This window comes from Spinacia oleracea, chromosome 4 (genome assembly GCF_020520425.1).
Source record: "Spinacia oleracea cultivar Varoflay chromosome 4, BTI_SOV_V1, whole genome shotgun sequence".
NCBI lineage: Eukaryota > Viridiplantae > Streptophyta > Magnoliopsida > Caryophyllales > Amaranthaceae > Spinacia > Spinacia oleracea.
Genome location: NC_079490.1, coordinates 61,702,621 through 61,773,893, shown reverse-complemented (window position 1 = coordinate 61,773,893; position 71,273 = coordinate 61,702,621). Strand labels below are relative to the sequence as shown.

Sequence of the window (71,273 nt, the reverse complement as noted above, 5' to 3'; positions counted from 1 at the left end):
GGAAAAATCATTTTTCCCATTGAACTTTTCAATTTCATATTTCCCAACTTTTACCGTTCCACTAGTACAAGCCATTATAAAAATATTTTCAAAATAAAAAATTTAACCACTTAATATTTTGACGTTGGCTCTGATACCAATTGTTAGAGCTCGCAGCGGAAATTTGTCTTTTACTAGATAATATGAAATCGATACCTCACAAATAAATAATATTTTGTGAATAAACAAACAACCCTTTATGAAGGAAATAATAAAGTTACGTACGAAAAATAATCTTTTCCTAAACAAAGCTTTAATGATGTGAATTGTTGAATTGTATTGAATTAGAAAACTAATTAAACAATGGTTTACATTGTTTCACCGACAATCTTGTTTCCTATAATTAACTAAACAATAAAAATAGAAACTACATTCTATTATCTCCTTATGTTTCTCTCGTTGTTTCACATTTCTCACCATTCTTAAATTAGATAAAATTTAGGAATTAATGATATCCATATACTCCCACACTTCTTGTACACACAAGATTCTTCTGCGTTCTTGATGAAACCAAAGTCACTGACTGCTTCATCAAAACGTATATTCCAGCTCCTTGATGCTTGCTTCAATCCGTAGATTGATTTCTTAAGCTTGCATACCTTTTTAGCATTCTTTGGATCCTCAAAACCCTCAGGCTGTGTCATAAACGGTTTTGACATCCATCTGCCATATTTCGTAATCGTAATATGAAGCGATTGCTAACACTATCCGAATAGACTTTAGCATTGCAACTGGTGAAAAGGTTTCATCGTAATCCACATCGTGGACTTGCCTGTAACCTTTTGCAACCAATCTAGCTTTGAAAACTTCTAGTTTCCCATCCTTGTCCTTTTTCAGTTTGAAAACCCATTTGCTTCCTATGTCTTGGTAGCCATCTGGCAAATTGACCAAATCCCAAACCTTGTTTTCAGACATGGAGTCTAATTCAGATTGCATGGCTTCTTGCCATTGCTTAGAGCTAGGGCTTGTCATAGCTTGTTTGTAAGTCGCAGGTTCATCACTTTCAAGTAATAGAACTTCATAGCTCTCGCTCGTCAAAATACCTAAGTACCTTTCCGGTTGAGATCTATATCTCTGCGATCTACGCAGGGTTACATTTCTAGATGGTCCTTGATTCTCACCAGATACTTCTAAATATCTTTGAGTTTTATCCTGAATGTCATCTTGAGCATTCTCTAGAGTTTGTTGTTCGACTTGAATTTCTTCGAGGTCTACTTTTCTCCCACTTGTCAATTTGGAAATGTGATCTCTTTCCAAAAAGATACCATCTCGAGTAACAAACACCTTGTTCTCAGATGTATTGTAGAAGTAATACCCCTTTGTTTCCTTTGGGTAGCCCACAAGGATACATTTGTCAGATTTTGGTTGATGTTTGTCTGAAATTAATCGTTTGACGTATACTTCACAACCCCAAATTTTAGCAAAAGACACATTTGGAGGATTTTCAAACCATAACTCATATGGAGTCTTTTTCAACAGCTTTAGACGGAGCTCTATTTATAGTGAGTGCAGGTGTGTTTAGTGCATGTCGCCAAAATTCTATTGGTAGTTCGGCCGGACCCATCATTGATCTAACCATGTCTAGCAAGGTTTTATTCCTCCGTTCTGACACACCATTCCATTGAGGTGTTCCGGGAGGAGTCAATTCTGATATAATTCCACATTCTTTCAGATGGTCATCAAATTCATAGCTCAGATATTCACCGCCTCTATCGGACCGTAGTGCCTTAATCTTCTTGCCTAACTGATTATCTACTTCACTCTGAAATTCCTTGAATTTGTCAAAGGATTCAGACTTATGCTTCATTAGGTAGACATAACAATATCTACTTAAGTCATTAGTGAAAGTGATAAAGTAGTTGAAACCACCTCTAGCATTTGTACTCATTGGTCCACATACATCTGTATGGATTAAACCCAATAGTTCAGTTGCTCTTTCTCCAACTTTAGAGAAAGGTTGCTTTGTCATTTTGCCAAGTAAACATGATTCGCACTGACCATAATCCTCTAAGTCAAATGGTTCTAGAATTCCTTCCTTTTGAAGTCCTTCTATGCGCTTTATGTTTATATGGCCTAATCGACATTGCCACAGATAGGTGAGATCTGAATCATTCTTTTTGGCCGTTTTGGTATTTATGTTATAAACTTGTTTGTCGTGATCTAATAAATAAAGTCCATTGACTAATCAAGCAGATCCATAAAACATCTCTTTAAAATAAAACGAGCAACTATTGTCTTTTATTAAAAAGGAAAATCCCTTAGCATCTAAGCAAGAATCAGAAATGATGTTTTTAGTAAGACTTGGAACATGGAAACACTCTTCCAGTTCCAAAACTAGCCCAGAGGGCAACGACAAATAATAAGTTCCTACAGCTAATGCAGCAATCCGTGCTGCAGCAATCCGTGCTCCATTTCCCACTCGTAGGTCGACTTCACCCTTGCTTAACCTTCTACTTTTTCTTAGTCCCTGCGAATTGGAACATAAGTGTGAGCCACAACCTGTATCTAATACCTAATAAGTTGAATTAGCAAGTATACAGTCTATAACGAAAATACCTGAAGATGGAACGACTGTTCCGTTCTTCTGATCTTCCTTAAACTTCAAGCAATTTCTTTTCCAATGCCCCTTCTTCTTGCAGTAGAAACATTCAGATTCAGAAGTGGGTTGGCTCACCTTCTTCTTTTCAGACATGGTGCCGCCAGCTTGCTTAGTCAGGCTGGCCTTCTTGCCACCTTTCTTAGCATTCCTCTTCTTTCCAGATTTCTTGAACTTGCCACCACGCACCATAAGCACATCTTGCTTATCACTTTTGAGCGTCTTTTCAGCGGTCTTCAGCATACCGTGAAGCTTAGTGAGCGTTTTTTCCAGACTATTCATACTGTAGTTCAGCTTGAACTGATCATACCCGATATGAAGAGAATGGAGGATGGTGTCTACAGCCATTTCCTGAGAGAACTGCTGATCCAGCCCACTCATATTCTCAATGAGTCCAATCCTTTTGAGAACATGACTTTCTTAAGCTTAGTGTCAAGAATTGGCCTATGAGTCTCGAATCTTTCGACTCGATCCAGATCTTGGAACATGTTCTTTAACTCACTGATCATCGTGAAAGCATCTGAGTTGATGAAAGTTTTCTGTAGATCTGCACTCATGGTTGCGAGCATTAGACATTTTACATCCTTGTTGGCATCAATCCAACGATTGAGGGCTGCCTGAGTGACCCCGTCGCCTGCGGCTTCGGGCATCGCCTCATCCAGGACATACTCCTTTTCTTCCTGCATAAGACCTATTTGCAAGTTCCTTTGCAAGTCAAGGAAGTTTTTCCCGTTCAACTTCTCCTTTTCGAGAATTGACGGGATGTTGAATGAATTGTTGTTTGCCATAGTAAAAACTACAATAGAAAAAGAATAAACAAATAAATAACCATTCACAGTTTCTCTTAATAAACTTAAATTCTAGCATACATGCATAATTTATTATTTATTAAGCATTTTATTAAAGTTATGTGTTCCGGCAGGTGTGAATAAAATGATTCCAAGATCCTTAAATCATTGAAGAATTAAGCACATTATGTATTTAGACTCAATTCTAAAATATTTTAGGTAAGCAAAGCCTTTGCTAATAGTCTAGAAACTACTCTTGGTTGATAGGTACGTCTAACAACTTATATCGTTGAGTTTAACCTATCTCATTTTCCACGACATAAAAGGACTCCTTACTTATATCGTTGAGTTTAACCAAAACTAACATGTACTCACAATTATTTGTGTACCTTACCCCTTCAGGATCAATAAGTAACACCTCGTTGTGGCGGAAAACTATTACTAAGATTGATGTAAAGGTTATCCAAGTAAGTGTTATTTTGGCATGGCACCTTTTAACTCAATTTTTAAAGTTTGGAACTTAAGGCTCTTACTATGTTGGTTAGATTTTAAGTGAACTAAAATCCTTAATCATGCAACATAATCAAGCCATAATCTCATGCATAATTAAGACATATTTAAAAGCAATAAATAACTTAAAGCATGCATAAGATATAAATGTGATCTAGTATGGCTCAACTTCATCTTGAAGCTTCAACTTCAAACTCCGTCTTGAATATGGATTGGAAACTCCGTCTTGAATTTCACCATGGAAGGCGCCATTTTCTTCAAATAGGATAAGCTATAATTTAAACTAATTACAACTATTTGATGGTACGCAGACCATATTCAAAGTAATAAAACTTTGCTACTTTAGACCAATATTACATTCAAATTAATGGTACGCATACCATATTTTCTATCCTATTTGGGCCATACTAGTCACTTTCCATAACCTGCAAAACAGTACATTTTCAATATACCATTCACCCATTCATTTATCAATGAATGGCCCACATAGCTTGTTAGTAGAACATATTATGCATCACATAAATATTTGCGGAAATTAATCAAGGCTTCCAATAATCTACAAATTATTCAATCCTTATTAATTCTAATCGAGTTGTTTTAACCTTAAAGGAATGTAGACCTAATCAAGAGTTTATGACTAAAACGCTCCCACTAAATCCAAGAAATTTACATTCTTTACTAATTTTAAACATAAAATTGTATTTCCTAGTCCAACCGGAAACATACAAATTTAATTAAAATTTAAAGCTCATATAAATTTATTATTTAAATCCTCTAAATTATTTTCAGTTTAATAAATTAATTAATTTGAATTTAATCAAGGTTTTAATTTTAATAAAATAATTAGTATAAATAAAATTTATAATAATCAAATTATTCAAAATTAAATTCCGAGAAAAAAATAAATTACGAATTTTAAATATAATTAAAATCGTTTTTCAACTGAAAATTAAAATTAAATTAAAACGAACCAATCGGGTCAAGACGAGGCCATGGGCTCGCGCCCATGCCCCGTCGAGTCCACGTAGCAGAAACGCGCCACTCGACTGATCGCATAGCAAGGCACGAGCAGCCACGCGTAGACGCAGCAAGCCGAGGCAGCCACGCCTATGCGCAGCAGCAGCTCGCTCGTTGTGGCAACGTAGCGTTCGCTGGGAGAGGCATCCCTCGCTGCCCGCGCGCGCAGCCTGCTTGCTTCGCTTGCCTTGCTTCTTCGCCCCACCCGCCCACTCATCGTTGCACTCTACGCAAGGCAGGCTGCTGCCTTGCACTCTCGTGCCACGCCCTTGCTCGCTGCATACGTACCGCATGGGCGACGAGCTCCCTTGCTCGTCGTCGCATGCCCGCACTATACAACACCCCTTAAGGGTAACACTTAGCGTCCATTGCTTTGTGCGTGCAAGATTCGTGAACGGATTTTATAAAAATCAAAACTTTATTATTTAAATTTATAGACGAATTAATAAATCTTATTAATTTCTTAAATTTAGGGCGAAAATTCGAAAAAAAATTATTCAAATTAATTTCAGATCATGTTAATTTTCATGGATTTAAATCTAGGTCATAAAATTCTAAAATTTTCAAATTCCACAAATTTTATGGTGGTTTTTAATCATGGATTCCTAATTAAATTGCTAATTAATTATGAAAATCAAATCAAATTCTAAATTATTCGAATTACAACAAATTAATTACAATTACAAATTAGGTTGTATAATTAACAAGATTATGCATTAAAATTGTTAAACATATACAGTAGGTCAATCATAGATTCAAGATTTACAAACAAGAATCGCAAATATTTAATTTAACATCTTAAAAATACTAATTTTGCGTTCAAAAAACTAAAACCTCCGAAAAGTCATAGTTAGGCTTCGAATTTGGGATTTCTGGCTTCGGCATCAAATCATTGATTTTAGTCAAAATTTTAAAACGTCGTTTACATGCAAAATTCACTATAAAATTATACGATTCCGACCATTATTGACTAAACTGCCGAAAATTCTGCGAACATATAATTAAATAATCGCACGAATTTGCAATTAATTACAAAAATAGAAATTAATCACCCCTTTAATTCATTGCAAATTTATAAAATTTAACCATGTTAACTATAATTGATTATGGAAATAATTAGAGGCTCGTGATACCACTGTTAGGTTATGACAAATATAAAACATATATATTTCATCCGGAAAAACAGTAAAGCCAGGAATCCAAATTAATTGTCATATAACAATTAGCATAATTTAGGATGCATACATTTGTAGCGTGCCCTTCCTAGCTGCTCCCGAACCGAACATGAACAAGTTTAGGACTCCAAGTGTAGTCCCTCCGTAGATAGTCCACAGTATGTTCGCATCCGCCTTAGATTCAATTAACTAGAATTTAACCTAAGGTTTTATGTTATTCGATTATAATTTGTGGCAAATTATTGACTTTAGTTTTTATCTTAAAACTATATGAATACTTTTTGATGTGTTATAAATTGTGATTGCCATCACCTATTTATAGGGTAGGATCATCGGAACTAGAAACGTACTAATTAACCTAATCTTATTAGAATTAGATACTAATTAAATCTATTAAGTTAGTGTTTAATTCAACAACTAACTCTAGTAGTTTTAGGAAAATCATCTTTATTCGAACTAATCCTAAACGCTTAAGGATTCGATGCATGCACTGAAGGAAATATGTCCTTAATCCAAGGTGCATTAAGTCTAATACCAAAGGTTCAGATTAATTGCGAACAATTAATTCAGTGAGATCAAGTGATCGGAACAGCTAGCTGGAGCAATGCTTCCAATCAGTGAGTTCTAATGGATATTGAACTCACAACTTACTCTTGACTGAACCTACAAGGTCACACCAATGCCACGTAACAGATCACGGGATTAAAGGAATCGGAAATTCGTTTAATAGCTTTTCGGGAATTAATTGGAAACGTATTATACGATACGACCTTTGTCGAAATCGTATATCGTATCGCGGATATTCGTAAGCACACACAAGCACAGCAGCGACGAGCGAGCAAGGCCCACGGCCCAGCTGCTCGGCGCGCGCGCGCTGTGGGCTTCGGCCTGCAGTGTGTGTCGCTGGGCGGGGCGTGCAGTGCGAGTGCTTGCGTGATGTGGCCGGTCAAGGGCCCTTGGTTCTTGGCCGGTTACATCATTAATACAATAGGCATATTGTATTTTCCAACAACACACAATTCATATTACTCAAACCCTAGACACAGAGAACCCTAATGCTCTCTGTGCCTCCAAAGTGAGTTCTTCCCAAAAGGCAAATATCTTGATCGATTGTCTAAGTTACGATAATCAAGACAGATCTGATCGTGTCGGTGAACCAAGTAGAGGAATGACAAGTGGAGTTCTTTGTTCGTGTTCGTTGACAGATTATTGTGGAAAACACGCTTCGAATGTAAGTTTGCTTAATCTGTGCTTTATACATGTTTCTTGGCTTTGGGGATTGTTCCGCACATGTTATTATGTTTAACTGTATTCCCCTACAGTGGTATCATGAGCCTTATGTATTCAAAGCATGAATTAGCATGATTATTATTGTTTTTGCATCTGTCGAAAAATTTGGAATTTTTGTTGATTTTTCGGAATTTTTAACGAATTATTGGATGAATTGCGTAATAATCAGGTCCGAAATAAAAAATGTTCGCTTTTTCGATTTTTAAAACCCTAATCTGATGGAAAACGATTTTCTAAGATCAACTCATGAGAACGGAATTGCAAAAACATACCTCGAAGTATCGTTTTTTGGGCGTTTTTGTTAATTTTTCATTAAAAATTAAAAGTGTCGGACAGTAATTCAACTAAAAGGTCGAGCTAAACTACTCGGAATTGCTTGATTTTTCCGATAAGTATAAACCCTAATTTTGCCTTTCCCCAATTCGTAAAATTTGAAACCCTAATTTGAATTTTAATTAATTTTGGTTTAATAATTCGGTTAATTGGGAAAGAAGGTATAATTTCACGGGTCAGTGGCTAATTTTAAAAATTATTGGATTAAAAATTTGAATTGTTTCGTTAATTTTAATCGCACTTAAACCAAATTATTAAATATCTGAAATTTAATTGTTAAAGAACGATTTAAAGCTTCGAATTTTATTAATTAAAAGTTCAAACTTTAAAGTTTATTCGTTCATTCTTAAAAGTTTGAATATTGTTAGCCCTTGATTTAATAATTTTACGAAATTGGATTGTCGTTAAAGTTTATTAAATCGTTAAAAATCGTTGTTTTTCGAAAATAAAAATCGTAACTTTTTGAAAAATAAAATTAATGCAAGTTCGTGAAATTAAATTAAATTTAAATTAAGTTGGTCCGTATCACGAACCAAAGGCACGAACATGAGCATGGTGGACGTATGGCTCGTCGAGCCATGCGGGCCTATTGTGCTTAGTCCGAGCCGCATGCGACACGGGCAGCAGCAGGTACGCGCGTGCCTCGAGCGCGCTGGGCGAGGGAAGGGGCAGGCGGCATTGCTTGCGGGGCTACGACGAAGCAAGGCGCGAGCCATGCGACGTCCAGCACACACACACGACGCACAACACGCACGCAGGGGCAGCATAGCTGCGGGGACGCGATGCGCGCGCAAGGGGCTGGGGGTGTGCGAGCCTTGCTCGTGCGCTCTTGGGCCTAACGCAAGGCATGGGCTGGGCGCAAGCCTAGCCCGGCTACGTAATCGGACTTTTTTCGTTGAAAATTGTTTAATTCGTTGGGCTTCGTATATTTGCATTAATTTGGGCGAACGGGATATTTAATTTAATATTTTATTTACTTGGGTCGGGCCGCGAGTTTTAATTTAATATTTCATAATTAATTATCCGGAATAATTATTGGTTTGAGTGGGAGCCACTAAATGAAATTAAAATGAAATAATTATTTTTAATTATTTTCGTAGGTTGCATTATTTTAACTAAATTTAATTTTAATTAGAATAAAGTCTAAGGATTAATAATTTGGGAATTGATTAATCTTTTAGGACGCGTTTATGTGAATGTGAATTTTAATTAATTCACGTAAATACTTGCATATTAACATGGGCCATTCGTTTTAGCACACGTTTTATGTAATGCAGGTACTCCAAGTGACTAGTATGGCCAATTTAGGATAGTTAAATATGGTCTGTGCGTACCGTTCTATCTTTGAATGTAAAGTTTTAAATATGGTCTGCATACCATGGAAATTTTGATGTAATTTATTACTTTCAAGTATTTCTAAGTTTAGAACTTTAAGTTAGCATTTGAACGAAGATTCAAGACGATGCCAAGCTAACAAGGAGGTGATGAAGATTGGATGCTTCAAGACAAGATGTTTTGGGCCATAGTAGATCACCATTTATTTATGCAATTTAATATATATATTATGCGTGAATGTATGAATGTATGTATGCTTTGCATGAACAGGTTGTTTCCTATGAATCGATTAGTTTTAAGTTCACTAAATAATCGAACCAACATAGAAACAACTAGGTCCAAGTAATATTGAGTTTAAAAATTGCCTTCCAAATCAACACTTACAAAAATCTAGGGATCTAAGATAGTAGGTTTACGCTAAAGCGAGGTGCTATTTTAGTTGACTTAGGTGGTAAGGCGTCCTAAAGGAGCACGTTGATTGTGGTTACAACTCAAACAACAATGGCATTAAGTTGTGGCAATGGGATAAATTATGGCATTAATTTATTAACCAAGAGTAATTTGGAGATTACAAGCAATAGGTTTTGCTTACCTTAAATCTTAAACTACTTAAGACATGCTAAAGCTGCTTAAGGTTTTAGGACTTTTGGGGTCTTGGAATCGTTTCATTCATTTTGGACCATTTTTTTGCTTTTTGCATGAATGAAATGTTTTAATAGCTTTAATGATTGCATGTTTTGCTTTTATTTCAAAGTTATTGAATTGTATGAATGGTTAATTATTTATTGCAAATTCTTTTCGATTGTAGTAATCAAAATGGTCGCAAACATAACAACAATCATATCAGCTGAAATTCTGGATGTCGAGTTAGACTTGACTAATTTTCTTGAATGGAAAGAGAAACTTGTCGAAGTTTTGAAAGTTAATGGCATACACTATGTCATTGAACAACCTTTCCCTAGCTATGATGCGCGAGGCATGACTCCTGAAAGGTACAGAAGTTGGGCACTTCACAAGTACCTTGTCACGGAATTCATCCTCAAGTCTATCCTTGAGAGTTGGAGAGGGAGGTTCATTACTTTTGAACCTCAAGCTCTCCTAAGTAGCCTCGATGATAAGTGTGCGGGTTTTCGACCCTTGTGCCAAATTGGTTGCAATGGGGTTGACGAATTGGCTAATTCGATGGGCGATCTCAAGCTCGTAACCCCACGCAAGTCGTGCCTAGAAGTCGAACTTCTAGAGGCCCAAAGGCGCATTTACTCTGTCAAGATGGACAAAAACACATCAATTCGGTCTCATGTGGATATGATGCCTGGATTATTTTTCACAATTGAGAGACTTGGTGGTTCCATCAAAGAGTCGGTAGCTATTGCACTAGTGTTGAATTCTCTTCATAAGGATTATGAGGGTTTTAAGATGTACTATCTCTTTCATCAGAAAGAGAGCACATTCTGTGAACTTGTAGAATCGTTCGTGAAATGCGAGAAAATCCTTAAGTTCAATCAAGACCCTTTGAATGTGAGGTGCACTAAATCCAAGAAAGTAGGCAAGGGGAAGAAAAGCAAGGATGCATCTTCGTCCACTCCCGGAGGGCATCTGGCGCCTTCCAAGAGCAAGATGAAGAGGAATGCTTCTCCTTCTACATCGCAATGCTTCAATTGTAATGAAATTGGTCATTACAAGCGAGATTGCCCCAAACTAAAGGAAGAGAAGAAGGACGGAAACGGTGCTTCTCCTTCAAGTATGTATGTTATACATTGTAATCTTGCTAATTCTACTTCTTGGGTATTAGATACTGGTTGTGGCTCACAGTTATGTTCCAATTCACAGGGACTAAGGAGAAGTAGAAGGCTTGATAAAGGCGAGATGGATCTACGCGTGGGAAATGGAGCACGGATTGCTGCATTAGCCGTAGGATCTTATTTTATTTCTTTGCCTAGTGGGTTTGTTTTGGAACTAGAAAACTGTTACTACGTTCCTAGTATCACCAGAAACATTATTTCCGTTTCAAGTTTGGATTCTAAATGTTTTAGTTTTCAATTTAAAGACAATAGTTGTTCTTTTTCTTTGAATGGAATGTTTTATGGTTCAGCACAACAAGAAAACGGTCTTTATGTGCTAGATACGAGCAAACACATTTATAACATAAATACCAAAAAGGCTAAAACTGGTGATTCGGATCTCACATTTCTGTGGCATTGTCGATTAGGCCATATAAACATAAAGCGCATGGAATTACTTCAACGGAAAGGAATTCTAGAATCATTCGACTTATAGAAGATTGATCAATGCGAATCTTGTTTACTTGGCAAAATGGCAAAGCAACCTTTCTCAAAGGTGGGAGAAAGAGCAATCGAACTACTAGGGCTAATACATACGGACGTATGTGGGCCTATGAGTACGGAAGCTAGAGGTGAGTTCAGCTATTTCATAACGTTTACGGACGACTTCAGTAGATATGGCTATATTTACTTAATGAAGCACAAGTCTGAATCGTTTGAGAAATTCAGAGAATTTAAAAATGAAGTAGAGAATCAACATGGCAAGAAAATCAAAGCTCTAAGAATTGATCGAGGAGGTGAATATCTTAGCCACGAGTTTGATGACCATCTAAAATAATGCGGTAATCTTTCTGAATTGACTGCTCCGGGGACACCTCAATGGAATGGAGTGTCGGAACGGAGAAACAGGACCTTACTCGATATGGTCAGGTCAATGATGGGTCAGGCCGAACTTCCTTTACAGTTCTGGGGACATGCGTTGCAAACTGCAGCACTCACAATAAATCGTTCTCCGTCAAAATCTGTTGAAAAGACTCCATACGAATTATGGACTGGGAAACTTCCAAAGTTGTCTTTTCTGAAGATTTGGGGTTGCGAAGCATATGTCAAGCGATTAATTTCGGACAAGCTACAACCTAAATCGGACAAATGTTTCTTCGTTGGGTATCCAAAAGAAACTATGGGGTATTATTTCTACAACAAGTCAGACAACAAGGTTTTCGTTGCTCGTGACGGTGTCTTTTTGGAAAGAAATCATATTTCCAAATTGACAAGTGGGAGAATAATAGACCTCGAAGAGATTCGAGACAAACAACGAACTCAGAACTCTTTAGAAGCAGTTCAGCTTGATGAACCTCCAAGGTCTTTAGAAGAGCCAGTGGGAGTAGTTCCTTAAAACGTTGTTGCCCCTCGTAGGTCAAATAGAACTATTTTTCAGCCGGTCAGATGGACAAGCGTCCTCTTGACTAAAAACTTAGACGTTCTCAAATTGGATAGTGATGAACCTATGACTTACAAGCAAGCTATGACGAGCCCAAGCTCCACTAAATGGTTAGAGGCCATGCAATCTGAAATAGACTCCATGTCTGAAAATCAAGTCTGGGATTTGGTTGATTTGCCGGATGGGTTCACACCTATCGGATGCAAATGGGTCTTCAAATTGAAGAAAGACAAAGATGGAATTGTATACATATACAAGGCTAGATTGGTAGCAAAAGGTTACAGGCAAGTTCACGGCGTTGACTGCGATGAAACCTTTTCTCCAGTCGCGATGCTTAAGTCTATTCGGATAATCCTTGTGATTGCCGCTTTTCATGACTATGAAATATGGCAAATGGATGTCAAAAATGTCTTCTTGAACGGTGTTCTTGAAGAGACTGTGTTAATGACACAGCCGGAGGGTTTTGTCGATCAAAAGAACCAAGGAAAGGTATGCAAGCTTATGAAGTCCATCTACGGACTAAAGCAGGCATCAAGGAGTTGGAATAAACGATTTGATGAAGCAGTCAATAAGTTTGGCTTCATCAAGAATCAGGACGAATCTTGTGTATACAAGAAAGTCAGTGGGAGTAAAATTGCATTCCTAGTCTTGTATGTTGACGACATACTACTTATTGGAAACGACATTCCTATGTTGGAGTCTGTAAAGACTTGGCTCGGGAAGTGTTTCTCAATGAAGGACTTAGGAGAGGCACAGTACATATTGGGCATCACGATCTATAGGGATAGATCTAAGAGGATGATTGGACTAAGCCAAAGCACTTACATTGACAAAGTGCTAGCTAGGTTCAATATGATGGAAGCCAAGAGAGGCCATCTACCCATGTCACATGGCATATATCTAAGCAAGAATCAGTGTCCCAAAACATCTGATGAGCGTAGAAAGATGAGTGGAATTCCATACGCTTCGGCTATTAGATCCATCATGTATGCTATGATTTGTACAAGGCCGGATGTTTCGTTCGCACTCAGTGCAACGAGTAGGTACCAGTCGGAACAAGGTGAGGCGCATTGGACTGCTGCCAAGAACATCCTAAAGTACCTGAAAAGGACAAAGGATCAGTTTCTGGTTTATGGTGGTACAGATGAGTTGATTGTTAAGGGCTATACGGACGCAAGCTTTCAAACCGACAGACATGATTTCAGATCACAGTCTGGGTTTTGTGTTCTACCTCAACGGCGGAGCAGTAAGTTGGAAAAGTGCTAAGCAAAGCACTATTGCGGATTCTACAACTGAAGCCGAGTACATTGCTGCCTCAGAAGCAGCAAAGGAAGCTGTTTGGATTCGGATGTTCATCGAAGAACTTGGTGTTGTCCCCTCCATTAAAGGACTAGTGGCTTTGTATTGTGATAATAGCGGAGCCATTGCCCAGGAAAAGGAGCCTAGGAGCCACCAGAAGTCCAAGTACGTACTGCGGCGATTTCATATACTTCGAGAGATCGTTGAAAGAAAGAAAATCGAGATTTGCAAGGTTGGAACTGACGACAAAGTCGCGGATCCATTGACTAAACCGCTGCCACAAGTGAAACACAACGCACATGTAGCAACCATGGGAATCAAGCATGTTGGAGAATGGCTTTGATTTTCTAAGTATTGTTTTAGAACATTTGTTAGATCTATGTTTAAAACAATTGGTTTAACCATTTCATATTTATTAAATTTATTATTTCATATTCATTTAATTGTGGTTTAGAATTAAATGATAAGTCCATGTGATTCAAATCATTCAAATGGGATGTCAAGATGGATTCTTCGACAAAGAAACACCCATAAGTGAACTTGAATATTGAAGTCACAAAGGATCCCTAATTCAGGTCATTGAAAGGTGGACGACCAATGACTAATGAAGATTAGATTGCAAGTAGATTACTTAGTTCTGTTTCTTGAACTAGAGTGACTGGATGTCAGAATCTTTTGCATAGATACTTATTGGATCTTGTATCGGATTGACCATGAGAACACTTTAAGAGATTAAAGTCATGTCATAGGTAGTTCTCATTAATGGTGATTAGAAACCGTTCCTCAGAACATGAGCGATTATGTCTGATCGTTTGAGAATTAGTTCGCTTTTATACTAGCTAAACGTCGCACCGTAAAAGGAGGCTATAAAAGCAGTTATTGGGCGTACTATGAATCAAAGTGAGTGTTCATAGATTGCAAGAATGGATTGTCCTCCTATCTTTGATAGGATATGGCGTTGTTGTGTAACAAGGCCTCTCGGAGAGTTAGATACTGCAAAATGCATGGCCGTGCTCAGAATGGTTAGGCTTAACCTTCTGCAAAAGTTTGACAGTTGAACTCTGTAATCCGAGAAACACTTCTGGACCTAATAAGTATGGCTTGGATCTTACCTTATGTTCAGTAAGTAACACTAAGTGACAAAGGAATGTGGATGCATACTTGTCTTAATGACAAGTGGGAAATTGAAGGAAATATGTCCTTCACCCAAGGTGCATTAAGTCTAATACCAAAGGTTCAGATTAATTGCGAACAATTAATTCAGTGAGATCAAGTGATCGGAACAGCTAGCTGGAGCAATGCTTCCGATCAGTGAGTTCTAATGGATATTGAACTCACAACTTACTCTTGACTGAACCTACAAGGTCACACCAATGACACGTAACAGATCACTGGATTAAATGAATCGGAAATTCATTTAATAGTTTTTCGGGAATTAGTTGGAAACGTATTATACGATACCGCCTTTGTCGAAATCGTATATCGTATCGCGAATATTCGTAAGCTGGGCGACACGAATAAATCGTATCGTACGACGGTGATTCGTCGAATACGAAACGATAAATAATATATCGGAAATATATTACATCGCGAATACGAAGGGCATCGGAGTTGCCGGCCCGTCGAGCCAAGCACGCAAGCGTGCGAGACCCAACGAGCCAGCAAGCTCGCGAGCAAAAGGTGAGCAAAGGCCAGCCCATTGGGCGAGCACGCATAAGCACACACAAGCACAACAGCGACGAGCGAGCAAGGCCCACGGCCCAGCTGCTCGGCGCGCGCGCGCTGTGGGCTTCGGCCTGCAGTGTGTGTCGCTGGGCGGGGGCGTGCGGTGCGAGTGCTTGCGTGATGTGGCCGGTTAAGGGCCCTTGGTTCTTGGCCGGTTACATCATTAATACAATAGGCATATTGTATTTTCCAACAACACACAATTCATATTACTCAAACCCTAGACATAGAGAACCCTAATGCTCTCTGTGCCTCCAAAGTGAGTTCTTCCCAAAAGGCAAATATCTTGATAGATTGTCTAAGCTACGATAATCAAGACGGATCTGATCGTGTCGGTGAACCAAGTAGAGGAACGACAAGTGGAGTTCTTTGTTCGTGTTCGTTGACAGATTATTGTGGAAAACACGCTTCGAATGTAAGTTTGCTTAATCTGTGCTTTATATATGTTTCCTGGCTTTGGGGATTGTTCCGCTCATGTTATTATGTTTAATTGCATTCCCCTACATGCACGAACTCAACGCACACACACGCACAGCCCACGAAGGGCGCGGGGCGTGCGCGCGCGAGGAGCTTGGCCAACCAGCGCTGCAGCCCATGCTTGGGCGTGCGGCGTGCCAGCGTGCTGGCCTCGCTGGGCCTGGCCTTGCGTGTTGCTTGGCTGGGCCTTGCTGTGCTTGGCGGGCTGCTTGCTTGCCTTGCTGCGCGCGGGCTTCGCTAGGCGCAGGCCTGGCTTCGTGCTGGGCCTTCCATCTAGCAAGCTTGTCCGATGTTTATTTCGTACGACGCGCTTCTGATTAATTTTCCGATTCCGGAATTCATTTCCGATTCGAACAATATTTAATATTTTCGATTCCGGAATTAATTTTCGTTTCGAACAAATATTTAATATTTCCGATTCCGGAATTATTTTCCGATTCCGGTAATATTTCCGATTCCGACAATATTTCCGTTTCCGGCAATATTTCCATTTCCTATAATATTTTCCGATACGTACCATGTTTCCGTTTCGGCAACATCTACGACTTGGATAATATTTATATTTTCGATACGATCCATATTTCCGTTTCCGGCAATATCATCGTTTCCGGAGTATTCATAATTTTCCTTTTGACGATTTCAGCTCCCACTGGAACCGAGATCCGTCGATTCCGAATATCCATAAATGGAGTATTTAATTCACTTAAACACTTGATCCGTTCACGTACTATTTGTGTGACCCTACGGGTTCAGTCAAGAGTAAGTTGTGGATTAATATTATTAATTCCACTTGAACTGAAGCGGCCTCTAGCTAGGTATACAGTTCACTTGATCTCACTTAATTATTAACTTGTATAATTAATTAACACTGAAACGCATTTATTAGACTTAGCATTAAATGCATACTTGGACCAAGGGCATTATTTCCTTCTGTCTCCCACTTGTCCTTAGGGACAAGTGTGCATTTCCTAATTCCTTTGTCGCTTGATGCTTGCTCATGAACATAAGGTAAGAGTTGTCATCCTTATTATGTCCAGAGGTGTTTCTCGGTTTCAGAGTTCAACTGATCAAATAAACAGATAATCATAGCCCATGATTCATCTGAGCACGACCATGCATTTTACAGTTTCCAGCTCTCCGAGTGGCCTTGTACAACTTTCAGCATCTCATCCCGATTTATGGGAGGACAATCCCAATCTTGCGATCTTGAGATTAGACTTCGTTTGATAGGTGATTTGATAAGGCGTTTTTCCGTTGTTGAAAGATCAACGCCACAATCAAACAAAATTTATAGAACCGCTAGACTAACCAACTATATGAACTATAGTGGTAAGTATAGGGATCGTCCCAAAGAAACGATGGTTCTCGAGTTTAAATGTCAAGCTAGTTCGAACAAGAAGTTTGATTTGAATTATCACTATGAAGCTAAAATAACAATTAAACTAGATTGAATCAAGGAAGGGAAACGTTAGGGAGTTGGGGATAGTCTAGGGAAATCGGGGGAAATGAACTACCATCTAGTAATCATGAATGATGCAATGACATAGCACATAGGGGAATGAAACCAAATGACGTGCTCGCCACCTCTCGGATGGAGCACGCGAAGCAACCTAGCCTATAGAAGAGCTTTCGCCTAGTCCTAAGCTAGATAAGCTTGCATATAATAGGAACAATCATTCACTTGCATGAATTAGGCTCACAATGTCTTGCCAAACCTAAATCATACATTCCAATCTAATTCAATCAACTAGCATGTGCAACTACTACTCAATTGATCATGGAAAATCCTAGCACTAAATCAATTTAATCACATCAATCATTCATCAATCAAATCATCAAGTTCCCCTAATTAAGCCCATAGATTCTCCCCTTCCCCTAACCTAATTCTACTCACTAATCATACTAGAAATCAAGAAATCCATTAATTCTATACTAGCAAGCATGAAATTGAAAGATTAGAAAGAGAGAATCAAATACTAGAACAATCAATTGAACAATCAACAAGAGAATTAAGGATCAAAGTAACTAAAGTAAAATCAAGAAGATTTCAAGAATTGAAGGAATTAAAGAACAATCAACAATGATAACAAAAGCAAGAATTAAGAAATTGAATTGAATTGCACAAAATTAGAAGAAGAGTTTAGAGAATTACAAATTGATGCTTCAATGGAGGAGAGTTTCTCTCTCTAGAAATGCTGAAAAACTAACTTTGAGAATCTAAAATTGTCAACTAAAATTCTACACTTAACAAAATAAACGAAAAATCTATTTATAAGTTTCCCCAAATAGAAGCCAAAATTCGAAAAAGAGCAGCCTGCGCAGCCATTCGGTCGCACAGACCCTTTGTGCGACCGAACGTAAAAGACCCATTCGAGCAAACACTGAGACCTGTGCGAGCGAAGGCAGCGAAGAACACTTCCTTCGTCATGTGCGAACGAACGAGGAACCTGTTCGGTCGAATGGGGTTTCTTTGGCTCATGTCTCCTCTGCAGTATGATTCGCTCGAACATAAGGGCTTGTGTGGGCGCACAACTCTTGTGCGTTCGAGTAGAAAACCTGTGTGGTCGCATCCCAAATTTAAGACATTCTTCCTCCAAAAATCCATTTTGTGCGACCGAACAACAGAGCACGTTCGATCGTACAATCCCTGTGCTGTCGAACATAAAGACGGTGCGGTCGCTTTCCAAATTTGAGACATTCTGCCTCCAAAAATCCATTATGTGCGACCGAACAACAGAGCACGTTCGATCGCACAGAACTTGATATTCCTTGATGCCCATTTGCACTCCTCTGTTCGGGCGCACAAATCATCACTCGATCGCACAAGCCCTGTTTTGGCTTGATTCTACTTGTTTTCCATCACTTTTCATCATAATCACCTATAAAGCACCAGATGGAACGAAACTTATAATATTCACACAAAAAGCTATAAAAACTATAAAAAAGCATAAAAACTAACATAAAATCCTAAGCTAAGAGACATAAATGTCGCTCATTAAACTCCTCCGAGCTAAGCGTTTGCTAGTCTCTAGCAAACTAAACTCAATTAGGGAAGAATGAGCAACTATTAGAATCATAAAAACTGACAAAAACAAAAATCCAGCAAATCTAATCAAGGCAAGACCTAAAAGAAATGAAAATAACCAAGAAAAGAAAGAAATAAAAGAAGAAGAAAAGAAAAGAAAAGAAAAGAGAAGAAAGCAAAATTAAACTACAAAATCCAAGATAGGGCCTTTATTATGGAACGAGTATAAAAGAACACTAATATTACCAATCAAATAAATGAGTACACGCTAACTAATGTCCTAAATCAAGTGAAACATTCAAGTGCCAAGAAAAGCGAACTAAGGGTGAACACTAATCAATTCCCCTTAAACCGAGCATACCACGTCACATCTCTAGATCTTTTCCACCCTTGAGAGTAGCGTCTCGAGACACCGCGAAGGCGCCGGAGAAAATAAGATAGGCTACCCGACATCTTAGCATGACAATCCCATTCCATAAACTTGACCAAATCCTCCCTCCACCGACAATGACTCAACTCTAAAGGGTCAAGAGGACTTTTTAGGGTGTAACGTAGGCTAGGGGTAAGGTGAGGAACAAATTTGGTAATTTGGTGCTCATACCTAAAGTGAAGCGCAATGATAGGACTCAACTCAAGCATATTTAACCAAATACAAACTCATACCACTTATTTGGGGTACCCCCACGCTTATTCAACAACTATTCTAAACTACAACTCTTTTTGCACTTTTCTTGATTTGATTTTCTCTTTTTTTTGTGTTTCAATTGAAACTTTTCTCATGCCTTGTTTTTCTCTATTTTTTGGCCTTTTTAAAATTTTTATTTCTCATTTTTTTTGCTTTTGCATCACTTATTCACTATATACAACACATTTCCCAAACTTTGCCATTCATACCAATAAACATCATTCCTCAAATATGCATAATCATTCAAAACTACCAAGCATCATAACACAAAGCTTCACTATCACTTCTAAGGATGAAAATAAAACAAAGGCTATTAGACTTGTCATGTGCTCGTAAGAAATGAAGGGGAAAGGCTCAAATGGCTAGCAAGGGGGCAAATACAAACAAAAACATATGAGAAAAATAGAAAATAAAGTCCTAAACTAAAAAGAAAAATAGTCACCGAAAGAAATGCCTCTATCGTCCCCTAAAGTAGTTCGGTTGCGGTCTCGGGAAGGAAATAGTCAAATTCGGGAAGTAAGAAAGTCAATGTCAAGGATCCATGCCACTCAATATATATGTATATGTGTTTGGGCTAATTTGAACATGAACCTCACATGGGAGCAAATCCAACTCTCTCCGGTTTCAAGTCACTAGAGAGATCGACACCATCTTACCACAACCCAAGGGTTCAAGACGCATGCTACCCAAAGTTCTAACCAACTTCCTTAACACCAAATCCTAAATTCGGCCCAAGACGTTAAAAATCGTGTAAACATCTACCAATTGGGAATAAAAGCATTCTAGTCTACAAGTTCCAATTTTATTTGCCCAAATCAAGAATATTGCCTAAGAAAACCTAGAAAAACTTGCCTTGACAAAAGGAAAAGAAAAAGAAAACACACCAAAAAGGAAAACAAAAAGAAACAAACAAAACAAACTAAAAGAAACTAAAATCAAACTAAAATCAAATTAAAAACAAAGAAACTAACATATACAAGTGCACATCATGGTATGGTTTTCAAGACATGAGCATCACAAATAGGCAACACAACAAAACTCCCCCCAAGCTAGAATTAGGCCATGTCCTCAAGGCCTAAAACTAAACAAGGAGGGGCACAGCTACCCATCCAACCAAATGCCCCATATGCAATATGCCCGTCCCAAAGAATGCATGTGAGATAGAAGGATATTACCAGAAATGTCATGGGAGCAAGTCCCGCAAAGAACCGGTAAAAACCGAATAAACTCACCAACATATCGACGAACAAGGCAATGGGTGCAAGCATGAACCCACAACAACGAAACCAAACCACAAAAAACACTAAAAAACAATCAAGAAAAATGTTAGTAGACAAGGCCAAATGGCCAAAACAAACTCAAAACAAGCAAAAACTCATCATCATATATACAACAACATGAAGTGGCAAGACGATCAACACCAACAAGCATCAAACACTCCACATAACAAACGCCTACTCCGCATTTCTCCCCCAAGCTAATCACAAGAATACCATCACATCAAGATGGGGGAGAAACGGAGTAAACCCTGAGAAGAAGGGCCTGAGGCATGCCCTTTACCCTTTGCATCATGAATCCTCCAATATTCATCCCGCTCAAGACGATGAGCACGAGCCGCATCGTCGGTTAACGGGGTGAAATTGTAGGTGGGGTCCACATCGGGACCCGAAGCGTCGGTATAGGGCGGCCAACCATATTCGGGCCGAAGGGGGTAGTTGCCATGGGGTGGCTCTCCTCGGGGACCATCCCAACCACCCGTATATCCCCTAGGTCACCCGGTGAAATCCTCGGGCCAACTATTGGGCCGATCAACCGGTGGGGATGTGGGATACATAGGGTCACCACGGTAGTCACTCCCGCCCATCATAGTATAATCGTAAGGCGGAAAAGAGAGGGGACTGACACCGGGTTGGGAAGGTCCCGTCCAATACGGGTAAGTGGGTGTACGCTCCTCGTTCCAACTCGGGATGGGCCCTTGTTGGGGAGGATGGTAGGGATAACATAAGGGCAAAGTCCCCTTTGTCAACATGGTAGTTGTACACCCGCCTACCGTAGTAGGACGAGTCAAAATCGGGAAAAGAACCTCCCGTGCGGCTCCCTTGAGGAGCAAGAGAAGCCAAGGTACGAGCTTGGTCCTCTTGCCCTTGCAAGATAGTCGCAAGGGTGGATTGCAAACCCGTCAAGTCAAAAGGAGAGGAGAGAGGTATATTAGCCGCATTCGGGGGAGGTGGACTAGGAGACCGAGGAGGAGCTCGAGTAGAGGTACCGGTAGGCGCGGTAGTGGCGGTGGCGGCGGCGGACTTGACAAACTTCTGATGCCGCAGAAGCAAGAAACGGACATTAGGGGACCACGAAGTGATGGGCGGGTGCGGAAGAAAGCACCAATCGGCCTTCCTCACAAGAGAAATCCATTGTGCCTCATTGGTGGTGTAGTGGAGCCAAGTGGCATGGTACATCGCCCGGATGTTTAAGAACTCACCACCGGCCACGGGAGGTAAAGTCGCCATCTCCTTGGCATGAGGGTTGTTCGGTAGAAGCCGAACAAGAAGAGTAAGCATGCCGCCAAGGAGGATGTCGGATTTATTCAAGTGGCTATCCCGAACCTCGATGATCCGGGAAATGAGCAATTACCCGAAATCAAGTACCCCTTGATCCTCTTGTGTGGCCAACCAAAAACCACCAAGTTTCGTGCCCGACAAGGCACCGGTAGCACCCTTAGAGAAAAGGGCATAGATGAGGAGGCGGCTCATGATGCGGATGGCGGGATGATGGAATGAAGAAGATTTGGCCGAGGCGGAGAAGAAATCCCCGTCGTCTCCAGTGAGCTCCCTCTACCAACTATTTTCATCATAGTTGTTAGCACATTCGGACCTTGGGTTCATGACGAAACCGTGCTCCGAGTCGATGGAAAAGAGGGCATTGATTTGATTGTGATTCAACTTGTATTGGCGACCGAAGACTTGGAAGCTCAATTCCACCACATTATCACCAACCTCATCTTCTACAAAGTTCTTCCGAGCCGAGGAGAGGAACTCCAATGTCAACCTTTTGTAGGTTGGGGCACTCATCTTTGCGAACTCTTCCCACCCTAAGCCCTTGATCAACTTGTCAACCTCGGCCTCGACCCCCAAGCTACGAACGCTCTCCCGATGGAAGAACTTGGTGGGCTTAATGGTCCTCTTGGAAAGGAGCTCAAAGAAATCCCAAGATCGTTGCTCGGTGAACTCAATTCCGTAGGTTTCCATGCCCGGCGGGGTTGGTGCTTTCCTTTTTGATGTAGAGGTGGTTGCGGTCGCGGTCACGGTGGGGTTCTTCTTTGAGCGCTTTGGTGCCATTGAGATGAGTTGAAGCTAAGCAAAAATCTATAAAACAAAGAGAAACAAACCAAGACACACAAAGAAGAGTAAACTAAGTTAGTTCACAATCTAGGACAAACAAACAACTACAAGAGCGAAGGGTAAACTATCTCCATTAATTCTTCAACAAGCTCCAAACAGTACACCGACCTCTCAAAAAGTATGAACTAACCACATTACTCCACACTAACAACCACAATCAATCAACCAACACTTCCACAAACAAGTATAATCAAAGTAGCCCAAAATCTCACAAAAAGTCTAGAGCTTAAATGGAACAAGGAATCAAACATGCATAGCTCATCTAGACAATTAAAGATTAATCACAATACAAACATGCATCAACAAACACCCAAAAATCAAAAATTTCAGAAAAATCAAAAACAATATGAACATGGTGAAAATGGAATGAAATATAAGAATTAAGGGAAAGAAATCATCACCACAAGCAAAGGAAGTTGTCTAAGATCGATCCCAAGTAGCCTCTAGAGTTCCAATTTACCACACACACAATTATGACCAATTTCACAAAAACCCTAGAAATTGGTTTTGCAAAAATCTGAAATTTTGGGGATTTTGGGGGTTGGGATGAATGAGATTGAGAGTATTTGATGAATGGGAAGTGAAATTTGTAAAGGGAAGTGAATGAAATTGATGAGGAGTAGTAGCAGTAGTAAGTGAGAGAAGAGAGCAATGGAGAGGAGAGTATGAGAGGATAGTCGAACAAATGAAGAAAAATGGGAGGGGAAGTCGCGATTTTCGAATTAAAGAGTTCAGAGGCAGCCCCGCCTGTCTGTGCGATCCAACAGAAAAAGTCGTTCGGTCGCACAGACCTGTGCAATCGAATTTTTAAAACTGTGCGATCGTTTTCCAAAAACCAGTTTTGTGCGATCGAACGAGGAATCCTGTTCGGTCGCACAAAACATGATTTTGCAAATGTTTCAATGGCTTCCCCTTTAAATCGAAAATTAAGCTAATTAATGGAAAATAATGCATAAAATCAAATAAAAACTAAAACTAGGAGTTAGACAACCGAGTTGCCTCCCGGGTAGCGCTCGTTTAACGTCATTAGCTTGACGAATCCCCCCAAAGCTCATGGGGGGGACAAGAGAGGAAATGATTACACGAGTTGCCTCCTGGTAGCGCTCGTTTAACGTCATTAGCTTGACGGACCCCCCAAAAGTCAAGGGGGGTCAAACACAACAAACCTTGGGTCAACACTAGTCAACAAACCTTTCTTGGCCTCCTTGGGCACAAACAACTTACCCAAACCACAACTTATTGAGTGGGGACCAAACCAAGTCTTCCTAGGCATAGGATTGCCTTGCTTAGACTTCTTGCTCATACACCTCTTACCATTACATACCGGAGTGAGTGCCCCCACATCATCAAGATCCATCCCGAATGTGTCGGGAATGGTGATGACGTCATCATAAGAACCGCCTAGCACAAAGGAGCTCTCGTGCATATCCTTCTTCACTTTCCTATCAAACTCAAAATCACACTTAAGAACACAAGGATTGTTAGAAGCAATAGCACAAGAATGATTGTGCTCAACACAAGCAAGAGTGTCAACTTTCATACAACTTTTCATCTTAGAGCAACAATGTTCATCAATTGCAAGCTTGAAACTAGCCTTGGCGTCTCCCTCTTTCAAGGTGATTAGTCCCCTTGCACATCGATAAGAGCACCCGCGGTGGCCAAAAATGGCCTCCCAAGATAATGGGGGTATGGGAATCCTCATCAATGTCCAAGACGACGAAGTCCACAAGGAAAGCAAGCTTGCGAACAACTAGGGGAACATCCTCAACCTTGCCAATAGGGTACTTGACCGAACGGTCGGCAAGTTGCAAGGTGATGTTGGTTGGGACAAGATCACCAATTTCAAGCTTGGCGAACACTGAATAAGGCATTATACTAACACTAGCACCCAAATCACACAAGGCATTGCTTATTTCAAGCTCCTTAATAGCACAAGGGATAGAAAAACTACCCGGGTCTTTGAGTTTAGGTGGCGTTTGGTTAAGAATAATAGCACTATAATTTTCGGTGAGATTCACCGTCTCCTTTACGTCAAAATCTCGCTTCCCACTCAAGATTTTCTTAAGAAATCTTGTGTAGGTTGGCATTTGTTTCAACGCAACCGTAAAGGGGATAGTGATATACATTTGTCGAAGAATCTCAAGAAATTTTGAGAATTGCACATCTAACTTGTGCCTATTAAATCTGGATAGGGGGGAGGAGGAGTTGGGAGAGGAGGAAGAGGAGTCTCCTTCGACTTATCACCATCACTCATATCGTCGACATGAGACTTCTCTTCCGCAACATCATGGTCTGAGGACTCATTTCCCATAGAACTCTCACCCCTGGAGCAAGGAGCTTCAACATGCGTAGCACTATCATCTAAAGTCTTCCCACTCCTTGTCACAATTGCATACATTTTCTTAGGAGGTTGATCTTGGGGTGGGAGACTTGTGTGCACTTGTTGCTCTTTGATAGTGCTAGCAAGTTGTGCTAGTTGGGTCTCAATCATCTTCAAGTGAGTGTTGGATTGCTTGAATCCATCCTCAAACTCGACATTCTTCTTGGCTTGCGCCCCCACAAACAACTCCATGAGAGCCTCAAGATTACACTTGAGAGGCGGGAGTGGTGGAGGTGCATTGCCATAACCACTAAGGTTTGGTTGATATTGGTTGCCAAAGGTCATCGGTCCATTGAATCCGGGAGGTGGGATTTGAGATGCACCATAAGGACCTTCCGAGTTCAAAGGATAACCCCCACTTGAGGCACCCCTAAATTGCCCATAAGAATAGTTATAACCCCCGCCACCTTGATGGTTGGGATTGTAACTACCTTGGTTGTATTGGCCTTAATTGCCAAAACCTTGAGGTTGACCATAGGGCGCTTGGCTTTGATAGCCTTGTGCTCTATAGTCACCTCGATTTTGGCTATCATACCCACTTCCTTGGCCATAGCCTTGGTGGGAACCATACATGGGGGGCCCTCTAGGTTGCCTAGCAAAATTTTGATTGCTAGGGTTATCGTTCCTAGACCTCTCATTTAAGGCATGAGCATATTCCACATCAAAGTCACCTTAATACGAAGGGCCATAATCCACAAAAGACACATTATGAACTAAGGGGCATGCATTGGGGAAGTGACCATAGTCTTGGCAATTATCGCAAAATGAAGTGCCCGGAGGCATTGTGGCATAGGAACTAACCTTGCTCTTCCCCTTAGTGAGAAGAGTGGCCGAAGGAGGTAGAATTGTAGATGGTGATGGCGGTTGGCTTGATGCTCTTCCCGCAAATGGTGAAGGTGGTTGCCTTGGCGTGCTTTCAAGTTTCTCCAACCGCGAGCTAAGCTTCTCAATGATCCGAGCTTGCTCCATAGTATAGACCGATCCTTTCCCATCATCACTCCTTCCCTTGCCTTCATAATCCCTTGCACCAACATGCCAAGCTTGATAATTTTGGACCACGTCCTCAATTATCTCTTCAATTTAATCTTGTGTCTTGTTCATGATGGGACCTCCCGCGCCCGCATCTAGACTTGTCTTTTAACTTGGACTCAACCCCAAGTAGAAGGTTTGAAGCAACAACCATTTAGGGATCCCATGGTGAGGGCATTCCCTTTGGTACTTCTTAAAACTATCCCAAGCTTCGAAGAGTGACTCGTCTCGCCTTTGCTCAAAGGATTGGATTTTGTGGCGATATTCCGCCGTCTTCCCATGCGAGTAAAACTTGGCCAAGAACGCACTAGTCACCTCTTTCCAAGTGAGAAGTGAGTTGGGCTTGACCTCCTTGTCAAGCCAATCACTTGCTCGCCCAAGTAGTGAGAAACGAAACAATGTTAACCTCGCGTAATCCGATGTGACACCATTGTGCTTGATTGTGTCACAATAGTGCTCGAATTGTTTGAGATGTTCGTGAGGTGACTCATTGCTCTTCACGCAAAAGGGGTGGCTTTGGACCAAATTGATCAAGGCGGGCTTGATCTCAAAGTTATTGGCACTTGTTGTGGGGGCTTGAATACCGCATGTAGCTTCGAATGCCCCCGGTATTCCAAAGTTCTTAACCGGGAGCGCCATATTCTCAAAAACTTGATCACTCTGTTGTTGTTCCTCACCAACACTCAACGATTCGAATCTGTTATGGCTTGATGAGCTAGACCATACACGCCTTAGTCTCCTAAGTGTCCTCTCCAATTCGAGGTCAAGAGGATGGAGGGTCCTTTGACGAGCACGCCCCCTAACAAGCATACAAACTCAAGAAAACCGTGAGCAATGCCAAGGAAAAGAAAGCTAAGCAAAATTGCAATGTTTTTGTATTTTCTAATGATGAACTAGTCTCAACATAAACTCAAAAACAAAAACCGTTCCCCGGCATCGGCGCCATTTTTTGATAAGGCGTTTTTCGTTCGTTGAAAGATCAACGCCACAATCAAACAAAACTTATAGAACCGCTAGACTAACCAACTATATGAACTATAGTGGTAAGTATAGGGATCGTCACAAAGAAACGATGGTTCTCGAGTTTAAATGTCAAGCTAGTTCGAACAAGAAGTTTGATTTGAATTATCACTATGAAGCTAAACTAACAATTAAAATAGATTGAATCAAGGAAAGGAAACGTTAGGGAGTTGGGGATAGTCTAGGGAAATCGGGGGAAATGAACTACCATCTAGTAATCATGAATGATGCAATGACATAGCACATAGGGGAATGAAACCAAATGACATGCTCGCCACCTCTCGGATGGAGCACGCGAAGCAACCTAGCCTATAGAAGAGCATTCGCCTAGTCCTAAGCTAGATAAGCTTGCATATAATAGGAACAATCATTCACTTGCATGAATTAGGCTCACAATGTCTTGCCAAACCTAAATCATACATTCCAATCTAATTCAATCAACTAGCATTTGCAACTACTACTCAATTGATCATGGAAAATCTTAGCACTAAATCAATTTAATCACATCAATCATTCATCAATCAAATCATCAAGTTCCCCTAATTAAGCCCCTAGATTCTCCCCTTTCCCTAACCTAATTCTACTCACTAATCATACTAGAAATCAAGAAATCCATTAATTCTAGACTAGCAAGCATGAAATTGAAAGATTAGAAAGAGAGAATCAAAGACTAGAACAATCAACAAGAGAATTAAGGATCAAAGTAACTAAAGTAAAATCAAGAAGAATTCATGAATTGAAGGAATTAAAAAACAATCAACAACGATAACAAAAGCAAGAATTAAGAAATTGAATTGAATTGCACAAAATTAGAAGAAGAGTTCAGAGAATTACAAATTGATGCTTCAATGGAGGAGAGTTTCTCTCTCTGGAAATGCTGAAACACTAACTTTGAGAATCTAAAATTGTCAACTAAAATTCTACACTTAACAAAATAAACGAAAAATCTATTTATAAGTTTCCCCAAATAGAAGCCAAAATTCGAAAAAGAGCAGCCTGCGCAGCCATTCGGTCGCACAGACCCTTTGTGCGACCGAACGTAAAAGACCCATTCGAGCAAACACTGAGACCTGTGCGAGCGAAGGCAGCGAAGAACACTTCCTTCGTCATGTGCGAACGAACGAGGAACCTGTTCGGTCGAATGGGGTTTCTTTGGCTCATGTCTCCTCTGCAGTATGATTCGCTCGAACATAAGGGCTTGTGTGGGCGCACAACTCTTGTGCGTTCGAGTAGAAAACCTGTGTGGTCGCATCCCAAATTTAAGACATTCTTCCTCCAAAAATCCATTTTGTGCGACCGAACAACAGAGCACGTTCGATCGTACAATCCCTGTGCTGTAGAACATAAAGACGGTGCGGTCGCTTTCCAAATTTGAGACATTCTGCCTCCAAAAATCCATTATGTGCGACCGAACAACAGAGCACGTTCGATCGCACAGAACTTGATATTTCTTGATGCCCATTTGCACTCCTCTGTTCGGGCGCACAAATCATCACTCGATCGCACAAGCCCTGTTTTGGCTTGATTCTACTTGTTTTCCATCACTTTTCATCATAATCACCTATAAAGCACCAGATGGAACGAAACTTATAATATTCACACAAAAAGCTATAAAAACTATAAAAAAGCATAAAAACTAACATAAAATCCTAAGCTAAGAGACATAAATGTCGCTCATCAAACTCCTCCGAGCTAAGCGTTTGTTAGTCTCTAGCAAACTAAACTCAATTAGGGAAGAATGAGCAACTATTAGAATCCTAAAAACTGAAAAAAAACAAAAATCCAGCAAATCTAATCAAGGCAAGACCTAAAAGAAATGAAAATAACCAAGAAAAGAAAGAAATAAAAGAAAAAGAAAAGAAAAGAAAAGAAAAGAAAAAAGAAGAAAGCAAAATTAAACTACAAAATCCAAGATAGGGCCTTTATTATGGAACGAGTATAAAAGAACACTAATATTACCAATCAAATAAATGAGTACACGCTAACTAATGTCCTAAATCAAGTGAAACATTCAAGTGCCAAGCAAAGCGAACTAAGGGTGAACACTAATCAATTCCCCTTAAACCGAGCATACCACGTCACATCTCTAGATCTTTTCCACCCTTGAGAGTAGCGTCTCGAGACACCGCGAAGGCGCCGGAGAAAATAAGATAGGCTACCCGACATCTTAGCATGACAATCCCATTCCATAAACTTGACCAAATCCTCCCTCCACCGACAATGACTCAACTCTAAAGGGTCAAGAGGACTTTTTAGGGTGTAACGTAGGCTAGGGGTAAGGTGAGGAACAAATTTGGTAATTTGGTGCTCATACCTAAAGTGAAGCGCAATGATAGGACTCAACTCAAGCATATTTAACCAAATACAAACTCATACCACTTATTTGGGGTACCCCCACGCTTATTCAACAACTATTCTAAACTACAACTCTTTTTGCACTTTTCTTGATTTGATTTTCTCTTTTTTTTGTGTTTCAATTGAAACTTTTCTCATGCCTTGTTTTTCTCTATTTTTTGGCCTTTTTAAAATTTTTATTTCTCATTTTTTTTGCTTTTACATCACTTATTCACTATATACAACACATTTCCCAAACTTTGCCATTCATACCAATAAACATCATTCCTCAAATATGCATAATCATTCAAAACTACCAAGCATCATAACACAAAGCTTCACTATCACTTCTACGGATGAAAATAAAACAAAGGCTATTAGGCTTGTCATGTGCTCGTAAGAAATGAAGGGGAAAGGCTCAAATGGCTAGCAAGGGGGCAAATACAAACAAAAACATATGAGAAAAATAGAAAATAAAGTCCTAAACTAAAAAGAAAAATAGTCACCGAAAGAAATGCCTCTATCGTCCCCTAAAGTAGTTCGGTTGCGGTCTCGGGAAGGAAATAGTCAAATTCGGGAAGTAAGAAAGTCAATGTCAAGGATCCATGCCACTCAATATATATGTATATGTGTTTGGGCTAATTTGAACATGAACCTCACATGGGAGCAAATCCAACTCTCTCCGGTTTCAAGTCACTAGAGAGATCGACACCATCTTACCACAACCCAAGGGTTCAAGACACATGCTACCCAAAGTTCTAACCAACTTAACACCAAATCCTAAATTCGGCCCAAGACATTAAAAATCGTGTAAACATCTACCAATTGGGAATAAAAGCATTCTAGTCTACAAGTTCCAATTTTATTTGCCCAAATCAAGAATATTGCCTAAGAAAACCTAGAAAAACTTGCCTTGACAAAAGGAAAAGAAAAAGAAAACACACCAAAAAGGAAAACAAAAAGAAACAAACAAAACAAACTAAAAGAAAAGAAACCAAAATCAAACTAACATCAAATTAAAAACAAAGAAATTAACATATACAAGTGCACATCATGGTAAGGTTTTCAAGACATGAGCATCACAAATAGGCAACACAACAAAACTCCCCCCAAGCTAGAATTAGGCCATATCCTCAAGGCCTAAAACTAAACAAGGAGGGGCACAGCTACCCATCCAACCAAATGCCCCATATGCAATATGCCCGTCCCAAAGAATGCATGTGAGATAGAAGGATATTACCAGAAATGTCATGGGAGCAAGTCCCGCAAAGAACCGGTAAAAACCGAATAAACTCACTAACATATCGACGAACAAGGCAATGGGTGCAAGTATGAACCCACAACAACGAAACCAAACCACAAAAAACACTAAAAAACAATCAAGAAAAATGTTAGTAGACAAGGCCAAACGGCCAAAACAAACTCAAAACAAGCAAAAACTCATCATCATATATACAACAACATGAAGTGGCAAGACGATCAACACCAACAAGCATCAAACACTCCACATAACAAACGCCTACTCCGCATTTCTCCCCCAAGCTAATCACAAGAATACCATCACATCAAGATGGGGGAGAAACGGAGTAAACCCTGAGAAGAAGGGCCCGAGGCATGCCCTTTACCCTTTGCATCATGAATCCTCCAATATTCATCCCGCTCAAGACGATGAGCACGAGCCGCATCGTCGGTGAACGGGGTGAAATTGTAGGTGGGGTCCACATCGGGACCCGAAGCGTCGGTATAGGGCGGCCAACCATATTCGGGCCGAAGGGGGTAGTTGCCATGGGGTGGCTCTCCTCGGGGACCATCCCAACCACCCGTATATCTCCTAGGTCACCCGGTGAAATCCTCGGGCCAACTATTGGGCCGATCAACCGGTGGGGGTGTGGGATACATAGGTTCACCACTGTAGTCACTCCCGCCCATCATAGTATAATCGTAAGGCCGAAAAGAGGGGGGACTGACACCGGGTTGGGAAGGTCCCGTCCAATACGGGTAAGTGGGTGTACGCTCCTCGTTCCAACTCGGGATGGGCCCTTGTTGGGGAGGATGGTAGGGATAGTTGACATAAGGGCAAAGTCCCCTTTGTCAACATGGTAGTTGTACACCCGCCTACCGTAGTAGGACGAGTCAAAATCGGGAAAAGAACCTCCCGTGCGACTCCCTTGAGGAGCAAGAGAAGCCAAGGTACGAGCTTGGTCCTCTTGCCCTTGCAAGATAGTCGCAAGGGTGGATTGCAAACCCGTCAAGTCAAAAGGAGAGGAGAGAGGTATATTACCCGCATTCGGGGGAGGTGGACTAGGAGACCGAGGAGGAGCTCGAGTAGAGGTACCGGTAGGCGCGGCAGTGGCGGTGGCGGCGGCGGACTTGACAAACTTATGATGCCGCAGAAGCAAGAAACGGACATTAGGGGACCACGAAGTGATGGGCGGGTGCGGAAGAAAGCACCAATCGGCCTTCCTCACAAGCCAAATCCATTGTGCCTCATTGGTGGTGTAGTGGAGCCAAGTGGCATGGTACATCGCCCGGATGTTTAAGAACTCACCACCGGCCATGGGAGGTAAATTCGTCATCTCCTTGGCATGAGGGTTGTTCGGTAGAAGCCGAACAAGAAGAGTAAGCATGCCGCCAAGGAGGATGTCGGATTTATTCAAGTGGCTATCCCGAACCTCGATGATCCGGGAAATGAGAAATTGCCCGAAATCAAGTACCCCTTGCTCCTCTTGTGTGGCCAACCAAAAACCACCAAGTTTCGTGCCCGACAAGGCACCGGTAGCACCCTTAGAGAAAAGGGCATAGATGAGGAGGCGGCTCATGATGCGGATGGAGGGATGATGGAATGAAGAAGATTTGGCCGAGGCGGAGAAGAAATCCCCGTCGTCTCCAGTGAGCTCCCTCCACCAACTATTTTCATCATAGTTGTTAGCACATTCGGACCTTGGGTTCATGACGAAACCGTGCTCCGAGTCGATGGAAAAGAGGGCATTGATTTGATTGTGATTCAACTTGTATTGGCGACCGAAGACTTGGAAGCTCAATTCTACCACATTATCACCAACCTCATCTTCTACAAAGTTCTTCCGAGCCGAGGAGAGGAACTCCAATGTCAACCTTTTGTTGGTTGGGGCACTCATCTTTGCGAACTCTTCCCACCCTAAGCCCTTGATCAACTTGTCAACCTCGGCCTCGACCCCCAAGCTACGAACGCTCTCCCGATGGAAGAACTTGGTGGGCTTAATGGTCCTCTTGGAAAGGAGCTCAAAGAAATCCCAAGATCGTTGCTCGGTGAACTCAATTCCGTAGGTTTCCATGCCCGGCGGGGTTGGTGCTTTCCTTTTTGATGTAGAGGTGGTCGCGGTCGCGGTCACGGTGGGGTTCTTCTTTGAGCGCTTTGGTGCCATTGAGATGAGTTGAAGCTAAGCAAAAATCTATAAAACAAAGAGAAACAAACCAAGACACACAAAGAAGAGTAAACTAAGTTAGTTCACAATCTAGGACAAACAAACAACTACAAGAGCGAAGGGTAAACTATCTCCATTAATTCTTCAACAAGCTCCAAACAGTACACCGACCTCTCAAAAAGTATGAACTAACCACATTACTCCACACTAACAACCACAATCAATCAACCAACACTTCCACAAACAAGTATAATCAAAGTAGCCCAAAATCTCACAAAAAGTCTAGAGCTTAAATGGAACAAGGAATCAAACATGCATAGCTCATCTAGACAATTAAAGATTAATCACAATACAAACATGCATCAACAAACACCCAAAAATCAAAAATTTCAGAAAAATCAAAAACAATATGAACATGGTGAAAATGGAATGAAATATAAGAATTAAGGGAAAGAAATCATCACCACAAGCAAAGGAAGTTGTCTAAGATCGATCCCAAGTAGCCTCTAGAGTTCCAATTTACCACACACACAATTATGACCAATTTCACAAAAACCCTAGAAATTGGTTTTGCAAAAATCTGAAATTTTGGGGATTTTGGGGGTTGGGATGAATGCGATTGAGTGTATTTGATGAATGGGAAGTGAAATTTGTAAAGGGAAGTGAATGAAATTGATGAGGAGTAGTAGTAGTAGTAAGTGAGAGAAGAGAGCAATGGAGAGGAGAGTATGAGAGGATAGTCGAACAAATGAAGAAAAATAGGAGGGGGAGTCGCGATTTTCGAATTAAAGAGTTCAGAGGCAGCCCCGCCTGTCTGTGCGATCCAACAGAAAAATTCGTTCCGTCGCACAGACCTGTGCGATAGAATTTTTAAAACTTTGCGATCGTTTTCCAAAAACCAGTTTTGTGCGATCGAACGAGGAATCCTGTTCGGTCGCACAAAACATGATTTTGCAAATGTTTCAATGGCTTCCCCTTTAAATCGAGAATTAAGCTAATTAATGGAAAATAATGCATAAAATCAAATAAAAACTAAAACTAGGAGTTAGACAACCGAGTTGCCTCCCGGGTAGCGCTCGTTTAACGTCATTAGCTTGACGAATCCCCCCAAAGCTCATGGGGGGGACAAGAGAGGAAATGATTACACGGGTTGCCTCCTGGTAGCGCTCGTTTAACGTCATTAGCTTGACGGACCCCCAAAAGTCAAGGGGGGTCAAACACAACAAACCTCGGGTCAACACTAGTCAACAAACCTTTCTTGGCCTCCTTGGGCACAAACAACTTACCCAAACCACAACTTATTGAGTGGGGACCAAACCAAGTCTTCCTAGGCATAGGATTGCCTTGCTTAGACTTCTTGCTCATACACCTCTTACCATTACATACCGGAGTGAGTGCCCCCACATCATCAAGATCCATCCCGAATGTGTCGGGAATGGTGATGACGTCATCATAAGAACCGCCTAGCACAAAGGAGCTCTCGTGCATATCCTTCTTCACCTTCCTATCAAACTCAAAATCACACTTAAGAACACAAGGATTGTTAGAAGCAATAGCACAAGAATGATTGTGCTCAACACAAGCAAGAGTGTCAACTTTCATACAACTTTTCATCTTAGAGCAACAATGTTCATCAATTGCAAGCTTGAAACTAGCCTTGGCGTCTCCCTCTTTCAAGGTGATTAGTCCCCCTTGCACATCGATAAGAGCACCCGATAATGGGGGTATGGGAATCCTCATCAATGTCCAAGACGACGAAGTCCACAAGGAAAGCAAGCTTGCCAACAACTAGGGGAACATCCTCAACCTTGCCAATAGGGTACTTGACCGAACGGTCGGCAAGTTGCAAGGTGATGTTGGTTGGGACAAGATCACCAATTTCAAGCTTGGCGAACACTGAATAAGGCATTATACTAACACTAGCACCCAAATCACACAAGGCATTGCTTATTTCAAGCTCCTTAATAGCACAAGGGATAGAAAAACTACCCAGGTCTTTGAGTTTAGGTGGCGTTTGGTTAAGAATAATAGCACTATAATTTTCGGTGAGATTCACCGTCTCCTTTACGTCAAAATCTCGCTTCCCACTCAAGATTTTCTTAAGAAATCTTGTGTAGGTTGGCATTTGTTTCAACGCAACCGTAAAGGGGATAGTGATATACATTTGTCGAAGAATCTCAAGAAATTTTGAGAATTGCACATCTAACTTGTGCCTATTAAATCTGGATAGGGGGGAGGAGGAGTTGGGAGAGGAGGAAGAGGAGTCTCCTTCGACTTATCACCATCACTCATATCGTCGACATGAGACTTCTCTTCCGCAACATCATGGTCCGAGGACTCATTTCCCATAGAACTCTCACCCCTGAAGCAAGGAGCTTCAACATGCGTAGCACTATCATCTAAAGTCTTCCCACTCCTTGTCACAATTGCATACATTTGCTTAGGAGGTTGATCTTGGGGTGGGAGACTTGTGTGCACTTGTTGCTCTTTGATAGTGCTAGCAAGTTGTGCTAGTTGGGTCTCAATCATATTCAAGTGAGTGTTGGATTGCTTGAATCCATCCTCAAACTCGACATTCTTCTTGGCTTGCGCCCCCACAAACAACTCCATGAGAGCCTCAAGATTACACTTGAGAGGCGGGAGTGGTGGAGGTGCATTGCCATAACCACTAAGGTTTGGTTGATATTGGTTGCCAAAGGTCCTCGGTCCATTGAATCCGGGAGGTGGGATTTGAGATGCACTATAAGGACCTTCCGAGTTCAAAGGATAACCCCCACTTGAGGCACCCCTAAATTGCCCATAAGAGTAGTTATAACCCCCGCCACCTTGATGGTTGGGATTGTAACTACCTTGGTTGTATTGGCCTTGATTGCCAAAACCTTGAGGTTGACCATAGGGCGCTTGGCTTTGATAGCCTTGTGCTCTATAGTTACCTTGATTTTGGCTATCATACCCACTTCCTTGGCCATAGCCTTGGTGGGAACCATACATAGGGGGCCCTCTAGGTTGCCTAGCAAAATTTTGATTGCTAGGGTTATCGTTCCTAGACCTCTCATTTAAGGCATGAGCATATTCCACATCAAAGTCACCTTAATACGAAGGGCCATAATCCACAAAAGACACATTATGAACTAAGGGGCATGCATTGGGGAAGTGACCATAGTCTTGGCAATTATCGCAAAATGAAGTGCCCGGAGGCATTGTGACATAGGAACTAACCTTGCTCTTCCCCTTAGTGAGAAGAGTGGCCGAAGGAGGTAGAATTGTAGATGGTGATGGCGGTTGGCTTGATGCTCTTCCGGCAAATGGTGAAGGTGGTTGCCTTGGCGTGCTTTCAAGTTTCTCCAACCGCGAGCTAAGCTTCTCAATGATCCGAGCTTGCTCCATAGCATAGACCGATCCTTTCCCATCATCACTCCTTCCCTTGCCTTCATAATCCCTTGCACCAACATGCCAAGCTTGATAATTTTGGACCACGTCCTCAATTATCTCTTCAATTTGATCTTGTGTCTTGTTCATGATGGGACCTCCCGCGCCCGCATCTAGACTTGTCTTTGAACTTGGACTCAACCCCAAGTAGAAGGTTTGAAGCAACAACCATTTAGGGATCCCATGGTGAGGGCATTCCCTTTGGTACTTCTTAAAACTATCCCAAGCTTCGAAGAGTGACTCGTCTCGCCTTTGCTCAAAGGATTGGATTTTGTGGCGATATTCCGCCGTCTTCCCATGCGAGTAAAACTTGGCCAAGAACGCACTAGTCACCTCGTTCCAAGTGAGAAGTAAGTTGGGCTTGACCTCCTTGTCAAGCCAATCACTTGCTCGCCCAAGTAGTGAGAAACAAAACAATATTAACCTCACGTAATCCGATGTGACACCATTGTGCTTGATTGTGTCACAATAGTGCTCGAATTGTTTGAGATGTTCGTGAGGTGACTCATTGCTCTTCACGCAAAAGGGGTGGCTTTGGACCAAATTGATCAAGGCGGGCTTGATCTCAAAGTTATTGGCACTTGTTGTGGGGGCTTGAATACCGCATGTAGCTTCGAATGCCCCCGGTATTCCAAAGTTCTTAACCGGGAGCGCCATATTCTCAAAAACTTGATCACTCTCTTGTTGTTCCTCACCAACACTCAACGATTCGAATCTGTTATGGCTTGATGAGCTAGACCGTACACGCCTTAGTCTCCTAAGTGTCCTCTCCAATTCGAGGTCAAGAGGATGGAGGGTCCTTTGACGAGCACGCCCCCTAACAAGCATACAAACTCAAGAAAACCGTGAGCAATGCCAAGGAAAAGAAAGCTAAGCAAAATTGCAATGTTTTTGTATTTTCTAATGATGAACTAGTCTCAACATAAACTCAAAAACAACAACCGTTCCCCGGCATCAGCGCCATTTTTTGATAAGGCGTTTTTCGTTCGTTGAAAGATCAACGCCACAATCAAACAAAACTTATAGAACCGCTAGACTAACAAACTATATGAACTATAGTGGTAAGTATAGGGATCGTCACAAAGAAACGATGGTTCTCGAGTTTAAATGTCAAGCTAGTTCGAACAAGAAGTTTGATTTGAATTATCACTATGAAGCTAAACTAACAATTAAAATAGATTGAATCAAGGAAAGGAAACGTTAGGGAGTTGGGGATAGTCTAGGGAAATCGGGGGAAATGAACTACCATCTAGTAATCATGAATGATGCAATGACATAGCACATAGGGGAATGAAACCAAATGACATGCTCGCCACCTCTCGGATGGAGCACGCGAAGCAACCTAGCCTATAGAAGAGCATTCTCCTAGTCCTAAGCTAGATAAGCTTGCATATAATAGGAACAATCATTCACTTGCATGAATTAGGCTCACAATGTCTTGCCAAACCTAAATCATACATTCCAATCTAATTCAATCAACTAGCATTTGCAACTACTACTCAATTGATCATGGAAAATCTTATCACTAAATCAATTTAATCACATCAATCATTCATCAATCAAATCATCAAGTTCCCCTAATTAAGCCACTAGATTCTCCCCTTTCCCTAACCTAATTCTACTCACTAATTATACTAGAAATCAAGAAATCCATTAATTCTAGACTAGCAAGCATGAAATTGAAAGATTAGAAAGAGAGAATCAAAGACTAGAACAATCAACAAGAGAATTAAGGATCAAAGTAACTAAAGTAAAATCAAGAAGAATTCATGAATTGAAGGAATTAAAAAACAATCAACAACGATAACAAAAGCAAGAATTAAGAAATTGAATTGAATTGCACAAAATTAGAAGAAGAGTTCAGAGAATTACAAATTGATGCTTCAATGGAGGAGAGTTTCTCTCTCTAGAAATGCTGAAAAACTAACTTTGAGAATCTAAAATTGTCAACTAAAATTCTACACTTAACAAAATAAACGAAAAATCTATTTATAAGTTTCCCCTAATAGAAGCCGAAATTCGAAAAAGAGCAGCCCGCGCAGCCATTCGGTCGCACAGACCCTTTGTGCGACCGAACGTAAAAGACCCATTTGAGCAAACACTGAGACCTGTGCGAGTGAAGGCCGCGAAGAACACTTCCTTCGTCATGTGCGGTCGAACGAGGAACCCTATTCGGTCAAATGGGGTTTCTTCTCCTCTGCAGTATGATTCGCTCAAACAGAAGGGCTTGTGTGGGCGCACAACTCTTGTGCGGTCGAGTAGAAAACCTGTGCAGTCGCATTCTAAATTTGAGACATTCTGCCTCCAAAAATCCATTATGTGCGACCGAACAACAGAGCACGTTCGATCGCACAATCCTTGTGCTGTCGAACGTAAAGACCGTGCGGTCGCTTTCCAACACTACAAAAAAAATCTCGTATAGCAACGGATATATAGCGACGGATTTATATCCGTTTCTAATTTAGAGACGGAATATTCAACATCCGTCTCAAAATTTATTTAGAGACGGATATTGGATATCCGTTGATACTTTTATCGAGGGATTTATAAATCCGTCTCTAATTTAGGGACGGATTTCAAAATCCGTCACTAAGTTAGGGACGGATTCTAAATCCGTCCCTAAGTTAGGGACGGATTTTGAAATCCGTCTCTAACTTAGGGACGGATTCCAAAATCCGTCTCTAAGTTAGGGACGGAATTCAAAATCCGTCTCTCAGTTAGGGACGGATTTCAAAATCCGTCTCTAAGTTAGGGACGGAATTCAAAATTCGTCCCTAATGTGTTTTAGCAATTTCAAAACGTAAAGTCCACTAGCAATTTCTCATAGGCCCTTCGTAGAAAGTTAGATCTAAATTAGAGACGAAATTTCAAAATTCGTCCCTAATGTGGTTTAGCAATTTCTCTAAATTAGAGACGGAATTTAAAATCCGTCCCTAATTAAGAGATGGAATGTTCAATCCGTCCCTAGTTTAGAGACGGATTTTCTAGCTCCGTTTCTAATATTTCTTTTAATTATTATCAATTTCACACTTAGAAGTATACAAGTTGTATTTGGTGTGGTTGGTTAGAGTTTCTCCTTGTGACTTTGAGGTCACAAGTTCGATTCCCCTTATCCCTTCCCCTTGCAAAGCTGGAGCGGGTTGACCTAAGCGAGAGATTCCGAACCGGTAATGGGACCGAGTTGAACCGAACATCTAACAATAGGTAGCAATTTTTTTTACTTGCTAATTTTAGGGACGGAATTTTGAATCCCGTCCCTAAATTTTGGAACGGATTCAAACATCCGTCTCTAAACTTAGGGACGGATTTAAAAATCCGTTTCTAAAATTTAGGGACGGATTAACAAATCCGTCTCTAAATATTAGATACGGATTTTATGGAATCGGTCCCTAAATTGAATTAGCGACAAGGTTTTTGATAACGGATGTAATCCGTCTCTAAATCCGTCCCTAAGCACACATAGCGACGGATTTAACCAATTTAGAGACGGATTTGGTCCGTCGCTATATGAGCTTTTTTTTGTAGTGCAAATTTGAGACGTTCTCCCTCCAAAAATCCATTTTGTGCGACCGAACAACAGAGCATGTTCGATCGCACAGAACTGGATATTCCTTGATGCCCATTTGCACTCCTCTGTTCGGGCGCACAAATCATCACTCGATCGCACAAGCCCTGTTTTGGCTTGATTCTACTTGTTTTCTATCACTTTTCATCATAATCACCTATAAAGCACAAGATGGAACGAAACTTATAAAATTCACACAAAAAGCTATAAAATCTATAAAAAAAAAGCATAAAAACTAACATAAAATCCTAAGCTAAGAGCGACATAAATGTCGCTCATCATGATTACCCGAGCGTTGCCGTTATAGCCTCCTTTTACGGTGCGACGGTTGACAACGTCAAAGTAACCAATTCTCAAACAAGTAATCTCAAATCACTCAGGTATTGAGGACTAGTGTCTAATAATTTTAATGAAATTTACTTATGACAGATTTTCATTTCTTACAGTAAAGTTTCATAGGTCTGTCCGATACTAGTCTTCCCAAAGTAAGTATCTATGCAAATGATTGCGACATTTCCATGTCCACATAGTTCAAGAAACAGAATTACTAGTCATCTTGCATTCTAGTCGTCTAGCGTTTTCTATGCGTCCATCTTTATAGAAAACTCCGACCAGGGACCATTTTCCACTTTTGACATTCAAGTTCACTTGATAGACATTTCTTAGTCACAGGACTGGTCCTGACAGTCTATCTTGAATATATTGTCAAATTGAAGGGACTCATCATTTAATAAACCACAAATTAAATGGAAAAATGAATTCTATTAATTATATAAATGGTTAACTAATAACGTTTTACAAAGTATTAAACTCTAAAACTTTAAAACATTAAATAAGGACATCAAAGCCATTGTCCAACATGCTTGATTCCCATAGCTGCAGTGTGCGAGTTGTGCTTCGCTTGCGGCAGAGGTTTAGTTAATGGCTCTGAGATGTTGTCGTCAGTTCCAATCTTTCTTATCTCGACTTCTTTTCTTTCAACGAACTCTCGTAGAAGGTGAAATCTAAGAAGTACATGCTTGACTCTCTGGTGGTGTCTAGGCTCCTTTGCCTGTGCAATGGCTCCGTTATTATCACAATATAGAGCTATTGGTCCTTTAATGGAGGGGACTACACCAAGTTCACCTATAACCTCCTTAGCCAAATAGCTTCCTTTGCTGCTTCATGTGCAGCAATGTACTCCGCTTCAGTTGTAGAATCCGCAATGGTGCTTTGCTTAGCACTTTTCCAGCTTACTGCTCCTCCGTTGAGGCAGAAGACAAACCCAGACTGTGATCTGAAATCATCCTTGTCGGTTTGGAAACTTGCGTCCGTATAGCCTTTAACAATTAATTCATCATCTCCAACATAGACCAGGAAATCATCTTTGTGCCTTTTCAGGTACTTCAGAATATTCTTGGCAGCAGTCCAATGTGCCTCTCCTGGGTCTGACTGGTATCTGCTCGTAACACTTGAGTGCGTACGCAACATCCGGTCGTGTACATATCATAGCATACATTATTGAGCCAATCAATGATGCATATGGAATCCCAATCATTCGTCTAAGTTCATCCATGTTTTTGGGCACTGAGTCTTGCTTAGAGTCATTCCATGAGACATGGGTAGGTAGCCTCGCTTGTAGTCTTTCATATTGAACCTTTCAAGCACCTTATTGATATAAGTGCTTTGAATAATTCCAATCATCCTTTTAGTTCTATCTCTGTAAATCTTGATGCCCAGTATGTATTGTGCTTCTCCTAGATCCTTCATCGAAAAACATTTCCAAAGCCAAATCTTGACAGAGTTCAACATAGGAATGTCATTTCCGATAAGTAATATGTTGTCGACATATAATACTAGCAAACAAATTTTGCTCCCACTGACCTTCTTGTATACACAAGATTCGTCTGTAGCGTGCCCTCCCTAGCTGCTCCCAAACCGAACAAGAACAAGTTTAGGACTCCAAGTGTAGTCCCTCCGTAGATAGTCCACAGCACGTTCGGTTCCGCCTTAGATTCAATTAACTAGAATTTAGCCTAAGGTTTTATGTTATTCGATTATAATTTGTGGCAAATTATTAACTTTAGTTTTTAGCTTATAACTATATGAATACTTTTTGATGTGTTATAAATTGTGATTGCCATCACCTATTTATAGGACAGGATCATCGGAACTAGAAACCTACTAGGATTTAATTAACCTAATCTTATTAGAATTAGATACTAATTAAATCTATTAAGTTAGTGTTTAATTCAACAACTAACTCTAGTAGTTTTAGGAAAATAATCTTTAATCGAACTAATCCTAAACGCTTAAGGATTCGAAGCATGCACGAACTCAACGCACACACACGCACAGCCCACGAAGGGTGACGGGCGCGCGCGCGGAGCTCGGCCCAGCAGCGCTGCAGCCCACGCTTGGGCGTGCCAGCCTGCTGGCCTCGCTGGGCCTGGCCTTGCGTGTTGCTTGGCTGGGCCTTGCGGTGCTTGGCGGCCTGCTTGCTTGTCTTGCTGCCCGCGGACTTTGCTAGGCGCAGGCCTGGCTTCGTGTTGGTCCTTGCGTCTAGCCAACTCGTCCGATGTTTATTTCGTACGACGCGCTTCCGATTAATTTTCCGATTCCGAAATTCATTTCCGATTTGAACAATATTTAATATTTCCGATTCCGAAATTAATTTCCGTTTCGAACAAATATTTAATATTTCCGATTCCGGAATTATTTTCCGATTCCGATAATATTTCCGATTCCGACAATATTTCCGTTTCCGGCAATATTTCCATTTCCGATACGTACCATGTTTCCGTTTCCGGCAACATCTACGACTTGGATAATATTTGTATTTCCGATACGATCCATATTTCCGTTTCCGGCAATATCATCGTTTCAAGAGTATTCATAATTTGCCTTTTGACGATTTCAGCTCCCACTGGAACCGAGATCCGTCGATTCCGAATATCCATAAATGGAGTATTTAATTCACTTAAATACTTGATCCGTTCACGTACTATTTATGTGACCCTACGGGTTCAGTCAAGAGTAAGCTGTGGATTAATATTATTAATTCCACTTGAACTGAAGCGGCCTCTAGCTAGGCATACAGTTCACTTAATCTTACTGAATTATTAACTTGTATAATTAATTAATACTAAACTGCATTTATTAGACTTAGCATTGAATGCATACTTGGACCAAGGGAATTATTTCCTTCAGTTAGTGAATGGCCTACACCTAAGAGTGTCTCGGATATTCGAAGCTTTCTTGGTTTAAATTAGCTGGGTATTATAGGTGTTTGGTGCACGATATTTCTAGGATAGCCAAACCAATGAATACTTTGATGAAGATAGAAGCTAGGTTTGAGTGGAATGATAAGTGTGAAGAAGCATTCCAATCCCTGAAGATGCGATTGACAACCGCGCCAGAGCTAACTCTGCCAGACGAAAGTGGTACATATGATGTGTATAGTGATGCATCTAAGAATGGTCTACGGTGTGTTTTGATGCAGAACGGGAAGGTGATTGCGTATGCATCAAGAAAGTTGAAACCATATGAATCCAATTACCCTACCCACGACTTAGAACTAGTAGCCATAGTGTTTGCATTGAAGACATGGAGACAATATTTGTATGGTGTGAAATGTAAGATATTCACGGATCACAAGAGTTTGAAGTACATTTTCATACAGAAGGATCAGAATATGAGCCAAAGAAGGTGGTTGGAATTTATTAAGGATTATGATTTGGACATCCAATATCACGAAGGAAAAGCAAATGTAGTTGCAGATGGCTTGAGTAGGAAATCAAGCCATAGTCTGAATGTGTTAGTAGTTGCTAACGAATTGTGCAAGGTTATGCAAAGATTGAATTTGGAAATCGTGAGTGGTGAATGTCTGGAAGGAATGATGAATGCATTAACTATCCAACCGTCAGTGTTTGATGAAATCAAAGACAATCAGGCTGGAGATGTTAAGTTAGAGCGAATCAAGGAGAAGATTTAGCAAGGAAAAGAAACGGATTTCAAGATCCATGAGGATGGAAGTTTGAGGTACAAAGGAAGGTGGTGTGTGCCTCAACATTTTGGTGAATTGAAGGAAAGTTTGATGAAAGAAGGTCATAATCCACATATTCCGTTCCCCCAGGTGGTGACAAGTTGTATAAGGATCTGAAGAAGGTATATTGGTGGCCAAGAATGAAGAATGAAGTAGCTGAATTTTTAGCAAGATGCTTGACCTGTGAGAAAGTCAAGATAGAACATAGGAGACCTCAAGGAAAGGTCCAGCCATTAGAAATTCCAAGCTGGAAGTGGAACTGTATTTCAATGGACTTCGTCACATGTTTACCCAAGTCAAGGACCGGAAATGATGTCATTTGGGTAGTGGTAGATAGATTGACTAAGTCAGCAGTATTTATACCAATGAAGGAAACTTGGAAGATGGAACCAACTTGCCAAATCTTAAATTAAGTATGTTGTGATATTACATGAAGTTCCTAAGGATATCATATCAGATAGGGATTCAAGTTTCTTTCGAACTTCTGGAAAAGTGTGCAGAAGAACTTTGGTACAACATTGAAAATGAGTACGGCATTTCATCCAGCCATGGATGGAAAAACGGAAAGGACTATTCAGACACTTGAGGATATGCTTAGAGCTTTTGTCATAGATTTCCAAGGAGGATGGGAAGATAGTCTAGATCTTATTGAATTCTTATACAATAATAGCTATCATGCCAGTATAGGAATTTCACCATTTGAGGCCTTATATGGACGAAAATATAGAAGTCCCTTATGTTTGAGTGACATTAGTGAGACCGTTGTGTTAGGACCTCAGTTGATAGAGGATACAATGAACCAAGTTAGAACCATTCAATCCAAGATTCAAGCTGCGCAAGATCGCCAAAAGTTATGGAGACTTGAAGCGTAGGGATGAGAGTTCCAAATAGGTGACAAATTGTTGCTCAAACTATCACCAATGAAAGGTGTAATGAGATTCGGGAAGAAAGGAAAGCTTAGCCCAAAGTACATAGGCCCATATGAAATCCTGGAACGGATAGGAAAGGTAGCATATAGACTAGCCTTTTCCATGGACTTGCATAGAGTGCACAATGTGTTCCACATATCTCAATTAAGGGAGTATGTCCCAGATAATTCGCATGTGTTACAACCGGATACCATAGAATTGGACCAAAGTTTAACCTTTGAGGAAAGACCAGTTAAAATCCTTGATAGTAAAGTCCGTAGTACGCGGACTAAGGATGTTAAGATTGTCAAAGTGTTATGGTCTAACCAAGAATCTGAAGAATTAGAGATTGTAATAAAAGAAGCATTTTCTTCTTTCTCTCTCTAGCCATGGCATAGAGCACGATAAGGTCTTTTCTCAATTGTGCACCCACCATTGTAATGACGAGGAAGAAGAAGAAAAAGAAGCATAAAGTTTGTGAGGTTAATGAGGAGGCCTCTGCCATCCTTCGGACTGTGTTATCACGACCGAAAAACCAGCATCAGTTGAGAAATGTGACACCCATTAATGTCGATGAAGTGCGAGTGAAGCCGGTGGTTATTTCTCCATTTTCGTCGCATCCAAGTAATGGACCACCTTCCCCTAACACCTAGAAAGCTATTGAGGCCTACCAAGCTGTGATTAACTATTCACCCCCTCCATCCATGGAAACCCCGATATCTCCTCTTAAGGTTCCTGGAATTTCGGAGGAGCTGCAAGGTGGTAGAGTTCTGGGTGGGTCTGCGCTGGAAAAGGTGCGAGAAATGGTGAGAAGTCTAAATGTTGTGCTGGGTTTGAGAAATGGTACGGAAACCCTTTTCGGAAAAGGGGGTGTGGGCAACCTGGAAACAGAGCATGTGCGAGTCACCGGGGAGGATGAAGGAGAGAGGTTGCGACCACAGCTGGAACAAAATAGCATCAATGGGGCTCCGAAATCTTCTTGGGTGAACTTGTTTAAGCCTACAAATGTGTCTGCTAAAGGTACTCCTCTTTCTTTCATTGCTCCTACTGTATCTGATGGTTCCCCTGTAGTAGTTCTTGAATAATTTGATTTAGATGAAATGGTTGTTAAATGGGAGGCTGCTATCATTATGTATGTTGTTGGGGAGAGGCCTTCTATTGTGGTTGTTATTAGGTTTATTGAGAGAGAATGGAATGTGGGTTCTAAACCACAGGTTTTGCTTCATGAGGATGGCTATTTTGTCATTCGATTTGCTTTAAAAAAGGAGAAGGAAGCAATCCTTATGGTTGGCCCTCATTCTTTTTTTGGTAAACCTGTGATAGTTAAATCTTGGTCAGCTGATTTCAATTTCCAACAACAAGTCCATAGAGTTGTTCCGATTTGGGTTAGATTACCTAACCTGCCTTTGAATTGTTGGGGAGTTGGTTCACTAAGAAGAATTGATAGTCTCATTGGAGTGCCTCTCTTTTTTGATGAGTGTACAACCCACCAACAAATGATTTCTTTTGTTCGAATTCTCATTGAAGTAGATATTACTAAAGATTTGCCTGGGAGTGTAGTGCTGCAGGATCCATCTGGAAATACCTTTAAACAGCAGGTGGAATATGATTGGTTGCCCCCTTACTGTTCCACTGGTAAGATAGTAGGCCATGTTTGTGGTCATGGGAAGCAAAATACTAGTAGGTTAATGCTTGCTACTCAGGTTCAGAAGAAAGTGAGCAAGGTGTGGGTGCCAAAGAATATTGTGATACCTGATGTACCTAAACCTACTAGTGTTGCTGGTGATGAGACTGTCACTACTGTAGATGAAACCAGTGATGAGATGGATACTTCTATGGATATTGTCATCACACCAACAGTTCTTGTTCATGATGATGGATGGAGGGTGGTTTCAAGAAGGAGAAGAGATACTAGGAGTCTTGTGCTCAATATGGGTCTGACTCAAGTTGGATTCTCTGTTGAGGAGGGTGGTGTTGTTGTTGGGTCACCTCACATTCCACCATGAATATTTGCACTTGGAAAGTGAGGGGTATGAATGACCCCATCAAGTTAGGAGAAATAAAGAAGTTCTTAGCTCAGAATAAAGTCATTATAATAGCCTTAATAGAGACTAAAATAAAAGAGGGGAATTATAGTAGGATTGTGAAGAAGCTAGGTCTTGTTTGGCAATGGGAGTTTAACTATTATCACTCACCTAGAGGGAGAATCTGGTTGGGTTGGAAACATGCTGTTGTGACTGTGCAGATTCTATAGAAATCTGATCAGTTGTTGCACACTTTTATAACAGGAAAAAATGGTCAGTTTAGCACTTTTTCACTCTTGTGTATGGCCTCCATACTGTGGACACAAGGAAACCTTTATAGTCTGATTTGATCAACCTTAGTTCTGTGATTACTGGCCCATAGCTTGTCATGGGAGATTTCAACTCCATACTTTATTATGATGACAGGAGGAATGGTAGTATTGTTACTAATTTTGAAACAAGAGATTTTGAAGCTTGCATTGATAGTGCTGCATTGTCTAAACTGAAGAGTTGTGGCCATTTCTACTCATGGAGTAACAAGGGACAAGGGGATTTGAGAATTAGCTCTAGAATTGGTAGAGCATTTGGTAATGCAGGTTGGCAGTTAGGGTTTACTGATGCAGTGGTGAACTATCTGAATCTAGGATTCTCTGATCACTCTCCTTTATTAATGACCTGCAATGTCAATCTGATTAATGGTGGAGGCCATTTAAGTTCTTCAATTATATGGAAGACCACCCCAATATCCTGTAGGTTGTTCAAACATGGTGGGAAGCTGACATTCATGGTAGTGCAATGTTTAAGGTGTTGCACAAACTTAAAACAGTGAAGAAGGGTCTTAAGGCTCTACAACATCAGTAGTTTGCTAAACTTGAAGAAGGAATTGAGAGCATCAGGGAGGAGTTGGGTACAATTCAGTCTCAATTGGCTGTCAATTACACTGATGTGGATCTGCAAGGTGCTGAAAAGGATTATACAAATAAACTGAAGAAATTCTTACATGTTCAAGAGTTTGCACATAGGAAGAAGTCAAGAATTAAGTGGTTGCAAGCTGGTGACTCAAACTCTAAATTCTTTTTCGGTGCAATGAAGGAGAGGCAAGCTAGAAATAGTATTGATGTTCTGTATGACAACACAGGGAAGAAGCTAACCGCTATGCAAGAGATTAAGGGGGAGATTAGTGAATTCTACAAGAGCTTGATTGGTACTGTTGCTCCAACCTTAATTAGGATAGATGTTAACATAGTAAGGTAAGGTAAGCAATTATCTTCTAGTGCTGCTGAGTTGTTAGTTCAGCCTGTTACAATGAATGAAATAGACGATGCCTTACAAGATATTGATCCTAATAAAGCTCGAGGGTTGGATGGGTTTAATAGCCTATTCTTCTTTAAAGCTTGAGGAGTTGTAAAGGAAGATGTATACAAGGCTGTGCAGGAGTTCTTTGTCACAGGAGTAATGTTAAAGCAAGTCAATAATACTTATGTTACCCTTATACCTAAAGTTCGGAATGCTTCAAGTGCTAAAGACTTTAGACCCATTGCTTGTTGTTTAGTTGTCTATAAACTTATTTCCAAGATTCTGATTTCCAGGATGCAAGGAGTGATTGGAGATGTGATCAACACCTCACATGCTGGTTTTATTCCTGGCAGGGCTATTTCTGATAACAGCTTGTTCCCTTGTGAGTTAGTGAAGTGTTATTCTAGAAAATATGTTTGTCCCAAGTGCATGATAAAGCTGGATTTGAAGAAAGCTTATGACTCTTTAGAATAGCCTTTCCTGCAGTGTATGCTCTATGAGTTGGGTTTTCCAACTAAATTTGTTGGGTGGGTCATACAATGTTTGAGCACAGTGTCTTATTTGAAGGAAATATGTCCTTCACCCAAGGTGCATTAAGTCTAATACCAAGGTTCAGATTAATTGCGAACAATTAATTCAGTGAGATCAAGTGATCGGAACAGCTAGCTGGAGCAATGCTTCCGATCAGTGAGTTCTAATGAATATTAAACTCACAGCTTACTCTTGACTGAACCTACAAGGTCACACCAATGACACGTAACAGATCATCGGATTAAATGAATCGGAAATTCATTTAATAGCTTTTCGGGAACTAGTTGGAAAACGTATTATACGATACGACCTTGCATCAGAATCGTATATCGTATCGCGAATATTCGTAAGCTAGGAAAAACGAATAAATCGTATCGTACGACGGTGATTCGTCGTATACAAAACGATAAATAATATATCGGAAATATATTTAATCGCGGATACGAAGAGCGGCCCACGAGCCGAGCGCACGAAGCACTCAAGGCCCATGGGCGCGCCGGGCAAGCAAGCAGGCCACGACACAACAGCAGCAGCGCTGGCCCATGGCCGAGCAACTGCGTGTGTGTGCGCGCGGGCCAAGGCCACGACACAGCAGCAGCAGCGCGGCCCACGGCCCAGCTCGTTGTGCGTGCTGGTGTGGTCTTGCGCGGGCTTGCTGGCCGGCCTTGACTTATGGCTTGGTCGGTTAGTAAGGTTATGTTAATAACCTTCTAACCCCTTTTCTAACACAATCCAATTCAGTCACACACAACCCTAGGAGAAAACAGAGAACCCTAATTCTCTATGAGCCTCCAAAGTGTGTTCATCTTAAAAAGCAAATCTCTTGATCGATTGTCTAAGCTACGATAATCAAGACGGATCTGATCGTGTCGGTGAACCAAGTAGAGGAACGACAAGTGAAGTAGAGGAACCAAGTAGAGGAACGACAACCCTAGGAGAAAACAGAGAACCCTAATTCTCTTCGTGTTCGTTGACAATTTGTCGAAAACACGCTTCTAACGTAAGTCTGCTTAATCTGTGCTTTATACATGCTTCCTGGCTTTGGGGATTGTTTCCGCACATGTTATTATGTTTAACTGTATTCCCCTACAGTGGTATCATGAGCCTTATGTATTCAAAGAATGTTTTAGCATGATTTATTTGTTTTTACATCTGTCGGAAATTTTGAATTTTTTGTTGAATTTTCGGATTTTTTAAGAATTATTGGATAAATTGCGTATATTCTGTTCCGAAATCATAAATATTCGTTTATTCGAGTTTTAAAACCCTAATCTGATTGAAAAGGATTTTCTAAGATCAACTCATGAGAACGGAATTGCAAAAACAGGCCTCGAAGTGTCGTTTTTTGGGCGTTTTGGTTAATTATTTAATAAAAAATAAAAGTGTCGGACAATAATTCAATTAAAAGGTCAACCTAAACTACTCGGAATTGCTTGAAATTTTGACACAATGTTGCTGGGTATATTCTTGATCTATTGTAAAAATTTCAGATATTTCCGTATAAACCCTAATTTTTCCTTTCCCCAATTCGTAAAATTTGAAACCCTAATTGAATTTTAATTAATTTTGGTTTAATAATTCGGTTAATTGGGAAAGGGGATATAATTTCATGGGTCGGTGGCTAATTTTAAAAATTATTGGATTAAAATTTTGAATGGTTACGTTAATTTTAATCGCACTTAAACCTAATTATTAAAAATCTGAAATTTAAATGTTAATGAACGATTTAAATTTTTGGATTTTATTAGTTAAAAGTTCAAATTTTTAATATTGATTCGTTCGTTCTTAAAAATTTGAATAATGTTAGCCTTTGATTTAATGTTTTACGAAATTGGATTGTCGTTGAAGTTTATTAAATCGTTAAAAATCGTTGTTTTTCGAAAATAAAAATCGTAACTTTTTGAAAATTAATATTAATGCAAGTTCGTGAAATTAAATTTAATTTTAATTAAGTTGGTCCGTAGGCACGAACACGATGTGTGGTGGACGTATGGCTCGCAAGGCCATGCAGGCTGCTGTACGAGAGCCGAGCCGCAGCGACACGGGCAGCAGCAAGCGTGCTGCGTGCCTCGTGCGCGCTGGGCGAGGAAAGGGCAAGAGATGCTTGCGGGTGCTGCGACGAAGCAAGGCACAAGGCCATGCGACGTCCAGCGCAGCGATGGCACAACGACGCAGCGTAAGGGCAGTGACGAGCTGTGGGCACGCGCGCGATCAGGCTGCGGGGTGTGCGAGCTTGCTCGTGCGCCTCGTAGGCCACACGCAAGGGCTATGGGCTGGGCGCAAGCCTAGCCCAACTATGCACTTGGACGTTTTTCATTGAAAATTGTTTATTTCGTTGTGCTTCGCATATTTGCATTAATTTGGGCTAACGGGATATTTAATTTAATATTTTATTTGCTTGGGCCGGGCCGCGAGTTTTAATTTAATATTTCATAATTAATTATCCGGAATAATTATTGGTTTGAGTGGGAGCCACTAAATGAAATTAAAATCAAATAATTAATTTTTTAATCATTTTCGTAGGTCGCATTATTTTAATTAAATTCGATTTTAATTAGAATAAAGTCTAAGGATTAATAATTTAGAAATTGATTAATCTTTTAGGACGTGTTTATGTGAACGTGAATTTTAATTAATTCACGTAAATACTTGCATATTTATATGGGCCATTCGTTTTAGCACAAGAATGGGTGAATGCATAGAATATATATTTTATGCAATGCAGGTACTCCAAGTGACTAGTATGGCCATTTAGGATAGTTAAATACGGTCTGCGTACCGTTCTATCTTTGAATCTAAAGTTTTAATATGGTCTGCGTACCATGGAAATTTTTGATGTAATTTTATTATTTTCAAGTATTTCTAAGTTTTGAACTTTAAGTTAGCATTTGAACGAAGATTCAAGACGATGACAAGCTAACAAGGAGGTGATGAAGATTGGATGCTTGAAGACAAGATGTTTTGGGCCATACTAGATCACCATTTATTTATGCAATTTAATATATATATATATATATATATATATATATATATATATATATATATATATATATATATATATATATATATTATGCGTGAATGTATGAATGTATGTATGCTTTGCATGAATAGGTTGTTTCATATGACTCGATTAGATTAAGTTCACTAAATAATCGAACCAACATAAAAACAACTAGGTCCAAAGTAATATTGAGTTTAAAAATTTCCTTCCAAATCAAGCACTTACAAAAATCTAAGGATCTAAGGTAGTAGGTTTACGCCAAAGCGAGGTGCTATTTTAGTTGACTTAGGTAGTAAGGCATCCCAAAGGAGCACGTTGATTGTGGTTTCAACTCAAACAACAATGGCATTATGTTGTGGCAATGGGATAAATTATGGTATTAATTTATTAACCAAGAGTAATTTGGAGATTACTAGCAATAGGTTTTGCTTACCTAAAATCTTAAACTACTTAAGAGATGCCAAAGCTGCTTAAGGATTTAGGACTTTTGGGGTCCTGGAATCGTTTCATTCATTTTGGACCATGTTTTTGCTTTTGCATGAATGAAATGTTTTAATAGCTTTAATGATTGCATGTTTTCTTTTATTTCAAAGTTATTGAAGTTTATGAATGGTTATTTATTGCAAATTCTTTTCGATTGTAGTAATCAAAATGGTAGCAAACATAACAACAATCATATCAGCTGAAATTCTGGATGTCGAGTTAGACTTGACTAATTTTCTTGAATGGAAAGGGAAACTTGTCGAAGTTTTGAAAGTTAATGGCATACACTATGTCATTGAACAACCTTTTCCTAGCTATGATGCGCGAGGCATGACTCCTGAAAAGTACAGAAGTTGAGCACTTCGCAAGTACCTTATCACGGAGTTCATCCTTAAGTCTATTCCTGAGAGTTGGAGAGGGAGGTTCATTACTTTTGAGCCTCATGCTCTCCTTAGGAGCCTCGAGGATAGATGTTGTGCGGGTTTTCAACCCACGTGCCAAACTGGTGGCAAAAGGGTTGATGAATTGGCTAATTCAATGAGCAATCTCAAACTCGTTACCCCACACAAGTCGTGCCTAGAAATCGAACTTCTAGAAGCATAAAAGCGCATTTACTCTGTCAAGATGGACAAAAACACACCGATTCGGTCTCATGTGAATATGATGTCTGGATTATTTTTCACAATCGAGAGACTTGGTGGTTCCGTCAAAGAGTCGATAGCTATTGCACTAGTGCTGAATTCTCTTCATAAGGATTATGAGGGTTTTAAGATGCACTATCTCTTTAATCAGAAAGAGAGCACATTCTGTGAACTTGTGGAATTACTCGTGAAATTCGAGAAAATCCTTAAGTTCAATCAAGACCCTTTGAATGTGAAGTGCACTAAGTTCAAGAAAGTAGGCAAGGGGAAGAAAAGCAAGGCTTCATCTACGTCCACTCCCGGAGGGCATCTGGCGCCTTCCAAGAGCAAGATGAAAAAGAATGCTTCTCCTTTCACATCGCAATGCTTCAATTGTAATGAAATTGGTCATTACAAGCGAGATTGCCGCACTAGTGGAAAAAATACCTGTTGAGGGGGGCATTTTGGGTTTATTGAGGCGAACAAGGCCCGCTGCGACAGACGTAGCTTCAACAGCTCAGTGATCTGTTGAGGCGGGCTTTGTTCGCCTCAACAGGTGATCTGTTGTGGGGGGCTTTCAAAAGCCCGCCTCAACAACCTCTACAGAAACGCGAAAAATAAGGACCTGTTGAGGGGGGCATTTAAGAAGCCCGCCTCAACAGCCTCCTCTGTTGAGGCTCACTTCTTAAATGCCCCCCTCAACAGGTCCTTATTTTTGCGCCAAAAATTCATATGTTGTTGAGGCGTACATTAAAAGCCCCCTTCAACAACATTAATTTTTTTTTTTCCAAATTCTTTTAAAATATAAAATAGGCGGCAATAACCACAACTAGATATATACTCCATTGAGTATTGAAACCTGTACCCAATCAACACCAAAATAGCAAAGGTATGAATCTGCTTATCTTTGATAAATAAATCATTACATTAACTTCATTTATATTAACCCAACAGAACAAAGCGTATATATAGTACGTATGTTTACAATTTTTAAACACCTAGCTAGTCTAACAAATTACAACTAATATTAACAACTAAAGACAAAAGGCTAGAGAGCTAATCTAACAAATGTCTCTAATCCAGCCACTTAGGTCCCTTTAGATCATGCATTACGTACAAACCTTAAGTAAGGTCGTGTTGACTTTCTTCCAATCGACTCGATCCCTAGCCTGCAAGTTGCATGGAAGGAAAATATATATGAGTACCAAAGTTTACACTCACGATATTGTCTTTACATTCCATTGAAGCATAAAATTAAAAGATATAGTTGCAGACTATAGAGATAATTAAGTACGTTGTTGACCTATAACGACCCAATGAGCCTTAAATGTGCATACGTAGATTAGAATGAGTTTTAGAAAGTTAAAGCTATGTATATTAGTCATGTAATAAGAATCAAATGAGTCCTTAGGTTCTTTAGTTCAAAGTTGGGAGCGGAAATGTCATTTTAGCTCTAAACATGACCTATAACGACCTAATGAGCCTTAAATGTGCATAAATACATTCGAATGAGTTTTAGAAAGTTAAAACTATGTATATTAGTCATGTAATAAGAATCAAATGAGTCCTTAGGTTCTTTAGTTCAAAGTTGGGAGCGGAAATGTCATTTTAGCTCTAAACATGACCTATAACGACCTAATGAGCCTTAAATGTGCATAAATAGATTCGAATGAGTTTTAGAAAGTTAAAAATATGTATATTAGTCATGTAATAAGAATCAAATGAGTCCTTAGGTTCTTTAGTTCAAAGTTGGGAGCGGAAATGTCATTTTAGCTCTAAACATGACCTATAACGACCTAATGAGCCTTAAATGTGCATAAATAGATTCGAATGAGTTTTAGAAAGTTAAAACTATGCATATTAGACATGTAATAAGAATCAAATGAGTCCTTAGGTTTTTTAGTTCAAAGTTGGGAGCGGAAATGTCATTTTAGCTCTAAACATGACCTATAACGACCTAATGAGCCTTAAATGTGCATAAATAGATTCGAATGAGTTTTAGAAAGTTAAAACTATGTATATAAGTCATGTAATAAGAATCAAATGAGTCCTTAGGTTCTTTAGTTCAAAGTTGGGAGCGGAAATGTCATTTTAGCTCTAAACATGACCTATAACGACCTAATGAGCCTTAAATGTGCATAAATAGATTCGAATGAGTTTTAGAAAGTTAAAACTATGTATATTAGTCATGTAATAAGAATCAAATGAGTCCTTAGGTTCTTTAGTTCAAAGTTGGGAGCGGAAATGTCATTTTAGCTCTAAACATGACCTATAACGACCTAATGAGCCTTAAATGTGCATAAATAGATTCGAATGAGTTTTAGAAAGTTTTAACTATGCATATTAATCATGTAATAAGAATCAAATGAGTCCTTAGGTTCTTTAGTTCAAAGTTGGGAGCGGAAATGTCATTTTAGCTCTAAACATGACCTATAACGACCTAATGAGCCTTAAATGTGCATAAATAGATTCGAATGAGTTTTAGAAAGTTTTAACTATGCATATTAGACATGTAATAAGAATCAAATGAGTCCTTAGGTTTTTTAGTTCAAAGTTGGGAGCGGAAATGTCATTTTAGCTCTAAACATGACCTATAACGACCTAATGAGCCTTAAATGTGCATAAATAGATTCGAATGAGTTTTAGAAAGTTAAAACTATGTATATTAGTCATGTAATAAGAATCAAATGAGTCCTTAGGTTTTTTAGTTCAAAGTTGGGAGCGGAAATGTCATTTTAGCTCTAAACATGACCTATAACGACCTAATGAGCCTTAAATGTGCATAAATAGATTCGAATGAGTTTTAGAAAGTTAAAACTATGTATATTAGTCATGTAATAAGAATCAAATGAGTCCTTAGGTTCTTTAGTTCAAAGTTGGGAGCGGAAATGTCATTTTAGCTCTAAACATGACCTATAACGACCTAATGAGCCTTAAATGTGCATAAATAGATTCGAATGAGTTTTAGAAAGTTTTAACTATGCATATTAGACATGTAATAAGAATCAAATGAGTCCTTAGGTTTTTTAGTTCAAAGTTGGGAGCGGAAATGTCATTTTAGCTCTAAACATGACCTATAACGACCTAATGAGCCTTAAATGTGCATAAATAGATTCGAATGAGTTTTAGAAAGTTAAAACTATGTATATAAGTCATGTAATAAGAATCAAATGAGTCCTTAGGTTCTTTAGTTCAAAGTTGGGAGCGGAAATGTCATTTTAGCTCTAAACATGACCTATAACGACCTAATGAGCCTTAAATGTGCATAAATAGATTCGAATGAGTTTTAGAAAGTTTTAACTATGCATATTAGACATGTAATAAGAATCAAATGAGTCCTTAGGTTTTTTAGTTCAAAGTTGGGAGCGGAAATGTCATTTTAGCTCTAAACATGACCTATAACGACCTAATGAGCCTTAAATGTGCATAAATAGATTCGAATGAGTTTTAGAAAGTTTTAACTATGCATATTAATCATGTAATAAGAATCAAATGAGTCCTTAGGTTCTTTAGTTCAAAGTTGGGAGCGGAAATGTCATTTTAGCTCTAAACATGACCTATAACGACCTAATGAGCCTTAAATGTGCATAAATAGATTCGAATGAGTTTTAGAAAGTTTTAACTATGAATATTAGACATGTAATAAGAATCAAATGAGTCCTTAGGTTCTTTAGTTCAAAGTTGGGAGCGGAAATGTCATTTTAGCTCTAAACATGACCTATAACGACCTAATGAGCCTTAAATGTGCATAAATAGATTCGAATGAGTTTTAGAAAGTTTTAACTATGCATATTAGACATGTAATAAGAATCAAATGAGTCCTTAGGTTTTTTAGTTCAAAGTTGGGAGCGGAAATGTCATTTTAGCTCTAAACATGACCTATAACGACCTAATGAGCCTTAAATGTGCATAAATAGATTCGAATGAGTTTTAGAAAGTTAAAACTATGTATATTAGTCATGTAATAAGAATCAAATGAGTCCTTAGGTTCTTTAGTTCAAAGTTGGGAGCGGAAATGTCATTTTAGCTCTAAACATGACCTATAACGACCTAATGAGCCTTAAATGTGCATAAATAGATTCGAATGAGTTTTAGAAAGTTAAAACTATGTATATTAGTCATGTAATAAGAATCAAATGAGTCCTTAGGTTCTTTAGTTCAAAGTTGGGAGCGGAAATGAGTCCTTAGGTTCTTTAGTTCAAAGTTTAGTTCAAAGTGAAATTCTAAAGACCACCAGATCAGAATTCACATGCAACAGCAGCAAGACCAGCAGATTAGTATTCAAAGCAATAAATTAGCAAATCCAGCAGACTTGTAATTATGGAAAAATTAAAGAACTTTACCAAATCCATGAAGATATAAACGCTTCCATCTTTGTGTCTAAACAACCTAAGTAAATAAATACTCGGTTGTAAAAAACTTAGCCCATTGCTCACGAACCACATCTATTTCCTCATCGGTATAAGGCGCATTTCTTGGAGTGTAAGCCTGAAATAAGTAACATGATAAGTAATGCTACTTGTAAATTAAGAATTCTACTACGTAAAAGTACTAGTATTAGTAGTTCAACTAACATATGGTAAAAGAACGAACATTGTCTAACCGCTCATCAGTGTTATGGTGTAACGTGACTATTTCATGCATGAACTTCATAACGTAATAGCCACACTCGCGGGCGCCGACTTGTTGAGCACACTGATTTGGAGATAAATCATAAATTATATATCCAAGTAGTTACCCAAAAAAAAAAGTAAAGCTAATTAGTAAGCATGATATACCTTTACATGGAAGCCTTTCAACCCCTGCATAGTCGCTCTATTCGGACAAATCCCATCATTAAACTTGTACACTTGGTATGCCCTGGAAGTTGAGTAAAACTTCATGAATCTGATTCGGCACGAAAAGAAATAACTTAAAAAGAATTGAAAGTAACTTACAAACACAAGATTCCCCATGCACTATTTTCTCGGTTGGAACCTATCGCAGAGTCGAAAATATACGCACAACCTCTACGTAGGTCTAACACGTACAAAATCCAATGATTTCTGCATTATATATAAATGTTATTGCAACCTTATGCATGAAAATAACAATAACATAGCTATTTACCAAATATCGATCAATCTCTAACACTTACTCTTGATGGTATGGGATCAAAAACCACTTGGTAATGTTAGGATCACCCTTCTTCTCCTTTTCAATTTCAGCATTGAAAACTACTTTCAAATACATTGATGCAGCCTGAGGGTTGGCCTTGATTCTAGAGCTTGACATTGCCTCGGGACAAACAAACCCAATCTGAGAGTTGTCAAATGCAAAGGTGTGTTCGTGGAATAAACACCTACAAAGTAAATGTATAATGCAAAAATTTCAAAAACTATTATAGTTGACAAAACCAAAAACAAAAATATCGATGGAAAAGTTTACATCATATAGACTTGGATCACTGAAATGTTGAGGCACGCCCCTCTAAGGAACTCTTCAACGTCAACCTCATTTATATAAGTTTGTCGATCTTCGTCATAATGCCAAACCGAAGCGGGCAATGGGATTGAAGTATTTTTATATACATCACCGGGCGCCGTATTGATGATAAACTTCAAATAATTGCATGATGGGCCAAGACCTTGAATTGTGTCGTCTGCCAAATTTTGCTTCTTACTTTTGGCGGCTGATTCTTCAGTTTTACGATCACAACTACCTACCATCTCTTTGGCCATCTTAGAGTTCTTCGACTTCGATTTCGACTCCAACTTATTTGAGCATGAATTTTCCTGTAACAATAATGTTAAGCTAGCATGAAAAGTTCAGTTTTGATTTCAGTGTTGAAGCACAGGGGAGTGGGAAGCATATGGTTTACCTTGGCCGTTAACTTCAGTGTTGTCTTCTCTTTGGACCCTAAATCAAGTGTTGCCTTCTCTTTGACAATTAATTCTGTTGTCTTATCTTTGACAACTAATTCTGTTGTCTTCTCTTTGACAATTAATTCGTTTTTCTTCTCTTTGGAGCTACCAACCACCTCTTCAAAAATCTGACTCCTGGACTTCTTTGTTGGGCGTGGAGTAGAGTACTCCTAAACAGAGGTAGAAACCAAAGGAGTTCAAGGCTCTGAATCTAATTCTAAACAGATGCATAACGCAATGAATGACAATTAATAATAAAAAAGTTATACCTCGTCTTCTTCGAAAATCACCAAGTGAATTGGCCATTGCACAAAACTAGCAAGAGCCCTGCCTAAGTTATTGAATCCATCTCCAGTAGGTACCGGAAGAGTGTCATCATCATGTCCGTCGTAAATACAATCAACTTGGACCTTATAATGACTAGGCTTCATCGATCTAAAGTGTTGGTGCAACGAACCATCCAATGGGTACGCCATACCATCTGCCACTATCACTTTGTTACCCAAAACTTTATCCTCAAGGGCAAGACGACATGGAGTTATGGCCTTCACAAATAAATTTACAAAATTTCAGAAATCACTACAAAGTACAATATTAAAAACCTAGCTAGGGGTGTTTTGAGTGTATGCACTATAGAGAATATATTCCTTCAGCTCGCGTGGTTGCTGCGATGAACTCGGACAACAGGTTACGAGTGCACGGTTAACATCAAACTCATCACTTACAAGAGCAGAATCAAGTGCGGGGGTAGAGAGGGTGTGTAGTTGACCGGTTGCTTTCAATGTGGCTAGTTGGTTTTGGAGGGCCTCCGCCACCTTTCTCTCTAATTGATCTTCAAACTCCCTTCTCACCGAAGCTCTGATTGATTCGATAGCCTCCGGTGATGGTTCAATATGGCCACATCTACTACTTCGGTCTATTGGACCGAAAGCAACTTTGTAACCGACATTAACTCCACCTGTTGCCTTGACACGCCCACGGTGATCCTTTTTTCCCATAGCCTTGGTGAGGGCATCTTCTCCCTGGGTGAATGAAATATTTCCTTTTCCCTCTTCTTCTATGTACTCCAACTATAAGAATTAGGAAAGTAAAAATTAGATGGTATACATGATGGAAAGGAGAAGCAATCTTAGCAATAGAACTAGGAATTAGGAAAGAAAAGGATATAGAACGTAAAATTTCATATGCACTTACAGCCATCTTAGCAATATTTACGGCTTCTTTATCATTCGGGTCAACTTCCCACTTTCCCTCTTTGTTTTTAACTTGATGAGCCAAGATCCACTCTACTGATCTAAACTTCTTAAATCTATCTGGCGCTGTGGTGAGTGATGAGGTCACTGAGGAGGAGCCACTTGAGAGGGTTAAAGCTGCCTCTGGCGGTAGTCGCCCATCATTTATCCACTCTGGTCTCTTTCTAACATAACCCTTTTGGCCTGTGCGATGTGGGTGCTTGTTTTGTAATGCACTTTTACTTGCTTTTTCTCTACGAACCTGTCAAAAAACACATAAAGAACATGTCGAACATTTAAAGATGGCAACAACAAACTAATCATATAATTATATAAAAAAATATCTAGCAAAGTAAATTCATTATTACCAACATCTCCGGCTTGTTTCGTTCTATCACAAATGTTTTCCAATCATCCTCTGTGATTTGATGGTAGATGTCCCAAGGCATGTCATTTGTCTGATGTTTCGGCATTTTTTCTTTCTTAGTTATCCAACGCCGCGTTAACCTGGACTTGAAAGCTCCAAAGCGTTTCGCCACACACATATGAAAATATTTTTCTCTCCTTTTAGCCGGATCATCAATAATGTGGAACAGAAGCTGTTAATTTTATGGATAAGAGATTGTTAGAAACGTATGCTACACAAATAGATAATCTAGGAGAATACAAATCAAGTTTTTATTCAATGTTTACCTTGGTCTCCTCCCAAAACCCCTTCTTTGTGTGTTCATCTAACGTTGAATATTCTTTCACATTAATGTTAATTCTAGCAGCACAAGACCCAACTTGCTTCCCGTATTCTCCTGACCATTCTCCATCAGGGATTCCATATTGATTATACTGAAGATGCATAGGCTTTTTGGCTTGAACTCCTTTTGACGGACCACGGGATTTGGTCTTTTTACTAGTGTTGGTACCTTGTGATTCCCCCGTAGGATGACTAGCTCCATCAATTCCCTGTATTTCATTATCACGATGATCATCCATGGTAGCTACGGTCCTGCAACAAAGAAAAGAGAGCAATACTTAGTAAAGGGAGCAATACTTAGAAAAGAGAGCAAAATGCTACAATTGGCCATTTACAAAGCTATACCTAAAATAATGGCCTTATGGTATTACACCTAACATGCAAAACAATCCCAAATCAAACCTCACCTAAAAAAACAACCCAAAAAAAAATCATAACTCACCAGTTCTACGCACTGATCTGCACAGCTCAGATCAGAACTGTGCAGATCAATGCACAGAACTGATCAGAACTGACCAGTTCTGTGCACTGATCTGCACAGTTCTGATCTGAGCTGTGCAGATCAGTGCACAGAACTGATCAGAACTGACCAGTTTTGTGCACTGATCTGCACAGTTCTGATCTGAGCTGTGCAGATCAATGCACAGAACTGATCAGAACTGACCAGTTCTGTGCACTGATCTGCACAGTTCTGATCTGAGCTGTGCAGATCAGTGCACAGAACTGATCAGAACTGACCAGTTCTGTGCACTGATCTGCACAGTTCTGATCTGAGCTGTGCAGATCAGTGCACAGAACTGATCAGAACTGACCAGTTTTGTGCACTGATCTGCACAGTTCTGATCTGAGCTGTGCAGATCAGTGCACATAACTGCACAGTTCTGTGCACTGATCTGCACAGTTCTGATCGGAGTTGTGCAGATCAGTGCACATAACTGCACAGTTCTGATCAGTGCATATTCCTTGTGCTACTTGAAGTTCTCGTGGATTGATAAAATGCAATATATGTCAAGCTAGGTGGCGGCTCTCTTCTTGCTCGCAATATTGCAACCATCAAATGGTAAGAGTTGCATTTTGTTATACTGTGGGATATGTTACCAATCTTTATTAGTTATTCTCTCTCTGTATTCCCATATTAATCTGTTCCACAAGTTTCTTATCTATTAATTTGAGGAGTTTTTTTTTTCTTTTTTTCTTTTTGTGACACTGCTCTTGAAGAATTGGAGAAGCTTATAAATAGTTATTTAGTTGTGGTTAGCAAAATGAAGTCATGGGCAAGTAGACAACGGGTAGGTTGTGTATACATTATGTCTTGTTTTTTTATATTAAGGGCAAAATGCTACAATTGGCCATTTACAAAGCTATACCTAAAATAATGGTCTTATGGTATTACACCTAACATGCAAAACAATCCCAAATCAAACCTCACCTAAAAAAACAACCCAAAAAAAAAATCATAACTCACCAGTTCTACGCACTGATCTGCACAGCTCAGATCAGAACTGTGCAGATCAATGCACAGAACTGATCAGAACTGACCAGTTCTGTGCACTGATCTGCACAGTTCTGATCTGAGCTGTGCAGATCAATGCACAGAACTGATCAGAACTGACCAGTTTTGTGCACTGATCTGCACAGTTCTGATCTGAGCTGTGCAGATCAGTGCACAGAACTGATCAGAACTGACCAGTTCTGTGCACTGATCTGCACAGTTCTGATCTGAGCTGTGCAGATCAGTGCACAGAACTGATCAGAACTGACCAGTTCTGTGCACTGATCTGCACAGTTCTGATCTGAGCTGTGCAGATCAGTGCACATAACTGCACAGTTCTGATCAGTTTTGTCCACTGATCTGCACAGTTCTGATCTGGGCAGTGCAGATCAGTGCACAGAACAGAACTGATCAGTGCACTGAGAAGCTAAAACAGTACTTCACTGAGTTGATTAGTGCATCATCAACCACCAGAAAGCAAACATCAGAAACTAAGTTACCAATCACAAAGCCATGCAAACAAGAACAGGTAATTGATATTATTAGACAAAATGTACTGAAAACTAACCTAGGAAAATTCAACTGCAATTTCTGCAACCTGTGCTTGGAACCTGGCTCACATAAGAGGATACGACATTCACCAAGTTTACACCTGTGTGAAAAAACCAGATAAAGTTAGTCAAGTTATTAGAAGTATCAGACTCTCAGTAACTTAAATAGGAGGGATAAAGTAGGAGACTATCACTGCAATTCCTCTTCACAATACAAGTGGCAATTGATTGGGGTTGAATTTTTAGAAAAAAAATATGAATTAATATCCACAAGTATCCTTCACTATTCAAATTTAAGTAGTCAAGATAACAAAAATTCCAAGGCGCACAGGCTTTCAGATATGAATAGAAAGAACAAAGTCAAAAACTTCAACAATGCATCAGAAGTGAAGCCCGAACTTACACATGTATGTTTCAATTACGATTCGTAACCCATATTCCTTCCGTATGATCTATACGCATCTGATTAGTATTATTTGCATCCTCCTCTTCTGGCAATGGTTGAACAACCATTGGTAACGGAGGTGTGTCATCATACTCATCATACTCATCTTCATCTACAACATCATCAATACCCAAAATATGTCTTTTTCCTTGGGCAACAACACGCCATCTAGGATCAATATTGTCAACCACATAAAAAACTTGCTTAGCTAGTGATGCTAGAATGAATGGCTCGTCACTGTCACTTAGTCGATCAAAATTCACCAAGGTTAAACCCGGGAAAATTTCATCTCGCTTCACACCATTTTGGTTGTTAGCCCACTGACACCGAAAAACAGGGATCACAAAATAGGTATAATCAAGCTCCCATATTTCTTCGATAACACCATAATATGATTGTGTTGAATCAACCGGCCTTTTATCCTTAGCGCTTGCATAGACCCTAGATGATGCAACAACCTTTACTCCACTATTTTGCACTACACTCTTTTCATCTTGCCTTCTAGTGTAGAATGTGAACCCATTGATATCATATCCTTCAAAAGATCGAACACATAGTCGAGGACCTCGAGATAACCACTTGATCGTATCAGAAACATCATGGTCTTGTTTCTTTCCAACTTCCTTCTTAAACCATTCAATAAATGTGCGATTATGTTCCCGCATCAACGCTCTTTCCTTCAACTTAGGATTACAATGTTGCAATTCAAGCAGATGCTTTTCTAAATAAGGATGAACCTCTGTAAGATGCTGCAACACACAAAGATGTGCCTTATTCTTCCTCTCCGATGGAGGAGATATCACATTTTTACCAATTACTCCCTCCCCTGCGAGCCTACCAACATGTCGAGATTTTGGAAGTCCTATTGGTTCAAGGCTTGACAAAAACTCAGCTAGATATCCAGAAATCTCTTCTTTAAGGACTCCCCGAATGATACTACCCTCTGGATTAGCCGGATTCCTTGCTTTGTCCTTTAAAGTCTTAAAAAATCTCTCAAAAGGATACATCCATCTTAAGAACACCGGACCACATAACTTGACTTCGCGAACTAAATGGACAATCAAATGCACCATTATATCAAAGAAAGAAGGCGGAAAATACATTTCAAATCGACATAGAGTTTCAACAACATCATTGTGCAAAGCATCCAAAGTCTCCGGATCAATCACCTTAGCACATATGGAATTGAAAAACAAACAAAGTTTTGTTATAACATGTCTCACGTGTTTCGGCAATATCCCACGAAGTGCAATTGGCAAAAATACATTAATCAGTGCATGACAATCATGAGACTTCATACCAATCAACCTAAGGTCCGAGAGAGACACTAGGCGCTTAACATTCGACGAATATCCCGAGGGAACCTTAATGCCATGTAAGCACTCACAAAACTTCTTCTTCTCCTTTCTCGACATTGTGTAACACGCTGGAGGCAGAAAGGTCTTTGTACCATCCTTTTTTTTAACAGGCCACAAATCTGGTCGAATATTCTTCTTTTTCATATCTTTCCGCACATTCTCATTGTCCTTGGTCTTTCCTGGTATGTTTAGCAAAGTCCCGATGATAGCATCGCACACATTTTTCTCAATGTGCATTACATCGAGACAATGCCTAACCGACAAATCTTTCCAGTAGGGAAGATCCCATAATGGAGACACTTTCTTCCATAAAACACCCTTTTTAGACTTGGACTTGAAGCACTTACCGTATTTGGTTTCAACATTTTTGATACGTTCATAAACTTGTGATCCTGTCAAAGGTGTACGAGCTACTCCTTCCTCGGTGAACCCATTGAATTCCTTCTTCTTCTTACGATAAGGATGATATCGACTAAGGTGCTTCCTGAAATCTGGGTAGATATTTTTCTTGAAATGATCCAACCGTGTGGGCTTCATGTCCTCTTCACATATAGGGCATGCTTGTTCTCCTTTGGTTTTGTACCCAGACAAGTTTCCATAGGCCGGAAAATCATTTATGGTACAGAAAACCATTGCCCGCAATGTAAAGTTTGAGTTGGTGTGAGCATCGAACATTGGAACACCTTCATTCCACAACAATTTCAAATCATCTATGAGTGGAGCGAGATACACATCTATATCATGTCCTGGCTGCTTAGGCCCTGAGATGAGGAGTGACAACATGATATACTTGCGTTTCATACACACCCATGGAGGAAGATTGTAAATTGCAAGAAGAACCGGCCAAGTGCTATGCTGACTACTCAGAGAGCCGTATGGATTCATCCCATCTGTACATAGAGCAAGTCTCAGATTTCTAACCTCCTTGCCAAATTCAGGATACTTCTTATCAATAGTTCTCCATTGAGGAGAATCAGCCGGATGTCTAAGGAATTCATCTTTCTTCCTCCCTTCCGCATGCCACCTCAGATACTTAGCATTCTTCTTTACGGAGAACAAGCGCTCAAACCTAGGTATGATCGGAAGATACCACAATACCTTGGCGGGCGGTCCCCTCTTAGCTGAATTGGCCCCTTTACGCTTGTAACGCGACATAGAACACGTTGGACACTTATCCAAATTTTCATACTCTTTTCTGTAAAGAATACAATCATTTGGGCAAGCATCTATCTTGACGGCCTCTAAGCCTAAGGGATTCGTCAATTTGTTGGCATAATAGGCAGAGGTGGGAATGTCATTGCCATCGGGAAACCAAAGACCTAGTCGTTTCAATAATTTCGTGAAACTTTCTTCGGTCCAACCACTCTCCGCTTTCAAGTTGGAAAGTGATGCCACACATTCTAACAATTTGAATTTTGTACACCCAGGGTACAAAGGCGTCTCAGCAGCCTTTAATACCTGCTCGAGTATGTGAGGTCGTCCATTCAAGTGATCTTTCACCGCATCCATCATTTCATTTATTTCATTATCTTCTTGCTCATCATCATCCATCTCATTATTCTCAGAAATATCAGAATCACTCTCATCACTCTCATCACTCTCTGCCAGAACATCAAATTCATTCACACTAGAACTTGGACGATCAAGTATTTTCTCACCATGCCAAAACCAGACATGGTAATCTTGCTTAAACCCACGACGAAATAAATGATCCTCAATCTCATCAATATCACCTAACCGCCTTACATTGTTACAATCACGGCAAGGACAATAGATCTTTGCGGCTTTCGTATTCCGTTGGTGTGCTAAAGCACATCTAAGGAACTCCTCAACCCCACTCAAGTATTCCACCGTAGTATGGTCACCGTACATCCAACGACGACTCATTTCTAATAACACAAGGTTTTACACAGAATTAGATAAATCAAGCCACAAATTCTTAATTTTGACACAAGAACTATACATCAGAAAAATGGTAAGACCTCATCTCAATTTTAAAACCAAACAAAACAGGAATATGTCTCAACATTAACATTTATTAGCTTCACATAAGATTTCACAGGAATAAACTAAAATCGATTTAAGTATAAACTAGCTTGGCATAAGATCTTTGTTCTCTAATGATGCAATCTTATCCAAAGATAAAATATCAGTAAAAACCATCCTCCAGTACTCAATCAATAGATCCCAGCGATGCTCATGTTTAGGTTTTAAATTAGTTACGAAACCCGCATTCAGTGTAAATAAACCCATTTGCACATTAGGTTAGCGGAATTGGGAGACTACACTTTGAAACACTAACAGGGTAGCAGAAAAAAGGCAACGTATTCACTTGGATTGGGTTCTGTTCGGGTTAATTCGGTTTACTTCATATTCATTCAGCTAAAATCAGATCAATCTAGCGATATCCTCAAACTCTGACTACCTTCTTTCAAGTACAATACAGGTCCAACAAGAAATCTTGAAGTAAATAATCCAGTGAAGGCCAGGTTTATTACCACCAAGTCATATACAAGTAACCTCGTAGATGTCATTTTAGCATAATATCAAGGCAATCTGGCAGACAGTCAGTCAGCTCTAAGTATCAGAGAATAGTGATATTACAAACTAACCAAAGCAACTAGCAGACTGATCACTAAATAGATACAAATAGGTGCAAGTATTTGGGACGAAAACACTGTTTAAGGTGCGAGATTTTTTGTAATTGAGCTATTTTCTTTCCTTCTTTATAAATTGGAGCCAAAATAAACAAAAGAAAGGTGCTACCTCATAAACAAAAGAAAGTATCAGAGAACCTCATAACCTACCTCTACAACGGGTGCTATAGCATTTGAGCCACTATTTCCTCCCTTCCCAACATCAAGTTGAATTGAGATGTTGGCCTGAGACAAATCCACCCCAAATTCAGTCGCTCCTGGGTAATTAAGTCTCTTTAGTAGTCTGTCCAATGCCAAAAGCCAGACATTAAATCAAATGGCATTTCACCAAAAGCCATGTAATCCAAAACAGAAAACTAACCTAGCACGAGAAATTCAAACAAAAATGAAATTCAAGCAGGAATTCAAACAAAAAACAGATGGAGTTAGGTCGAGCAGGAATTCAAACAACAAACAGGGGCAATTAGGTCGATGAACAAGGGAAATCAAACAAAAATGAAATGAAGTGGAAATTGCACGAGAAAAAAGAGGATTATTACCCAAATAATTGCAAATAAAAACTAACCTAGCTTCACAAATCGATTGTGTGAAACAGATGGAGTCGCGCGAAGGTAGGAAAGACGACGGTGGGGAAACTCTCCTTCAGATGGTGGTGGTGGAGTCGCGCGGTGAGGAAGGTGGTGGTGGTGGTTATGGTGGTGGTGGAGTCGCGCGGTGAGGATAGGTATGCGTTGGAAGAGATGTGAAGTACGACGAGCTGTGAAGAGAAGCTTATCTGTTTGGCGGTGGTTGTAATTGATTTAAGTTTAATGTAGCCTATTGAGGCCGGCAATTAAAAGCCCCCTTCAACAGAAGGACCCTATTGAGGCGGGCAATTAAAAGCCCCCTTCAACAGCTTCTCTCTATTGAGGCGGGCAAGGAAAGCCCCCTTCAACAGCTTCTGTAGAAGCGAACACCAAAAAAGCCCGCCTCAATAGAATAGTAAAATATTTGACCCGCGTTGACTAAGTAGCTATTGAGGCGCGCTTATGTATGCCCCCCTCAACAAGGGGGCTACAACAGGGGTTTTTTCCACTAGTGGCCCCAAACTAAAGGAAGAGAAGAAGGACGAAAACGTTGCTTCTACTTCAGGTATATATGTTATACATTGTAATCTTGCTAATTCTACTTCTTGGGTATTAGATACTGGTTGTGGCTCACACTTATGTTCCAATTCGCAGGGACTAAGGAGAAGTAGAAAGCTTGATAAAGGCGAGATGGATCTACGCGTGGGAAATGGAGCACGGATTGCTGCATTAGCCGTAGGATCTCATTTTATTTCTTTGCCTAGTGGTTTTGTTCTGGAACTAGAAAACTGTTACTACGTTCCTAGTATCACCAGAAACATTATTTCCGTTTCAAGTTTGGATTCTGAAGGTTTTAGTTTTCAATTTAAAGACAATAGTTGTTCTTTTTCTTTGAATGGAATGTTTTATGGTTCAGCACAACAAGAAAACGGTCTTTATGTGCTAGATACGAGCAAACACATTTATAACATAAATACCAAAAAGGCTAAAACTGGTGATTCAGATCTCACATTTCTGTGGCATTGTCGATTAGGCCATATAAACACAAAGCGCATGGAATTACTTCAACGGAAAGGAATTCTAGAATCATTCGACTTAGAGAAGATTGATCAATGCGAATCTTGTTTACTTGGAAAAATGACAAAGCAACCTTTCTCAAAGGTGGGAGAAAGAGCAAGCGAACTACTAGGGCTAATACATACGGACGTATGTGGGCCTATGAGTACGAAAGCTAGAGGTGAGTTCAGCTATTTCATAACGTTTACGGATGACTTCAGTAGATATGGCTATATTTACTTAATGAAGCACAAGTCTGAATCGTTTGAGAAATTCCGATAATTTCAAAATGAAGTAGAGAATCAACATGGCAAGAAAATCAAAGCTCTAAGATCGGATCGAGGAGGTGAATATCTTAGCCACGAGTTTGATGACCATCTAAAAGAATGCGGTATTCTTTCTGAATTGACTGCTCCAGGGACACCTCAATGGAACGGAGTGTCGGAACGGAGAAACAGGACCTTACTCGATATGGTCAGGTCAATGATGGGTCAGGCCGAACTTCCTTTACAGTTCTGGGGACATGCGTTGCAAACTGCAGCACTCACACTGAATCGTGCTCCGTCAAAAGATGTTGAAAAGACTCCAAACGAATTATGGACTGGGAAACTTCCAAAGTTGTCTTTTCTGAAGATTTGGGGTTGCGAAGCATATGTCAAGCGATTAATTTCGGACAAGCTACAACCTAAATATGACAAATGTTTCTTAATTGGGTATCCAAAAGAAACAAAGGGGTATTATTTCTACAACAAGTCAAACAACAAGGTTTTCGTTGCTCGTGACGGTGTCTTTTTGGAAAGAAATCATATTTCCAAATTGACAAGTGGGAGAATAATAGACCTCGAAGAAATTCGAGACGAACAACAAACTCATAACTCTTTAGAAGCAGTTCAAATGGATGAACCTCCAAGGTCTTTAGAAGAGCCAGTGGGATTAGTTCCTCAAAACGTTGTTGCCCCTCGTAAGTCAAGTAGAACTATTTTTCAGCCGGACAGATGGACAGGCGTCCTCTTGACTGAAAACTTAGACGTTCTTATATTGGATAGTGATGAACCTATGACTTACAAGCAAGCTATGACGAGCCCAAGCTCCACCAAATGGTTAGAGGCCATGCAAGCTGAAATAGACTCCATGTCTGAAAATCAAGTCTGGGATTTGGTTGATTTGCCGGATGGGTTCACACCTATCTGATGCAAATGGGTCTTCAAGTTGAAGAAAGAAAAAGATGGAATTTTATACATATACAAGGAATGATTGGTAGCAAAAGGTTACAGGCAAGTTCACGGCGTTGACTACGATGAAACCTTTTCTCCAGTCGTGATGCTTAAGTCTATTCGGATAATCCTTGCGATTGTCGCTTTTCATGACTATGAAATATGGCAAATGGATGTCAAAACTGCCTTCTTGAATAATGTTCTTGAAGAGACTGTGTTTATGACACAGCCGGAGGGTTTTGTCAATCAAAAGAACCAAGGAAAGGTATGCAAGCTTAAGAAATCCATCTACGGACTAAAGAAGGCATCAAGGAGTTGGAATAAACGATTTGATGAAGAGTCAATAATTTTGGCTTCATCAAGAATCAGGACGAATCTTATGTATACAAGAAGGTCAGTCGGAGTAAAATTGCATTCCTAGTCTTGTATGTTGACGACATACTGCTTATTGGAAACGACATTCCTATGTTGGAGTCTGTAAAGACTTGGCTTGGGTTTTCCAACTAAATTTGTTGGGTGGGTCATACAATGTTTGAGCACAGTGTCTTATTTGAAGGAAATATGTCCTTCACCCAAGGTGCATTAAGTCTAATACCAAGGTTCAGATTAATTGCGAACAATTAATTCAGTTAGATCAAGTGATCGGAGCAGCTAGCTGGAGCAATGCTTCCGATCAGTGAGTTCTAATGAATATTAAACTCACAGCTTACTCTTGACTGAACCTACAAGGTCACACCAATGACACGTAACAGATCACCGGATTAAATGAATCGGAAATTCATTTAATAACTTTTCGGAAATTAGTTAGAAAACGTATTATACGATAAGACCTTGCATCGGAATCGTATATCGTATCGCGGATATTCGTAAGCTAGGCGAAACGAATAAATCGTATCGTACGACGGTGATTCTTCGTATACGAAACGATAAATAATATATCGGAAATATATTTAATCGCGGATACGAAGAGCGGCCCACGAGCCGAGTGCACGAAGCACTCAAGGCCCATGGGCGCGCCGGGCAAGCAAGAAGGCCACGACACAACAGCAGCAGCGCTGGCCCATGGCAGAGCAACTGCGTGTGTGTGCG

The 71,273-nt window shown here is 40.0% G+C and overlaps 6 protein-coding genes across 7 annotated transcripts; 2 read left to right on the top strand and 4 right to left on the bottom strand.

Moving 5' to 3' along the window:
• Positions 1-24,503: 24,503 nt before the first annotated feature.
• On the bottom strand, positions 24,504-25,040 carry LOC130471579 (uncharacterized). The gene is made up of 2 exons (XM_056841786.1): positions 24,866-25,040; positions 24,504-24,772 (listed from the first exon to the last, which is right to left on the bottom strand). Exons 1-2 carry the CDS (start codon positions 25,038-25,040, stop codon positions 24,504-24,506), a joined length of 444 nt encoding a protein of 147 aa, XP_056697764.1.
• A 9,692-nt stretch (positions 25,041-34,732) lies between these two features.
• LOC130471578 (uncharacterized) lies at positions 34,733-35,245 on the bottom strand. Its single transcript, XM_056841780.1, has 2 exons — positions 35,071-35,245; positions 34,733-34,977 (listed from the first exon to the last, which is right to left on the bottom strand). The coding sequence occupies exons 1-2, from the start codon at positions 35,243-35,245 to the stop codon at positions 34,733-34,735; spliced, it is 420 nt and encodes a 139-aa protein (XP_056697758.1).
• Positions 35,246-46,107: 10,862 nt separating this feature from the next.
• LOC130471577 (uncharacterized) lies at positions 46,108-47,013 on the top strand. The gene has a single exon (XM_056841779.1). The coding sequence runs from the start codon at positions 46,108-46,110 to the stop codon at positions 47,011-47,013; it is 906 nt and encodes a 301-aa protein (XP_056697757.1).
• Positions 47,014-47,419: 406 nt separating this feature from the next.
• Positions 47,420-48,801, top strand: LOC130471576 (uncharacterized). Its single transcript, XM_056841778.1, has 3 exons — positions 47,420-47,818; positions 47,893-48,281; positions 48,621-48,801. The coding sequence occupies exons 1-3, from the start codon at positions 47,420-47,422 to the stop codon at positions 48,799-48,801; spliced, it is 969 nt and encodes a 322-aa protein (XP_056697756.1).
• A 5,123-nt stretch (positions 48,802-53,924) lies between these two features.
• Positions 53,925-59,406, bottom strand: LOC130459162 (uncharacterized). 2 transcript variants are annotated; one of them, XM_056826344.1, is made up of 9 exons: positions 59,135-59,406; positions 58,823-59,035; positions 58,390-58,736; positions 58,100-58,303; positions 57,900-58,007; positions 57,741-57,822; positions 57,556-57,657; positions 57,306-57,450; positions 53,925-54,131 (listed from the first exon to the last, which is right to left on the bottom strand). In XM_056826344.1, the coding sequence occupies exons 1-8, from the start codon at positions 59,339-59,341 to the stop codon at positions 57,352-57,354; spliced, it is 1,362 nt and encodes a 453-aa protein (XP_056682322.1). In that variant the 5' UTR covers positions 59,342-59,406; the 3' UTR covers positions 53,925-54,131; positions 57,306-57,351. The 2 variants fall into 2 exon arrangements, with proteins under 2 accessions (XP_056682322.1, XP_056682323.1); XM_056826345.1 differs by lacking the exon at positions 57,900-58,007.
• A 61-nt stretch (positions 59,407-59,467) lies between these two features.
• On the bottom strand, positions 59,468-68,422 carry LOC130471575 (uncharacterized). The gene is made up of 7 exons (XM_056841777.1): positions 67,914-68,422; positions 67,499-67,631; positions 62,906-62,989; positions 60,791-61,097; positions 60,466-60,696; positions 60,060-60,359; positions 59,468-59,935 (listed from the first exon to the last, which is right to left on the bottom strand). The coding sequence occupies exons 4-7, from the start codon at positions 61,082-61,084 to the stop codon at positions 59,468-59,470; spliced, it is 1,293 nt and encodes a 430-aa protein (XP_056697755.1). The 5' UTR covers positions 61,085-61,097; positions 62,906-62,989; positions 67,499-67,631; positions 67,914-68,422.
• Between the last annotated feature and the right edge of the window lie 2,851 nt (positions 68,423-71,273).

Bases quoted from the DNA above. Each gene is read 5' to 3' on its own strand.
- LOC130471579 (XM_056841786.1), bottom strand. From the start codon at position 25,040: ATGTATATCACTATCCCCTTTACGGTTGCGTTGAAACAAATGCCAACC. The intron at 24,773-24,865 runs GTAGTTTTTCTA...TGCCTTATTCAG, and splicing joins ACCTAAACTCAAAGACCCGG to TGTTCGCCAAGCTTGAAATT.
- LOC130471578 (XM_056841780.1), bottom strand. From the start codon at position 35,245: ATGTATATCACTATCCCCTTTACGGTTGCGTTGAAACAAATGCCAACC. The intron at 34,978-35,070 runs GTAGTTTTTCTA...TGCCTTATTCAG, and splicing joins ACCTAAACTCAAAGACCTGG to TGTTCGCCAAGCTTGAAATT.
- LOC130471577 (XM_056841779.1), top strand. From the start codon at position 46,108: ATGGTTGTTAAATGGGAGGCTGCTATCATTATGTATGTTGTTGGGGAG.
- LOC130471576 (XM_056841778.1), top strand. From the start codon at position 47,420: ATGGGAGATTTCAACTCCATACTTTATTATGATGACAGGAGGAATGGT. The intron at 47,819-47,892 runs GTAGTGCAATGT...CAACATCAGTAG, and splicing joins GTGGGAAGCTGACATTCATG to TTTGCTAAACTTGAAGAAGG. The intron at 48,282-48,620 runs GTAAGGTAAGCA...TCTGATTTCCAG, and splicing joins ATAGATGTTAACATAGTAAG to GATGCAAGGAGTGATTGGAG.
- LOC130459162 (XM_056826344.1), bottom strand. From the start codon at position 59,341: ATGGCGTACCCATTGGATGGTTCGTTGCACCAACACTTTAGATCGATG. The intron at 59,036-59,134 runs GTATAACTTTTT...ACCTCTGTTTAG, and splicing joins TGATTTTCGAAGAAGACGAG to GAGTACTCTACTCCACGCCC. The intron at 58,737-58,822 runs GTAAACCATATG...TTATTGTTACAG, and splicing joins CACTGAAGTTAACGGCCAAG to GAAAATTCATGCTCAAATAA.
- LOC130471575 (XM_056841777.1), bottom strand. From the start codon at position 61,084: ATGGATGATCATCGTGATAATGAAATACAGGGAATTGATGGAGCTAGT. The intron at 60,697-60,790 runs GTAAACATTGAA...TAAAATTAACAG, and splicing joins GGTTTTGGGAGGAGACCAAG to CTTCTGTTCCACATTATTGA. The intron at 59,936-60,059 runs GTAAGTGCATAT...TAATTCTTATAG, and splicing joins TAAATATTGCTAAGATGGCT to TTGGAGTACATAGAAGAAGA.